Source organism: Cetorhinus maximus, chromosome 9, assembly GCF_964194155.1.
Source record: "Cetorhinus maximus chromosome 9, sCetMax3.hap1.1, whole genome shotgun sequence".
Lineage (NCBI taxonomy): Eukaryota > Metazoa > Chordata > Chondrichthyes > Lamniformes > Cetorhinidae > Cetorhinus > Cetorhinus maximus.
This window is the reverse complement of record NC_135887.1, coordinates 102,755,155-102,827,243: the sequence shown is the minus strand read 5'-3', so window position 1 is coordinate 102,827,243 and position 72,089 is coordinate 102,755,155.

Here is a 72,089-nt window from a genome sequence, read left to right as displayed (position 1 = left end):
CTTGAACTCACCTTCCACCCCACCAACCTTTGCATTGTCAGATCATCTCCTGCCATTCGTATCAGCCCCGACATAATCCCACCACCAAATGCATCTTCTTTTTCTTTCTTCTCCTATTTCTGCTCTGTGCTGGAATCTTTCCCTCTTTTCCAGCACTCCATCTGCTCTCTTTCACCTGCCACTTTTCATGCCAGTGCAGGTGAAGTAACATCCGCCCATTCACCTCCTCCCACACCATTATCTAGCTTTTTTTTTTATTCATTCATGGGATGTGGATGTTGCTGGCATGGCTGGCATTTATTTTGCCTCCCTATTTGCCATTAACTGAACGCCAGGCCATTTCAGAGGCTGGTTAAGGGAGTCAGCCACATTGCTGTGGATCTGGAGTCAGAAATAGGTCAGGCTGAGTAAGGGCAGCGGATTTCTGTTCTTAAAGGATGGTAATGTGCCAGGTGGAATTTTACGACAATCTGGAAATTCCATGGTCACCATCACTAATAGTAGTTTTCTACTCTGGATTTAGCTAATGGCTGAATTTAAATTCCCCACCATGTTCCTGCCTCCATGGCCAGGATTTTACTGCCCCTGCCGCTGCGTGTCTCACCTCCAGTGGATGTGGAAGCCATTTAAATCACCATTCAGTTCGGCGGGACCGTAATACCCCACGGGGTTGGGGGGTTGGGGGGTGGCGTAAAATCCTGGTTCACGTGTTTTTCCTGGAGGCGTCTCCAGTGTGGCAACCCCACCGAGCAGCAGTGGAAAGCTAAATAAGTCTCATCGGCAACCAATTAGCAGCAATTCTCTGGTACAAATGAGATTTCACAAGTCTTGCCTGGGACCCCTGCTGTGCCTACAGCTCGCCAGGTAAAAGGAGGTGCACACAGAGCGAGAGGTCAGAGTGCTATGACAAATAGATTAAATCAAATCACCTTAAGGTGCAAGTCAGTAAGCCTGAGGTCCATCACAGGCAGAGGCTTCACAATTCCCTTCCAATCTCCTGGAGACTGCATTATGGAACAGTGCTCCTGCTGAGGAAGTGGTGGCTATTGGCTCCAATGTTTGACTCCTCCATTTTGTCCAGTTTTCTTGTGTTCCATGCACACAACAGTTTTCTATCCTCACTGAATATATAGTGAAGGTTGCAGCCGGCCTTGCTATCTCACACTCTGACTCACCCTCCCACCTCCACGACCCTGCTCACCATCCCTAATTGGATGGTGATCCCGAAGGTGGACTCTTAACTGTACCCCAGGATGCTGCTCTGAGTGGGATCAGGAGCTGAAAATGACCCTGACTGCTGAAAACTTTCAAAGTCCAGAAGTTTCAACTCTTCAATTCCATGTCCCAATTCTACTTTGACCTCCCTGTCCTCAACTGTCTACACTTCTAAAGAAATTGGAGAAAAAGTAACTTGTATTTTTCTATGTAGCATTTTGCAGTCCTCTGGTTTTAATATTGCCTTTAAGAGCTTTAAATCTTGACTTTAACCACTTTCTTCAGTTTATCCTGTTTCCATTTCAGACTTGCTGGGTTAAATGTTCCCGCAGGTGTCAGGAACCTGACATTGGGACCATTTCCAGATCCCGATCCTGTTGGTGTCTGAAGTCTACATTGTCTGGTGCAATCTTCGTATCCTTCCTATTTGCCATCCACTTGGGTTCTGGAGGCGGATGCAGATGGCATTGCAGCTTATTCCAATGGAGGCCAGCAGCACTCACTGAGAGCAATTGGAGCGCTGCTGATGGTCAGACTGATGGAACAACAGGGAGGCACTAGACAGCCATTAGTGTCGACAGCATGGTGAAAGTTTACATGCATATGGCTATCGGAGACACCCATCTCCACTATTTCTAAATTCAAAGTTTGCAATATGGACAGATGGTAATCTTGAGATTTCCTGCCAGTGAGCTGTTCCACAGCCTTAGTAGTTCTGAGGCTCTGACCTTCCTCTGTGAAGCTGCCTCTTCTCATCTGTCGGGGAGCAGACATGGCACTAAATTTAAACTCTGTCCAAAAATAGGGTTCAATTGCCCTTTTAAGTGCCTTAATTGGCTGCCTGCCACTTCCATGCTGGTAGCTTGCCACTGGGAGCCCACCTACAGGAGTAGTGCTCGGAGGTGGGAAGACATCATGAAGCTGAGCTGGTTTCAACTTTCCGCTCCACACCCCCACCTCCAAAGCCTCCTCTGGGGGCTTGGCAAAATTAATCCTGTTATAGTCCTCAATACCTGTTCATAGGTTCTCTGTGTCTGTTAATTATCTTGAATCCCTTACTTTATGCTGTTTTTTTTATTGTCTCCTGTTAGTATCACTTCAGCCATTTAACCATCTCCCGTTTTCTATTTAAGCCCTTTACAGATCATTCTACCTCCTGTCTCATTTGTGTTGAATGCTTTTTCTCTCTCTCCTTCCTGCTGTTCCGTTCCTTTTGAATGTTATTCACTGGTACCTTTGCCCTGTTTTTATGAAGAGTTTATACATCTGAAATGTTAACTTATCTGCTCACTTTACAGATGCTGACTGATGAATTTTTGCAGAGTTTTCAGTTTTGTTTCAGAACTGAACAATGTTGCTAATTTCTGTAGATTTCTGCTTTTAGCCTTCATCAAGCTTGAGAGTATTTCTTGTTTGATGCAGGCAACTATAAAGTACTACATATTTTATCTATTCATACATGGGATATGGGCTTCGCTGGTCAGGTCAGCATTTATTGTCCATTCCTAGTTGCCCTTGAGGAGGTGGTGGTGAGCTGCCTTCTTGGCTGCTGAATTCTCCGTGGTTTAGGTACACCCACAGTGCTGTTAGGAAGGGAGTTCCAGGATTATGGCCCAGCAACAATGAAGGAACGATGATATATTTCCAAGTCAGGATGGTGTGTGGCTTGGAGGGTAACTTCCAGGTGATGGTGTTCCTATGTGTCTGCTTCCCTTGTTCTTCTAGTCTGTAGCAGTCGTGGGTTTGGAAGGTGCTTTCTAAGGAGCATTGGTGAGTTTCTGCAGTGCATTTTGTAGATGGTACAAACGATTGCCATTGTGCGTTGGTGGCAGAGGGAGTGAATATTTGTGGATGTGGTGCCTATCAAGTGTATGCTTTGTCCTGAATGGTGTCAAGCTTCTTGAGTGTTGTTGGAGCTGCATTCATCCAAGCAAGTGGAGAGTATTCCATCACGCTTCTGACTTGTGCCTTACAGATGGTGGACGGGCTTTGGGGAGTCAAGAGGTGAGTTACTCATTGCAGGATTCCTAGCCTCTGACCTGCTCTTGTAGCCACAGTATTTATATGGCTACTCCAGTTCAGTTTGTGGTCAATGGTAACTCCCCAGGATGTTGATAGTGGGGGATTGAGCAATGGTAATGCCATTGAATGTCAAGGGGCGATGGTTAGATTCTCCCTTGTTTGAGATGGTCAATGCCTTGTGTGGCACGAATGTTACTTGCCACTTGTCAGTCCAAGCCTGGATATTGTCCAGGTCTTGCTGCATTTGGACATGGACTGCTTCAGTATCTGAGGAGTCATGAATGGTGCTGAACATTGTGCAATCATCAGTGAACATCCCCACTTCTGACGTAATGATAGAAGGAAGGTCACTGATGAAGCAGTGGAAGATGGTTGGGCTGAGGACACTACCTGAGGAGCCCCTGCAGTGATGTCCTGGAACTGGGATGACTGACCTCCAACAACCACAACCATCTTCCTTTGTGCTAGGTATGACTTCAACACATGCCCTGTTCTAAAATAGTGTTTATATTCTGAAAGGATATTGCACAGAGTACATAGAAGTGGTTGAGTGGTAAAGAAAGAGGGTCCATAAATACAAGATTACATTAGAACTGAGGGCAGGAAAAACTTCTTTACAAGGTTGTGAGGCAGTGGAGTTCATCCCTACGGTTAGTTGCTAATGCAGGAACTAAATCTAAAATGAAAATTAGCTTTGATTATGACTGTTTCAGCAGGTGGCCATTTACAGGCCTGCCTGAAGATTGAATCAGCAGAAACTTGGGGAGCAAAGGAAACTAACCCCCAAAACTCTGATTTTCAATTGGTGGCCACCAGTTTTCATGAAATAGAATGTATAGAGTTTACGAAAAGCAGATTGTATGTGGCCTGTGAAAGGATTATTTTATGGGCTCAGTTTTTTTTTTGCCTCGTTTCATACTTTCCATCGTTCCTAATTTGAAAATATGACAGGGCATTCAGTATTTTAATAAGGAGCCACCCTGGGACCAGAAGGCTGGTTCTTAGCTTGCCCTGCTGAACGATCACTTTAGGTCCAATTTCTTGCAATGTAGTATGGTAATTATGGGGAAAGTTTCCTCTGTGTGTTGAGCTGATGAAAATGGTAACCATTATTTATAAAGAGCTAGTTTGTGATTTCACATTTTCCATGTGTGGCACAGCAAGTTTATATTTGTGTGTTGCCATCAATTAAGAAATCTAATATGCGAAGTAATATAACCTGCAATAGTGGGGGCATAAAAACAACTGAACTGCTTAAGAAAGCATTGACATTGTGGAAAAGGCAAGCAGCATATTCCAAATAGCGAACAATATAGACTACTGTACATGTTGGAGTTTTATTACCCCAGGCATAAGAGCCTTCTTTTGGGCAGGTCTGGAGACTAGAACTTGTTAAGTGGTCGGAAGAGTGACAGTAACGCCCAGTGATAACATGGACGTGAACAACCATCCAATCAGCTAAAGAGTTAACACATAGTTCACAAGCTCAGCAGCAAAATCTGCTAAGAACTGATGCTAAAATGCAGCATTTTCTGGTACTAAGCAGCTTTAGTGTCTCCTACAACAACCATGCTTTAAAATTCATAAATGCTAATCCCTTCATAATTTACAGTTTAAGCAGCAGTCCCACTCACACACCCTGTGGCTAGAGCTCTGTCAGAGTAATTATACAGTGAAGCTGAAGACTGTGACTGCTAACTGTGACTTTAAAGGTGACAGGAAATCCTCCATACCGGCAAACTGCCAAATATCCTCCTCCTAACAAAGATGCACATTATCAAGTACATTGACAGTTTGATCTAGTTAGAAAGTTGCAGTTTTGTGTTTTAAACATCTTGATTGAAGGAAGACATGAATGAGCAGTTCAGTTGTTTTTATGCCCCCACTATTGCAGATTATATTACTTCCCATATTAGGTTTGTCCATTCTGCTACACTTTTTGCATAGGGCTCCTCTGGGTTTCATTTGCTCCCTTCATTTCAGAAGCGCTGCTTCATGATAGGGTACAGTTTTATGGGTGATGTCTATATTGATACTTCAACTTGAATATGGGCCTTTGTAGATGCTCCCACGATATCAGTAAGCGTTGATGTTTCAATTCAGGAATGAGAATTTGTCAATGTTTCTTCAATTGTTTAAATTAAGCACAATGGATTAGAATTAAATTGGAAGAGGGGCTTCAAAGCCAAAAGCTGCAGATGCTGGAAATCTGAAACAAATACAGAAAATACTGAAAACATTCAGCAGGTCAGCCAACATCTGTGGAAAAAGCAGACGAGTTAATCAGGCCTGGGCCCTCCACAGATGCTGCCTGAAGTGCAGCATGTTTCTAGCATTTTCTGTTTTTGTCTTGGAAAAGTAAATTGTCTGTAACCTATGGTTTTCAAGCACAAAGTGACTTCTAAATGTAAAGTCAGCCATAATCAAATGACTTGTTACTCCTCCAGTATTTCATGCTGTATCATCAGGGCAATTCAACAGCAAGTCTCTAGCATTTTTCACAAGTCTCCATTTGTGCTGTACGAACTCCCAATAAAAAACCTCTTCTTTCATTCTTTTGGTTTCAAAGTTAAATTGATGCTTTCTAGTGACTTACTGACCAGTGAAAACTGGTTTCTCTATTTACCTGATAGAAATCCTTTATACTTTTGAACACATCAATCGGATCTCATCTTAACCTACAGTGTTCCAGTGGAAATAACCCCAGTTTTTCCACTCAGAACCAAACCGCTAATTCCTGGCATCATCTCAGTAAATCTCTTCTCATCTTCAAACTTTTTGATGCAGGGCACTTTAAATTGAACACAACGGGCCCACTTTAACCCATTCAAAACCCACCCACTCGCACAGAGTTTAAATTGGGCCCAACCGATGAATTGTATAGGCTTAGTAAAACCTCTTTGAAGTTCATAAAATCTAGAATCCATGCCCCTTCTTACAGTTTTATCAATGCAACCTCCCAATTTAAAATTTTGCATATTTGATCTCCGAATCATTGAGGAGTAAAGCCAAAACGTAAATCGAAGGTCAGGCAGGATTAGAGGCTAGCTGAGAAATTTAACAAGGGTACGAAGACATTATTAACTACCCATTTAAAGTTAAACATTCTGTCTTTACTTTAATACAGTACTTTCATTTGAATTCTTTGCTAATTGTTAGACAGAAAACTTACACAATTTTGAAAGGATGGAAATGGAGAAATTTCTCTGCAGTATGGGCTGAGGTGCTGGGAAACAGAAGACAGAGGTGAGACAGTGGCGCCGCTGTTGGGAGGCTGGAACTACAGTGTGACATCAGGGGCCGAATTTTTCACTCGGCGTACGGGCGTGCGCCCAACATGCTCGAGCATAAAATAGCACGTGATGATGTCGGGTGAGTATCCTGATGCCATCGTGCACTCGCACGATATTTCGGTTGGAGGGCATGCACGGGTGCCGGACCCGTGCCCGCCATTAATTAAGAGGCCAGTTAAGGCCATTAAAAGGTCAATTGATGCCAATTTTTCATTGCCTGTGCGATTTCGCGCTCGTCGCACAGGCAAAATGGGCAGGCGGCCAGCCGACAATTTCAAAAACCTCACCCACGGGCGGGATAAAAAGGGTCAGTAGCATTGCCAGTGTGAGTAGTGAGAAGTTTGGTAGACAGTTTGCTGCTGGTGACTTATTGGTATATGACAGCTTCATCTCTGTTGGGGTCTTCATTGTTAGCATTTCCAGGCTTCATTTCAGGGCTCCTTGGTGTCTCCAAGGACCCTGGAAGATTCAGCACGTGTGGACCCTTCCAAATATCAGACAGCCTTCTATTACCCTGGTAATGGGGATTGTAGTCTCTGCTGGAAGCATCTCCTCTGAAGAGGAAGAGAGGGGCAGAAGGGAGAGGAGGCCAGGTGTCTCAATGCAGCTTCCAGGGAAGCGACCTGTGGGAGGAGAGGCGCAGGCACAGGGGCGCAGTGCCAGCAGGTAGTCCAAGGAATTAGGGGCTGCAGAAAACACCACTATCCTGCTGTCAGGGTTTACAGGCAGCGATGTAGCTATCTCAATATGTCTGAGGTGCAATGCCAAAGCAGGCTCCGCCTCTCAATGGAGTCAGTGACTGCCATTTATCAGATGATTAGACCTGAGATCACCTCCCACTGTGTGGGTGGACGCCCCATGCCAGTGGTTCTGAAGGTCATGGTGGGCCTCAACTTCTATGCCTCCGGCTCTTTCCAGGGCTCAGTGGGGGATCTGTGTGGAGACTCCCAATCAGCTGTCCACAGTTGCATCAAGCCAGTGACAGGAGCTCTGTTCAGACTTTCATTAATTTCAGTACAGACGAGGTCGGCCAGGCAAAGTGAACCAGAGGCTTTGTGGTGATTGCTGGGTTTCCCCACATCCAGGGTGCAATCGACTGCACACATGTGGCCATCAAGGTGCCAGTGGGTCAGCTGGGTGCCTTCGATAACATGAAGGGATTCCACTTGATGAACATGCAGATAGTGTGAGACAACAGGATGCAGATTCTGCAAGCCTGTGCAAGGTACCCTGGCAGCTCCCATGATGTGTACATCCTGAGACACTCCCGAGGCTCTTCAGTGCTCCAGCCCAACTGGATGGATGGCTTCTGGGTGACAAGGGCTATCCATTGAAAAGGTGGTTTATGATGCCTCTCCGCCACCCAAGAACAGAGGCAGAGCAGCTTTATAATAGGAGACACGCCTCCACAAGTGCCGTGATAGAGAGAACCACAGGTCTTCTGAAGATGTGCTTCCGATGCCTGGACCGTTCAGTGGGCCCACTGCAATACCCCAGAGCAGGTGTCACTGACAGTGGTTGCATGCTGCGCTCTCCACAATCTGGCATTGGAAAGGGGGGACCCACTGGAGGAAGAGGATGTTGATGCAGCTGCCCAGGCCACAGATGATGAGTCCAGTAGTGAGTCAGAAGAGGAGCACGGTTAGGGGAACGCTGAGGGTGTGGAGGCAGACCTCAGTAATCTCCAGGGAAGCAGGGATACCAGGGACGCCTTGATCCAATGCTCCTTCAGCTGGGCTACCAAATAAGCGCCACCACCTCATGCCAGGGCTGCTGCCTCCATCCTGGATGTCTGAAATGAACTCTTCCTTTGACCCCAAAGTCCACTCAGTGCCTGTGCAACAAAGTTTTGAGCCACCCACATCCAGCATTACATACTGGCGTACCCTGCACCACATTAAATAAAAAAAGGTGAAGCATACTCAGGCTATTGCGACAAAAGAAAATTTATCTCATGCTGACAGTCAAAACAAATTAATAGAACCTTCTCTGATCTTCAACTCCAGAACAGTTAAAATAAACAAAACATTGCATACAAAAGATCACCTGTGACCAAAACAAAAAACTACTGCGGTTGCTGGAACTCCAAAACAAAAACAGAATTACCTGAAAAAACTCAGCAGGTCTGGCAGCATCGGCGGAGAAGAAAAGAGTTGACGTTTCGAGTCCTCATGACCCTTCGGCAGAACTGAGTAAAGTTAGGAGAGGGGTGAAATATAAGCTGGTTTAAGGTTGGGGGTGGGGTGGGGTGGGGAGAGAGAAGTTAGGGAGGGGGGTGGTTGTAGGGACAAGCAAGCAGTGATAGGAGCAGATAATCAAAAGATGTCACAGACAAAAGGAACAAAGGGGTGTTAAAGGTGGTGATATTATCTAAGAAAATGTGCTAATTAAGAATGGATGGCAGGACACACAAGGTACAGCTCTAGTGGGGGTGGGGTGGAAAGACTGACGACAGGGTATTACAGTCATAGATTTAAAAATAATGGAAATAGGTGGGAAGAGAAAAATCTATATAAATTATTGGAAAAAACAAAAGGGAGGGGGAAGAAACGGGAAGAGGGTGGGGATGGGGCAGGGAGTTTAAGATCTAAAGTTGTTGAATTCAATATTCAGCCCGGAAGGCTGTCTACTGCATTCGTTGCTCCCAATGCGGTCTCCTCTACATTGGAGAGACCAAACGCAAACTGGGCGACAGCTTTGCAGAACACCTGCGGTCTGTCTGCAAGAAAGACCCAAACCTCCCTGTCGCTTGCCATTTTAACATGCCACCCTGCTCTCTTGCCCACATGTCTGTCCTTGGCTTGCTGCATTGTTCCAGTGAAGCCCAACGCAAACTGGAGGAACAGCACCTCATCTTCCGACTAGGCACTTTACAGCCTCCCGGGCTGAATATTGAATTCAACAACTTTAGATCTTAAACTCCCTCCCCCATCCCCATCCCCTTCCCATTTCTTCCCCCTCCCCTTTGTTTTTTCCAATAATTTATATAGATTTTTCTCTTCCTACCTATTTCCATTATTTTTAAATCTATAACTGTAATACCCTGTCGTCAGTCTTTCCACCCCACCCCCACTAGAGCTGTACCTTGTGTGTCCTGCCATCCATTCTTAATTAGCATATTTTCTTAGATAATATCACCACCTTTAACACCCCTTTGTTCCTTTTGTCTGTGACATCTTTTGATTATCTGCTCCTATCACTGCTTGCTTGTCCCTACAACCACCCCCCTCCCCAACTTCTCTCTCCCCACCCCACCCCACCCCCAACCTTAAACCAGCTTATATTTCACCCCTCTCCTAACTTTACTCAGTTCTGCCGAAGGGTCATGAGGATTCGAAACGTCAACTCTTTTCTTCTCCGCCGATGCTGCCAGACCTGCTGATTTTTTCCCGGTAATTCTGTTTTTGTTTTGGATCACCTGCGACCAGTTCCTTTTGTGCTCAAGGTGCCTTAAACTTACGTTTGTGAGCGCTACGTCTTGGTGCTCCCCCCTCGCTGGCAGCAGCATTGGAGACAGCCTGCTGACTCTGCTGTCCTATTGGCCTTGCTGACCTTGGCGGTTGTCCTTTGGCCAGTGGAGCCTGTGCTGGCCCTGCCTGGGAGGGAGCGGCCAGTTCCACAGCTGGCATCTCCCCAGTCGCCGCAGCCTTATCAGATGCCGTGGTCACTGGCAGAGGAGTGGATGAGCTGTTGCTGTCATCCAGACTGCCCTGCAAGGAGCCCACAGAGTCGACAGGCAGCTCGTGCGCCAAAGTCAGGTCACTCTGAACCTCCCTGATCACCATTGATGGATGGGCACTTCTCTGAGATACTGGGTGCCTCATCCATCTCCCACACTGACCACCTGAGGTCAGTGCTTGTGTGAGTGTTTACAGGTCTGAGTGCAACCCAGCAGCCCCTGATTCTGTTCCCAGAGCTGCCTCTCCATGAGAGTCACTACTCTCTCAGTGGAAGAGGCAGTGCGCTTGGCCATGAGAGTCAATGCAGTGGTCATGCCCCACATAGACTCCCCCATAACGACGGCCATGGCACGCATACCCTCATGGATCTCCGCCAGATCCTTCCACACATCTCGCTGGACATCCAGCACCTGCCACTTAATGGACGCCTCCAGAGGCTCATCATCTACCTTTGACTGAGCATCGTCCTGGACTCCAGCAGTCCTCTGACTGCCGGCGCCCTGGGCACTCACTGCCTCCGCCTGCTCCTCAAGCAATGTGAAGTGCTCTCACTGGTGTGCACCAACATTCTAGCCAAAGATCTAATACCCACCGAGGTGCTGGCACCTGCGCTGGTGCCTGCTTCAGAGAGCAGGTGTGACGTAGGTGCATGTGGAGCCTGGCGGTCCTCTGGTGTCAGGAGTGGGTTTTCAGGGTCCTGCGATAAGGTGTGTAGTAGCAAATCTAACGGAGAACAACAACATGTCATTAGTTTAAGTCATCACACTGTCACTGTGCATACCAGGTACCCTGATGAGACCATGGAGATCTGCATCATGGAGTCATCATCTTTCAATGATCAGTGGGGAATCCAGTTTTGAGGCCTTAATTGGCCAGCATGAAATTGGGGGCCGAACGTGGGTAGCAGCCCATTTTCTAGCCGCTCCCATGCCCACTGACTGTGCCAGCATGCCAAACTCAAAATCCCACTCCCATGCCCACTGACTGCGCCGCATGCCAAACTCAAAATCCCGCTCCCATGCCCACTGACTGCGCCAGCATGCCAAACTCAAAATCCCGCTCCCAGGAATTTCCATCATAAATGTAGACATGAACATTTTTAATAATATGGGCTGGATTTTCATGGAGCTGGGGAGACTCCATGCAGGTATAAAAATGGTGGCTGTGACCTGATTTCGGGATTTCTGATCCCATTCCCAGCACCCCCAATTTTCACCAGTACAGGTTAAGGGTGCTGGCTGGTGGGAGTCACAAGCCCACACCCTGCACTCCCGACCTGGTTGGCTCCATTGTGGGGATAGGCATGGCTTAGTCCTCCACAATTTTCATGGAGTTGTGGCAGCTGCTAAAGGACTCGTGGTTCACAGCACTTCAAAGGTACCGTGAACCATAGTCTGGATGAGGGAACCGTTTGAAAGGTAAGTTCAAAAGGGCTTAACCCATGACCCCCATGCCAAGCTATGTCCTTCTACCCACCCCACAGCCCCTCATACCCTCCATGTTAAGCTATGCCCCTCCACCCACCTATGGCCTCTCATACCCTCCATGCTACGCTATACTCCCTACCCACTCTCCTAGCCTGTCATAACTTCCATGCCAAGCTATGGCATGTCCATGCCCACTTACCTACTATATGTCATGTACAGAACCAAAGAACCTTAGAGTACCAATAGGGTGCGTGAAAAGGTTTATATTTTAAAAAAGTAATTCATTCATAATTTCCTTTCTTAAAAAAATCCTATCACTATAGATCTATAAAAGTGCCAGACATCCAGGCCCTTTTTAAAGTATTAATATCAGAAGCTGCAAGCACTTGAAACATCTTTATCTTGTATAAATAAACATAGTGCACTTGACAGAATAGATCAGAGACCCAATGTTTTTCCTGGTCTGCAACTGTTTCAACAGTCTAATGGATGTGTGGGCTCTCAGGGTTTGTGCTCCATGGAGCCACTGCCACACTAACAAGGCCTCAGCAATCCTAATAATCTGCTGGAGGACAGATTGTTGAAATGCTGTGAGACCCTGAAAGCCCCCTTTGAGCATTGGTATCCACAGCCACCAAAATGCCATGCAGCCTGTTTAATGAGTGCTAGCAGGCATTTTATTTGTCAATTACAGCCTTAACAATCTTCAGGGCAGATGTTCCTAGAAACGTTTCAACTTCTTTAGCAAGATTTCATCTCGCACTAAACATGGGCTAAACAGTGTTGCAGCTCAGGACTCCATTTTGGCCACATTGGAGTCTCTTTAACACCTAAAGTATCTGAGGAAAATTGTCCCCTATGTCTGTGAGCAAACTTGATGTAATATAACCTATTTCCTGATTTGAATTGCCTTCTGCTTTATTTTATCAGCCGTGAAATACCACGCGCAATGAGTGCTTGGAGATTTTTGTTTCTCAGTCAGAACAATAAACCTATGGATTTTATATATTAACCTTTCTTTCCTTCCCATTTCCCAATTTCTCTGCTAAAAGCATTAGAGCAATTTTAGAAGTTTTGGAGTACGGGGAGTGTACAGTGATGTGTCTTGATTAGAATATAATAAGGAGCGTGTAGGATGACATAGTTGGAGTTTAGAAGATGTTGCAGTCTAGTTTTTTTAATCTTCTTTAGTCTAGATTTTTCATCTCCAATATTTTGAATCCATGCTCCCTAGGCTTTGAGAGTTTATTTTTTCATGAGCCTTGCTATCTAGTTCAGCTCATCACCGCCTTAGGGATGGGCAATAAATGCTGGCCTCGCCAGCGATGCCCACATCCCATAAAAATGAATAAAAATAATAGTTACACATCTGTAACGCGCCTGGGAAGTTGAGCAGAAAGCTCTAGACTGTTAATTATTTTAAATTACTGGAATTATTGCTATCTTCACTGCAGTTATCTACAGTCTGCCACATGTAATAAGACACATAGTTGGTGGCAGCTTTGGTAATAAAGAAGTGAAAATTCCACATGAGATCAGAGAAGATTGTGAGGTTGACAGATAATGTTGGGAAACCATGTCTTCAAGAATTGTATTTTCTTTTAAAATTTGGAAGGACATTGCATTATCGGATGCTTGGGAACTGACCTGGATTTTGTGTTTTAAATATGGTCATAAGTTCACTTTGGACTGTGAGCAAGCATGACTTTTCCAAGAAATCACATGATTCCAGCTACATAACCTGCATGGCACTTGAGGAGGAGAGCTATTTGTTTATTTGGACTGTAATTACTTTAATGGCTAGGGAAAATAATCCTGTTCTAAAGGCAAGGGCCCTGGTGATTTACTGGAAATGGTGAAGATGAGTTTTATGTTTTGAACTTTTTAAAACTCAGTTAGGGATAAACTGAGAAGGGGAAAGCTGCCAAACTTGCATTCTCCTTGCCTTACCTGGAATACAGTGTGGTTTTCAATATCCAGCTAGGACTCATCTCAGCGGAACTTGTCTATATTTGGAAACCTGAGAGACTGAGATGATAGGGAGATCCCAAGGATTGATTCAGCTTTAATCTCCTTCACACTAAAGCTCCATTGGTGAGAACCCCCAGATACCCACTGGGACTAGTGATCTGTCTTCACATGAGGGAGTGCCAGATCAACAGCGTCGAAACTCTGCAAACTTCATCTTTTTCATTAAGTTTTTCTTTATCCAGCAGTCTCTGCAGAGACCCTATTTGTTTGTCCTTTGTTTGTTTGTGTGTGTGTGTGTGTCTGTGTGTATGCTGGGTACTTTAAAAGGGATAGATGGTTACACTTCCAGATTACAAATTGTGTGTTAACCAGTTCTTGCAACTTGTTTAAAAGAAGAGTTTTGTTTTATAATAAATCAATCATTCTACATTTATTGAAAGAAGCCTGGTTAAAGTCTCTTTTGTTCTGGGTCTAACAGTCACGAAAGTAAACAATTGGCCCTTTTGGTGAGTGCATTAAATATTTAGGCTAATGATGTGACCTGTGGAGTAGTGGGTCTAGGTAAACTGTGTACTCCCTCCCAACCCGTCGTAACAGTCAATAGATGAAGAAGGACTAAAGATGGAGCCATCAACCATAAGAGATGATGGTTATTGGTTAGACTTGTGAGAGACATGAAGAAACTGGTTAAGGAATTGAAATAAGCAAGATTTTCACTGCCTCATTGAACAGTGCAGGGGAAATTGAAATCTAACGATTCAGCTTTGCACTGCAAGAGTGCAGGATGTTGTGAGCAATAAGAAATAAAAATGCTCAATACTTGAAAGAATTTAAAAATAAATACCCTTGCAACTACCCGAAGACTCTTTACCAACAAAATAAGGGCTTCATTCTGTAATTTAAATAAGCATATGAATTAACCTGTAATTAGTTTAGCTAATTCAAGGAAATTGCTTTACTTCAGAAGGAGCTATACTGGTAATGGACAACTATTTGAGGATGGAAAAAAATCTATATTTCTGATAGAGCAGTGAGATTTATATTTGAAGTAAATATTCCAGACGAGTTGGCAGGACTGAATTGGAGTGAGTGTTGAACTCACTGGTTTGCATCAAGGGCAGCCTATGTAACCTTCAGAGGTTCTCCTAATTAAATATTCATAACCCGCTCCTGGTCTGGATTGGGCCTGGCGCTGGGAGCTCACTTAATGCAGAGGTGGGATCTCTTGTGCATCCCTTAATGCGATACTTCTAATACGAAGGCAATCTGCTGCTGCGCAGTCTCTAGATCTAGTTATTCCAATCAATAATTTGGAGGAGAGAATAACAGGAACTCCCCAATTTTCAGGTGTAATATTCTTAGTGCTGCAGCAAGCGCACACAGTAACGTTGTACAACTAAGGGTGCAAACTTGATAGCCCCAGTTGTTTGGATGCTGTGGGTTAATGTTTGGGGACTGAAATGGTGCCTGACATACAATACTGCCTTGAATTGCACCAGAGACCATCTTGGTGATGATGTTAGCATGGATGTGCAGCTAATATTCACTAAAAGTATGCAGAGCAGGCAGGGTGCAATATCACTTAATGTGGAATGCTGTTTTGATGCCAACTAATGCTGTAATTTTGGAGCTGAACACCCCAACCAAAGCCCTCTTTTAACCTCACAAACGCATTAAGCAGCAGGAAGGACCCCACCATTGCTATTTATATGATTCATCAAGTAACTATTTAGTTGCTGTTTGATTTCTTCTGGCTGTTGCTATGATTCTACAAATTTTTGGTGCTTTTATTTACAAGTTACAAAAGTCCACAGCGAGTGGTGTGGCAAGTATGGAAGGGCGTTTTTGCTGACTTCAGCTTCTGCATAAATAAGTTGCTCCGACACATTTGCCTCAGAATCCAACAACTGGGAGTGTGTGGAAGACAGGCAAGGAGGGATAATCTGCTGAAAGAGGAAAAAGGAGGAGAGGAGAAGAGGAGGAAACTCTTTAATGCCCTCTGAAATGATCTAGCAAGCTACTCAGTTGTATCAAATGGCGACAAAGTCTCAATAAAGGAATAAAAGTGAACGGAGCACCCGGCATCGACCTAGGCACCGGAAACGACAACGGCAATATCAGCTCTGTCGACCCTGCAAAATACTCCTTACTAACATCTGGGGGCTAGTGCCAAAATTGGGAGAGTTGTGTCACGGACTAATCAAGCAACAGCCAGACCTAGTCATCCTCATGGAATCATATCTTACAGATAATGTACCAGACACCACCATCACCATCCATGGGTATGTCCTGTCCCACTGGCAGCACAGGCCCAGCAGAGGTGGTGGCACAGTGGTATACAGTCGGGAGGGAGTTGCCCTAGGAGTCCTAAACATTGACTCCAGACCCCATGAAGTCTCATGGCATCAGGTCAAACATGGGCAAGGAAACCTTCTGCTGATTACCACGTACTGCCCTCCCTCAGCTGATGAATCAGTGCTCCTCCATGTTGAACACCACTTGGAGGAAGCACTGAGATGGCAAGGGTGCAGATGTACTCTGGGTGGGGGACTTCAATGTCTATCACCAAGAGTGGCTTGGTGGCACCACTACTGACCGAGCTGGTCGAGTCCTAAATGACATAGATGCTAGACTGGGTCTGTGGCAAGTGGTGAGGAAACCAACAAGATGGAAGAACATACTTGACCTCACCCTCACCGACCTGCCTGCCACAGATGCATCTGTCCATGATAGTATCGGTAGGAGTAATCACCACACAGTCCTTGTGGAGACAATGTCTGGCCTTCACATTGAGGATACCCCCCATCGTGTTGCGTGGTCATGCTAAATGGGATCAATTTCGGACAGATCTAGTAACTCAAGACTGGGCATCCATGAGGCGCTGTGGACCATCAGCAGCAGCAGAATTGTACTCGAACACAATCTGTAACATCATGGCCTGGCTTATCCCCCATTCTATCATTACCACCAAGCCAGGGGATCAACTCTGGTTCAATGAAGAGTGCAGGAGAGTATGCCAGGAGCAGCACCAGGCATACCTAAAAATGAGGTGTCAATCTGGTGAAGCTATAATACAGGATTACTTGCATGCCGTACAGCTTAAGCAGCAAGTGATAGACAGGGTTAAGCAATCCCACAACCAATGGATCAGATCTAAGATCTGCAGTCCTGCCACATCCAGTTATGAATGGTGGTGGACAATTAAACAACTCACTGGAGGAGGAGGCTCCACAAATATCCCCATCCTCAATGATGGGGGAGCCGAGCAGATCAGTGCAAAAGATAAGGCTGAAGCATTGCTACAATCTTTAGCCACAAGTGCCGAATCAATGATCCATCTCTACCTCCTCCAGAGGTCCCCAGCATCATAGGTGCCAGTCTTCAGCCAATTCAATTCACTCCATGTGATATCAAAAAACGACTGAAGGCATTGGATACTGCTAAGGCTATGGGCCCTGACAATATTCTGGCAATAGTGCTGAAGACTTGTGCTCCAGAACTTGCTGCACCCCTAGCCAAGCTGTTCCAGTACAGCTACAATACTGGCATCTACCCAGCTATGTGGAAAATTGCCCAGGTAGGTCCTGTACACAAAAAGCAGGACAAATCCAACCTGACCAATTAATACCCCATTAGTATACTCTCAGCCATTAGTAAAGTAATGGAAGGGGTCATCAACAGTGCTCAAGTGCCACTTGCTTAGCAATAACATGCTCACTGACACCTAGTTTGAGTTCCTCTAGGGCCACTCAGCTCCTGACCTCATTACAGCCTTGGTTCAAACATGGATAAAAGAACTGAACTCCTGAGGTGAGGTGAGAGTGACTGCCCTTGACATCAAGACCACTTTTGACTGAGTGTGGCATCAAGGAGCCCTAGCAAAACTGGAGTCAATGGGAATTAGGGAGAAAACTCTCCATTGGTTGGAGTCATACCTAGCAGAAAGGAAGATTGCTGTGGTTGTTGGAAGTCAGTCATCTTGGCTCCAAGGCATCACTGCAGGAGTTCCTCAGGCTAGTGTCCTCAGCCCAACCATCTTCAGCTGCTTTATCACTGACCTTCCTTCCATTATAAGGTAGAAGTGGGAATGTTCGCTGATGATTGCACAATGTTCAGCACCACTTGTGACTCCTCAGATACTGAAGCAGTCATGTCCAAATGCAGCAAGACCTGGACAATAACCAGGCTTGGGCTGACAAGTGGCAAGTGACATTTGTGCCACACAAGTGACAGGCAACGACCATCTCTAACAAGAGAGAATCTAACTGTCACTCCTTGACATTCAATGGCAATAGCATCACTGAATCCCCCACTATCAACATCCTGGGGGTTACCGTTGACCAGAAACTGAACTGGACTAACCATATAAATACTGTGGCTACAAGAGCAGGTCAGAGGCGAGGAATCCTGCAACGAGTAACTCACCCCCGACTCCCCAAAGCCTGTCCACCATCTATAAGGTACAAGTCAGGAATGTGATGGAATACTCCCCACTTGCCTGGATGAATGCAGCTCCCACAACACTCAAGAAGCTTGACACCATCCAGGACAAAGCAGCCCGCTTGATTGGCACCACATCCACAAACGTTCACTCCCTTCATCACCAATGCACAGTAGCAGCAGTGTGTACCATCTACAAGATGCACTGCAGGAATTCATGAAGACTCCTTAGACAATACCTTCCAAACCCATGAGCACTACCATCTAGAAGGAAAAGGACAGCAGATAGATGGGAACACCACCATCTGGACCTTCCCCTCCAAGTCACTCACCATCCTGACTTGGAAATATATCGCCGTTCCTTCACTGTTGCTGGGTCAAAATCCTGGAACTCCCTTCCTAACAGCACTGCGGATGTACCTACACCATATGGATTGCAGCAGTTCAAGAAGGCAGCTCACCACCACTTCCTCAAGGGAAACTAGGAATGGGCAATAAATGCTGGCCCAGCCAGCGAAGCCCACATCCCGTGAATGAATAATAAAAGAAGGGCTCTCACCAGGAGGCAAAATCTGCCAGTGCTCGGGGAGTAATTTTCCTGGCTGAACTTTAGTGAGGGATAATCTGTGTGATGTCTGTTCTTCAATAACAAAGTTCTTATTGTAATCTGCAACCTGTTGCAGCCACAGCTGCAGCCTCACAGCTTTGGCAGTTGACTGTTAAGTTAGCTGTGCTCATGAACTTTTATGACTTCAGCTCCTTCCAGGCTGGAGCTGGAAATATTTGCAACATCTCGTAGTTTGCCATTGATTGTTGTGTAAGGGAGATCACTGAGGCTCTCTAATTCACTGACAGCTAATTATAATTTATTCTCTTTTGTCAGAGACCAGCAGGCAGGGCGAGCATGTTGTTTTGCTCGGATTGCAGGCTCCAGAATGGTGTATTGTTTTGTGGCTGCATGTCAACACTGCTCTTACTTGAATCGAAAGCGATCCAACTTCCTCAATGTCCAGCTGGTGTACGAGTCATGCAGGCCAATATCTGGTATCCTAGTAGCAGTTATGATGCCTTCATTCTGCTGCGGTTCACTGTGCCAGCTGCTTTTCTGCCACCACAGGAAACCAAAAGCTGGGTACTGGGAGGGAAGAACTATCTCCTGATGGCATAGCTCAGGACTCCATTACGCAACCTGTACACATGTGCACCGCACTCATACAATAAAAGACATGCTGCCACACAAAATGTGGATGAGCAGCTCACTGGCACTCTGAGACAACGCTTCTCCTGCCTGACTGCTGTAGGGGGGTCCTGCAGTACTCGGCAGAGTGCATGGCAAGACTTGTGGTTGTATACTGCAAGTTGCACACCTCAACCATCATGTGGGGATCGCCCAAACCATCAGCAATATGGCAAGCAGCTAAAGGGCAGGAGCATGAGGAGAAAGAAGAGGAAGAAGATGAAAGGAGGAGGCAACACAAACAGCCTTTTCTGCCTGGGCTGTCCATGATGAGCCCACCCAAGCTCGATACAAGTGACAGCAACTCAAATTCCCCATTCACCAACAATCTCAAATCTTTCCTTTGTCACTGGATATCATAGTGTCTGCTTGTCACAATGCTGAAATAAAAGCCATCACAAAATAAACATTCCAAGCCAAATATATTAATGAAACCATGCCATTTTACACACAAAGGTTAATTAGTCATACTTGTGCATTCCCTTAGTGCCTGTCTTCAGTGTGCCTTTGCTTGCCCCAGTGCTCCCGTGCAGTGCTACCCCAGTGGCTGCAGTGTGACTGGTGGAAGGTCGCTGACTTTCAGTGGAGGAGACTGCAGAAAGCTTTAGAGGATGACCTCAAGCAACTCTGGGTCTGGAAGGCCTGGTTTCAGACTGCACAGGCAGCAGCGGTCTGGCTGGCAAGGAAACAACAAGGGCACTGGTGGAGTGGCAGGGGTGGGAGGGAGAATGCTGTCATTTTAAGAGAAGACAGTGTGTTCATGCTCCATGCAGCCACTGACACCCCCCAAGGTGACACCTCAGCAATCCTTGTAATCTGTTGGCGGACAGATTGCTGAACTGCTGTAAGACCCTGAAAGTCCCTGTGCACATGGTAATCACAGCCATCATGACAGCAGTCTGAACTTCCACTGCAGCACTCGGAGATTGGGTGGGTGCTGCTCAGGGTGACCGATTCTTGGGGAAACAAATAAGGGACACTTAGGCATGGGGGACCATACAAGTGGGGGAAGTGGGAGGGATGGTTCTGTTGAGACTGTGGGGCAGGGGATGGTGGGTGCTGTCCACACTGTGAGAGCTGTGGGGGCCAGGGGAGGGGGGACTGGTGATTGCCTTCCAGATTGCAGGAGCAGGGTGTGGGAGTGGAGGGTGGGGGTGGGGTGGGAGGGTGCTGCTGTCCACTTTGCGGAAGTGGGGAGAAGGGCTGTGCTATGCAGATTGTGGGGTGGGGGTGGGGTGTTCTGCTTATACTGTGGGAGTGGGGGGCGGAAGGGGCAAGGGGGAGCCTTGCTGTTCAGGCTGCAGGGGTGGTGGAGGTGCTGTCCAGGTTGCAGGAGCAGTGGGAGAGCTGTGTAGACTGTGGGAACTGGGGGTGGGTACAGATCTGAAATATTGGACAAGGGCTGTCCCGGCAGCAAATAACCCAGGACATGGCAAGACAGCCACCTCTAAAACGGGATGGTCCCATAAAACCTGGATGGTTGGTCACCCAGGTGCTACTTCTTTATCAGATGCTGCATTGTGGTCGAATCCACAAATAGATGAATGGAGTAGGACACCACTTCCATGCTGAACAAGATGGGTTCCAAGTTCTGCATAAAGCCATGTGTCAAATTGGTATTTGACTGCTCCATCTTCTTTGACATTGAATGCAGGCTTTCTGACAGGCTTCCTGATGCACCAAACACTTCGCTCTTTGGCCAGAGAATCACTTGCAATGGCTTCTCTTCCTGCTCCTGCACCTTGGTGTCGCCCAAGGGTCTATACTTCATCCCCTCCTATTTCTTACCTAAATGTTGCCCCTTGGCGATATCATCTGAAGGCATGGCATTAGTCTTCACATACTAACGATAACCAGCTCTACCTCACTACCACCTCTCTCAACTCCTTCACTGTTGTTAAGACTGCTTACCCAACATCCAGTACTTGTTAAGCAGAAATTTCCTCCAATTAAATATTGGGAAGACTGAAGCCATTGTTTTTGGACCCATTCCAAACTCCGTTCCCTGGGTACCCACTCCAATCCTCTCCCTTGAAACAGTCTGAAATTAAGTCTGTCTGTTCGCAACTATTGTTTCACGTTTGCTTCTGACGCATAGTCATGACATCTCTAAGAGCACCTTTTTCCACTCCCATAACATCATTCAACTTCACCACTGTATCAGCTTATCTGCTGCTCAAACATCCGTTGTTACCTCCAGACTTGACTATTTCAATGCACTCCTGGTTGCTCTCCTACATTCTATCCTCTGTAAATTTGAGGTCATCCAGAAGTCTGCTGCCTAGTCTTGAGTCACAGCAAGTCCTGTTCCCCTGTCACCCCTGTGCTTGCTGAATTATATTGGCTCTTGGTCAAGCAACGTCTTGATTTTAAAATTCTCATCCTTCTTTTCAAATCCATCTATGGCCTTGACCCTCCCTGTCATGATAATAGCTGATTGTGGTAGTGCACTCTAGTATTAGATACTATACAGTACTCTGTACTAGATATGAGGTCACCTGGCCTAAGGGTTGAAGGTTCAGATAGCATATGTTGAGTCTATCTTGATAGAATTCAGTTATTGCAAAGATATGTGTTTATGTTAGGAAAATGTGTTATCCATAAAGTTAGCTCAGCTACAATGTCGACGGCCTGTGTGCATCATTGAAACAAGAAACAAAGCATGGCATCAGAAGTAAACTAAATGCAACAATGGAGGCTCCGAAACCACCAAAAGAGCTCAATTTGGAGGGCAATCACTCCGGAAACTGGAGGAGGCTCTGGCAGCGATTAAAGCTGTACCTCACAGCGACAGGCAGTGATAAAAAGACCCTCAGGTATAGTCTTCCATTTTTTTTCACCTGGCAGGGGAACAGCCCTAGAAGTATATAACACATTCACGTTTGAAAGTGATGAGAAACAAAATGACTTGAAAGAAATAATGGAAAAATTCAAAGCCTACCGCAGCCCTAAGAAAAACATCACATATGAAAGATACAGATCTTTTACATGCATGCAAGGCAGTGACAACATTACTCAGTACATAACTGAGCTGAGAAAATGAGCTAAATTGTGTGGATTTGGAAAGCTTGTAGAATCACTCATCCAAGATAGAATAATTTGCAGAATCGTAAATGACACTCTGAGAGAACAGCTTTTGAGAGAAGTTGATCTCACATTGGAGAAAGTAATAAATATCTGCAGAGTGGCAGAGACAGTGAAATGCCAGATTAAAGAGATGACAGAAGATTATAATCCACACACGGTCAAGCAGTTAGATGCACTTAAACAGAAACAGCCACAGGAAAGAACAAATAGACAGTCTGAACGTAAAAAGAACATAACTACTATTAATACATTTAAATGTAGCCAATGCGGAACAGAGCATTTACCACATAGTTGTCCAGCCTATGGGAAAAAAGTGCAAGAACTGTGATAAACTAAATCACTTTGCTAAGATGTGTAAATCGAAGTAAGTGCACTGAATCTGAACTTATTGTTGGTGCAGTAAAGACAAATTCCATAGAAGATGAATGGAAGGTCGATTTAAAAATTGCCAACATGATGGTGAATTTCAAGCTTGACACAGGTGCACAAGCAAATGTCATTCCCATAAGCCTGTATCGTAAGATAAGCAAAGAAAATCAGCTAACTAAAATAAAAGTGAAGCTATCTGCTTATACAGGTGAAAAAATTGCAGTAGAAGCCAAGTGCACACTTAAGTAAACTACATAAAACAGTCTCAAGCACTTCCATTCATAGTGCTGAAAACTGATGCAAAACCCATTCTTGGAATCAAAGCTTGTGAAAATCTGAAACTAATCAAGAGAATAATGACTGTCACCACTGATGACATCCTGAGCGAGTATAAAGATGTGTTCCAGGGGATCGGTTGCCTGAAAGGAGAACACACCATGAAGATTGATGAAACTGTGATAGCCAAAATACACCCGCCCAGGAAAATACCAGTAATGCTGAGAGACCGACTAAAGGCAGAGTTGGACAGAATGGAGAAACTTCACGTCACCAAGAAAATTGAAGAACCGACAAAGTGGGTTAATCTAATTGTAATTGCAGAAAAATCAGATGGGAATCTATGAGTCTGTCTGGATCCCAGGGACCTGAACAAGGCAGTACAAAGAAAGCATTACCAGCTGCCCACAGTAGAAGAGATCACGTATAAGCTAGCTGATGCTAAATACTATTCAAGTCTTGGATGCGAGTTCAGGCTTCTGGCAAGTCAAGCTGGATGAATGCAACTCCTATCTCTGTACCTTCAACACACCATTCGGGTGATACAGGTTTTTACGCTTACCTTTTGGTGTTAATTCAGCTCCTGAGGTGTTCTACAGAACAGTGAAGCAGCTGTCTGAAGGGTTAGAGGGTGTGGAAACCTATATCGACGATGTGCTGGTCCGGGGAGATTCATGAGAAGAACACAACCACAGACTGAGGCAGGTGCTGGCCAGAGCTAGAGAAAGGAACCTCAAGTTGAGAAGGAAAAGTGCATAATAGGTCTCCATGAAATCAAGTACTTGGGACATGTGCTAACAAGTGAGGGACTGAAGCTGCACCTGAGTAAAATTGAAGCAGTCGTGAACATGCCACTCCCAGAATGTAAGAAAGACTTGGAGAGGTTTTTGAGAATGGTGACCTATCTTGGGAAATTAATTCCGATCATTCAGACCTGACTGTACCTCTCAAAGAACTTCTACAAAATGATGTGGAATGGTACTGGGAACAAAGTCACCAGGAATTTTTGACCAGTCTGAAGCGAACTCTGACCCAGGCACTAGTGTTAAAGTATTATGATGTCAGTCAGCCGGTCGAGATCTCAGTGGACACTTCAAAGTTTGGCCTGACAGCTGTCCTCTTGCAAAAATGAGGCACTAGTGGCATACGCTTCAAAGGCAATGACTGAAACACAACAGTGCTATTCCCAAATAGAGAAAGAAATGCTAGCAATTGTGTTTGTCCTAGAACACTTCCACCAGTTTGTCTATGGCAAAGACATGGGGGTAGAATCTGACCATAAGCCTTTGGAAACTATACTTATAAAGCCCCTGAACTGTGCACCACCAAGAATCCAAAGATTACTAATGCATCTACAGAAGTACCAGGTCAGAGTTAAATACAAACCAGGCAAGGAAATGTACATCACAGACACTCTATCACGTGCATACCTACCCATCACGGAGGAAGAGGATAAAGAAACGGAAGCACAGGTTCACATGCTGACGAAAAACTTACCTGTGGCTGTAACCAAACTGGATGAGATCAGGGAAGTGACCAAGAACAACACCACCCTGAGAAAACTGCTGCAGATTATGCAAACTGGTTCGCCCACACATCGGAGTGGAGCCCCTTCTGCTGTACAAGAGTACTGGAACTTTCATGAGGAACTTCATGTAGCAGAAGGAATACTCTTCATGGGAGAAAATATCATAATTCCTGCAACACTGAGGAAAGAAATGCTGCAGTGCATACATGAAAGTCACCTCGGCATAGAAACATGCAGGAGAAGAGCTCGAGATGTAATGTATTGGCCTAGAATGGGAGCACAAATTGGGGAAATGGTGAATGTGTGTATAGAGTGCCAAAAGTACAGTAAGTCGCAACAAAAAGGACCACTTCAACCACACAGTGTTCCAGAGAGGCCCTGGCAGGAAACTGGAGTGGACTTGTTCACATTTGACAGCAGTGAGTACCTACGAGCAGTAAATTATTACTCAAAGTTCTTTGAGTCTGTGCTCCTGAGAAACGATAGCAAGGGCATCACTGTAATAAATCATTTAAAATCAATTTTTGTTCATACGGCATACCTGAAGTGCTCATCTCAGATAATGGTCCACAATTCTCAGGCACTGAGTTTCACAAATTTGCACAGGACTGGGGGTTTTGCCACACTACGTCAATTCCCAAATATCCACAATCCAACGGAATGGTGGAATGTACAGCGCAGACCTTAAAACACCTGTTGAAAAAGGCAAAGGCGGACAGTAGAGACTCCTACCTGGCTCTGCTGGATTTCAGGAATACTCCATTAGAGGGCATTGGATCAGCTCCAGCACAGCTCCTGATGGGGTGAAGACTAAGAATGGAGCTTCCAACTGTGCGCCAACTGTTATTTCCACAGCCAGCGAGCTACTGCGTGCAGGACCTGTTCAAACTGAGACAGCAGAAGCAGAAACAGTACTTTGATCGAGGCGCCCAACCTCTGCCTGACCTGAACATGGGAGAGACAGTGAGGATTCAGCATGAAGGGATCTGGAATCCTGCTGTTGTCACAGGAATCATGGGAGAACCAAGGTCTTATATAGTGCAGACTCCAAACGGTCAACAGTACAGGAGAAACCGGAAATTCTTACGGAAAACAAATGAAATGCAACCCTGCTCTGAACCAGAAAGTGTAGCTGAAGATCAAAAACCAGAATTCACCAGTGAAGCAACAGATAACCCGACAAAGCCTGAGGGCCATGTAAACTATCCAAGGGGTGATAGTGACACAGAGCAGGAGAAGGACCCTTGTCCTTCAAAATCACCTCTGTCACCATTCAGAACATCCAGTGGAAGAATTGTGAACAAACCACAGAGATCCAGAAATGAATAAAGCTGGACTGATGAAGTCAAAGTGAGAAAGAATAGATAGGATACTTTGTGTACTTGAGCTGTATAAAAGTTTTTTTTTAAAAAAGGGAAATATTATGATAATAGTTGATTGTGGTAGTGGACTCTAGTATTAGGTACTATACAGTACTCTGTACTAGATATAGGGTCACCTGACCTAAGAGTTGATGGTCAGATCGCACATGTTGGATAAAGGCAAAATACTGCAGATGCTGAAAATCTGAAACAAAAACAAAAAATGCTCAAAAACCTCAGTAGGTCTGACAGCACCTGTGGAGAGAAAGACAGAATTAACGTTTCGAGTCTTCTTCTGAAGAAGTCTCATGGACTCGAAACATTAACTCTGTCTTTCTCTCCACAGATGCTGTCAGACCTGCTGAGCACATGTTGGAGCCTATCTTGACAGAATTCAGTTACTGCAGAGATATGTATTTATGTTAGGAAAATGTGTTATCAATAAAGTTAGCTCAGCTACAATGCCAATGGCCTGTGTGCATTATTGAAACAAAAAACAAGACGCTCCCTATTTCTGTAATCTTCCTCAGCCCCACAACCCTCCAAGGTATCTGTGCTCCACTAATTCTGGCCTCTTTTCTATTCTCAATTATAAATGCTGGTGGCCGTGCTTTCAGTTGTCTAGGCCCCAAGCTCTGGAATACTCTCTCTACATTTCTCAGTCCTCTACCTTGCTTCCTTCCTTTAAGACACTTCTTAAAACTAACCTCTTTGAGCAAGCTTCTGCTAATTTGACCTAATATCTCCGTATACATCTTGGTGTCATACTTTGTTTTCTAATGTTCCTGTGAAGCACCTTGGGATTTTTTTTTTATTCATTCACGGGATGTGGGTTTCGCTGGCTGGGCCAGCATTTATTGCCCATCCCTTGTTGCCCTTGAGGAAGTGGTGGTGAGCTGCCTTCTTGAACCGCTGCAATCCATTTGGTGTAGGTACATCCGCAGTGCTGTTAGGAAAGGAGTTCCAGGATTTTGACCCAGTGACAGTGAAGGAATGGTGATATATTTCCAAGTCAGGATGGTGAGTGACTTGGAGGGAAACTTCCAGGTGGTGGTGTTCCCATCTATCTGCTGCCCTTGTCCCCCTAGGTGGTAGTGGTTGTGGGTTTGGAAGGTGCTGTCCAAGTAGCCTTGGTGAATTCCTGCAGTGCATCTTGTAGATGGTACACACTGCTGCTACTGTCCGTTGGTGGTGGAGGGAGTGAATGTTAGTGGATGTAATGCCAATCAAGTGGACTGCTTTGTCCTGGGCGGTGTCCAGTTTCTTGGGTGTTATAGGAGCTGCACTCATCCAGGCAAGTGGGGAGTATTCCATCGCACTTCTGACTTGTGCCTTGTAGATGGTGGACAGGCTTTGGGGAGTCTGGAGGCAAGTTACTCGTCACAGGATTCCTAGCCTCTGACCTGCTCTTGTAGCCACAGTATTTATATGGCTAGTCCAGTTCAGTTTCTGGTCAATGGTAACCCCCGGGATGTTGATAGTGGGGGATGCAGTGATGGTAATGCCATTGCATATCAAGGGGCGATGGTTGGATTCTCTCTTGTTGGAGATGGTCATTGCCTCACACTTGTGTGGCACGAATGTTACTTACCGCTTGTCAGCCCAAGGCTGGATATTGTCCAGGTCTTTCTGCATTTGGACATGGACTGCTTCAGTATCTGAGGAGTTGCGAATGGTGCTGAACATTGTGCACTCATCAGTGAACATCCCCACTTCTGACCTTTGTAATGTTTCTAAGCCCGTAATGTTTCATTACGTTAAAGGCACTTTATAAATACAAGTTATTGCTGTCATGCATTTCCATCAGTGTTTTTATGTTTGCCACATTGGAGTCCTCATCTGTGTCTTCTGAAGTGGAACACCTTTGTGGCCTCGCCCTCTGGTGAGCTGGCACCTGCACTATCCTTGTCCCCTGCCCTGACTGTAGCCCACTCATGCCCAGTGTCTCACCATGTTTAGATTCTGCCTCTAATCTATCCTCTAAGATATGCATTGTGTCACTATCTGAGCTGGGGTCTGTCAGCCTGAAATCAAATGATGATGCTGTGTCTTCACCATCACTCTTTTTTTGGTGTTCCTCTATTGCTGGCCAAGTTGTACCTCTTCAGTATCTGAAATGCACAAGCATTAGGTTGTGATACACGGATGAGGGAAAAGAAAAAGGTGCATGTTTACGCCATATGAAGCTTGTAAATCAGAAGAGATTGTGGGATGAGGGGAAGGGGAAAGTAAGAAGAATTTGTTATGAGGTTACCATCACTTTTGATGGTTTCAGCCCCACCACTGGCCATGGCCTCAGTAATAGTTATTCCAATAATAGCCAGCACTGTCTCCTTCATGGGGGTTAAGATAGGCACATCTGTTGCCTTCCAGCTAGTTCTTGCTGCCTGTGGTTGTGTGTCACCTTGTGCTGTGAGAAGGAATGGTGCCAGCAAGTGTCATGTAATCTGTTTGGGTGATTGAAGCTGGAAGTGTGTTGAAGCTGTGAGATGTGGACGTGAGGCCTGCAGCGGTGTTAAGTGTGTGAGGTTGAGGTGACGTGTGAATGTGGGGTATGAGACCTGATTGATAGACTGTTGGCAGGTGAGTGATGGGATGTGATGAATTGACCAGTGGTTGAGGCTAATAGTGCAATTTGTAGGATTTGACATTTGCAGATGCACTCGCTGACCTTGACCACTCTTGTGAGGCCATTGAACTTCTTGTGGCATTGCATCCAGGTCCCTAGGCTTGACTCCTGGCAATGACTGTTGTAGCTATCTGCTTCCGATGCCCTATGAGCTGTGTCTGGAGCGTCTCCTGAATCCCTGCAGATCCAGGGCATTTCTGTTCTTTTCCACCTTCTCCCCAAGGCCTCCAGTGCAGCAATTGAAAAAGCTGGGGGCCTCCCTCTCCCTTATTGGGTCATTCTTCACTGTTTCCCAGGCCAGTTTCACTTTCTGCACAACTGCAAGCCCTGCTCCATTCACAACGCACCTTCCTTTTTACGAGGTGCAGGCTAGCTTTAAGAGGTGCTGGGAAATTATGCTTTTGAAGCCCTGGCTAACGTATATAGCCAGTGAACAGTGCGGTCAGTGCTGGCTGCATGCTATAATTACTATAATGAGCTGGCAGCACGAAATTGGCATGCTACCTGCATTTCAATGAACGGGTGTGAGTTAGTCATGATCCCCTCAATTGTTTAAGGGGGCTATCCAATTCAGTTCCCTATATGTCTACAGGAACTGGAAATATACATGGAAATGTTTGCTAGCATCAAGAAAAATGCCAAGCTATAACTGCATGGCAATGGCCTGGATAAGGTAAATGGGCAAAGTGTGCCTGCTGCAAACAGTTTCCTCTCAATCTGCCATACAGCTTGAAGGAGACAAATTGCAAAACATTCAGGCAACCTTTCAGCTCTTTCATATATTCACATTCATGCCTGTACTGCTGCAATGTCTCCAATGCCATCTGAAACCTATGTCACATTTCAAGCATCTAAGAAAGTCTGGGAGCCCAGTGCATGTTCATTGACTCTTACACAAAGTGCAAGCATCAGTGGGATGCATTTTAATTCTCTCACCCCCCAGGATGGGCAGGAGACGTGTTCAATTCTAAAGAAAAATAATAAACCTGACCTGAACCTGCCACTGGTGAGCCTGGTTCCAATTTATCCATGCAGGTTGGGTGGTGGGTTTGGGGAGGTGGGTGAGTAATCCATTCTTGAAATGGGGTAAGTAATTTTAATATGTTAATGAAGCTGTTCACCTCAGATTTTCGCAGCCATTCTGATTCAATGCCTGTGGGCCAGATTTCCCAAAGTTTGGGAAGTCAATATACAAAGCTGACACACACAGCCTGCCCCTCCACCCAGCACCCCCCGCTATCTCTTCTATCCGCTGTGACCTATCCCTTCCTCCTCTCTGGTATTGTTGTGGCCTTCTACTAGACATCTTCCCACCCATCAGCCAGTCAGCCTCACAATCTGGCAAGCTGCTGGGCTGGAAACATTTTTTTTTTACATGATGTCCTGCTGTTAAATTCGGCAGGACTTCTGCATTCCCTGTATTTCCAGGTTTCTCGACTACTAAAAGTACATCCTTCCCTGCCTCCTTGTACTTATCGAGGGCAATATCTTTCATCTTTCAACTTCCAAAATCTCAAACTGTCCTGCTTCGTCTTTTTGCTACATTATGTATTTTTTATTCTTTCACAGGATGTTGGTGTCGCTAGCTGGGCCAGCATTTTGTTGCTCTAGTTGCCCTTGAGAAGGTGGTGGTGAGCTGCCTTCTTGAACTGCTACAGTCCACATGGTGTAGGTACACCCACCGTGCTGTTAGGAAGGGAATTCCAGGATTTTGACCCAGTGACAGTGAAGGTATGGCGATGCAGTTCCTAGTTAGGATAGTGAGTGGCTTGGAGGGGAAATTCCAGGTGGTGGTGCTCCTATGCATCTGCTGCCCTTATCCTTCTAGGTGGTCGAGGTCACCAGTTTAGAAGGCGCTGTCGAAGGAGCCTTGGTGAATTGCTGCAGTGCATCTTGTAAATGGTACACACTGCTTCCACTGTGCGTAGGTGGTGGAGCGAGTGGATGTTGAAGTAGTGGATGGGATACCAATCAAGTGGGCTGCTTTGTTCTGGGTGGTGTTGAGTTCTTTCAGTGTTGTTGGAGCTGCAGAAGTACAGAATAGAAAAGGTCAATAGCCTATATGGAAGGAGAGCCTGTGGCAGCCTGCTGGCATACTTACTGTCACACACATACCACAGCACAACACAAAGCCACAATATATTGCTATGCAATTGTCAAAAAAATGTATGTTCCACTTCTGTTCCTATAGACATCCCGTAATGCTATCTGCAGCATCCAGTGTCACAGATTAAGCTGTACCTTAATTGCGATATTAAGCTGTGAGCAGCACAGCAACATTCTTTTTGGGGAATTTAAATAGTTAATTTGAGAAGGGAGCAACACCAAGCACGAGTGAGAAGGCATCAGTTGGGAACATGTGGAGGAGCAGGCTGCTGTTCGCTGCACATCATCTCTACTGAAGACAGGGGCTGGCACCGTATAGATCTGCATGTAAAAAAAAAACTGCTATTGAAGAACTAATGCTTTACGCAGCCATTTGAAGGTGCGCAAAAAAAAAGCACCCGGCAATGATTGGTGGAGACCTTGGAGGATCTATTTCTCCCATGTCTGAAGTGGCACATGTTTATTTGAACTATGGTCCAATGTGGAGCGTAAGATCAGGGTCAGCTTCAAAAGAAATCTCAGTGACATATATAAAGCCAGTATATCTCTCAGGAATGCTGAGACTACTGTAGATGCTTTAGGGTCTAATGTACTAAAGATTCTCTTGTGCAGCTTCAGAATTCCCTCAAATTGACTGGAAAGAATCTTCAAGCAGGGCTTTACTAACATCATTTCTGCTCTTGGGTCTGCTTCCTTGCAGATCAATGGGCGCACTGAGGATACACTCAACAGCACGGGCACAGTGAGGGTAGGCCTGAATGACATAGCTATTTTTCAAGCCAATGCCACATTCATCCCACCCAATCACATCACTCAAACACTACAGGATGCACAAAGAAGTGGTGAGGGCCAGACAGACACCACATGATCCAACACAAGGAATTTACAGGGTCACTGTCCCAATCCTGTCAAACTAAGCCAAAAGCAGTTTAACCAGTCAGTACTGTTGTGGAATATTTCTGTGTGCCAATTAGATGCTTCATTTGCATTTCAAAAGGGACTTGTGTGAAGCGCTTTGAGCCCCTTCTGAGCAATAAATGATGCAGGCCTATCTGTCTTCTAGTGAAGGTGATGCCGGTGCATGGCATCATGTACCGGCCCTGAGGCTCTCACCATGTGTGAACATGGACAGTGAAGTTTAGATTGTCTGATCAGCATAAAGCAGGTGAACCTCATTGGAAAATTCAGTGGTGATCCATAATGGTGCATGTCTGTTCAGCTTTCACACTGCATTTGTATGTCTGGGGAGAGCAGGAGCAAGCACTGGCTGAAGCATTATTAAAATATTTTAGAGGAGGCACTAAGCATGCGGAATGTTATTTCCCAACATCTGTGCTTGCACATTACTCAATGATGTATATATCCATGAATAATGGGTAACTAGGGTTACTAGGGAATCAACTGTGACCATCAGCTCACTTCAGGAGTATATTAAGTTAATTGATTCGACAGGTTTAAAGCCATTTCTGGACCATTTTTCCTCTTTTGTTTTTTGCTGGCACTTAAGTTCTTATGGGCCTTTGTGTCAATTGTTCTAAATGTCACTTGGTGGAACAGAACTTGAATATCGCTGAAAAGAGAGACATGTTGCCGAAGTTTTTTGTCTTGCACTCATCAGGACAAACACAAGAATGTCAAATTTCAAATGATCACAACAATTTATACTACAGAATGCTGATTGGTTGACAAGTTGACTCTTATTAGCTGAGGCATTGCTATGGAGAAAAAAATGGGGAACTATAGGCTCCCCAAGCTCCTGGATATTTCAAAAAAGGTGCAAGCTTGAATATATTCCTTTGCTTGCAGAGTAAGTCCCTGCATATGAATGTATGTTCTAAATGTATTTATTTTTAGCTTCCAGTATCATCACTTGAAGAAGAAAAAGGAGAACTTACATTTGTATGATGCCTTTCACACCATTACCCAACTTTTGTCTGCCATATACTAGCATCACCTTCACCATAAGGCAGACACAGCTTTTGAAGTGTCATCACTGTTGGGACTCCCAGAGGCAATCTCCAAATCTCAGATATTTGAAAGAAGAGGACAGCTATTAGAGAGATGCTGGAGAAGTCCATGCCCATCTGCCAGTACCCATAGATAAAGGTGAACATGCTTAGCAACAGAGCTCTGTGGATAGCAGTCAGGAGCAGGACCTCTGCTGATATTGTTCTTTTCTACCTCCATTGTAGCATTCCAATTTTTGACCTGGCAGCAATCAGCTAACTGAGATTGAACCTACAATCCTCTGGTCCATATGGCTTGATGCTTCATTGGGAAATACGTCTTTATCTTAAGACGAATTCAAAATTCATACCTTCATCTCACTTTTTAACTCTCAAACCTTGAGGAATGTGGCCTACAAGTGATGCACAGGAACTGTGCTACAACTACAGTTCTGAATCTGGGATTAAATGAAATCACTAAAATACATGGGGAATATTCATATCTCACATGTTTCTCTGTTATACAATTCAATTAAACTATCGCTGAACAATTCTTGGTGATTCTCATACGGACAAATAGATTTTCTGGAAAAAGTGGAAGATATATAATTAATAACAAGCAATAACAATAGTGCTCACAATTTTTTGCCGGCGGGTTTGCAGGTGGGACGGAGGCTGTAAAACTCCCCAGGCAGTCTTCCCACTGCCTTCCTGCCTGCCCCTGGCTTGCCTACAATTTTATGGTAGTGGGGGGTGGGCAAGGCCTAGGGCAACCCACCTGCTCTCGCCCCAATTAAGACCCTTATTGGTCATTTAAGGGCCATTTCCCATCCGCCCTCGATTTTGAGGTTGGCCAGAGGAATTCAGGGGCAGCAGGGAAGCCCGGTCTGTCACCCTGCTCAGGCCTTGGGCAGGTTAGGAGGAGGTGCCTCCTTCAATGGTCCCCTTTCCATATCGGGGACCCCCTTCATGTCTGCCTTCTGTGGGCTCTCCCTCCCCCGACCATCGGCTTCTCCATCAACACTCCCACCGCTCTCTCCCCAACCCCACCTGGCTTCACTTCCTCTGCTTATGTGAGATCCCCCTCATTTACCTGGTCCTGGCATCACTGGGATTTAGAATCTGAGCACTGCTTGTAATCCTAGTCCTGCTCATTGTTGCCACTGACCCTGCTGTGATTACAGAGCTGCCAACCAATCAAATTGGCGGCAGCTCTCTAAGGTAGAATGTCCTATCTCCAGCTAATTAACACTCCTCAAAGCATTAAATGGCCGTGGGGAAACCCCGCCACCCATAAAATCCTGCCAAATGTGGAATAGGTAAAATATTTTCTATCTCGGGTTGAGACGACAGTTGATGATCCATTCCATACCTTGACCTTTCAAGGGGCACTTCCTCACCTCCCTACCCAACTCTACCCAAACATCTCCCTGTGCCCTTCTTAAGCATGAATCCTGCAGGTACAAGGCAGCTACACATTTGTCTTGTCTCTAATTTAATTCTGTTTTAATTACTGTGTCTCTCCCAATATCAAGGTTGTGTTAATTCCATTTACCTTTTAGTGAGTGAGGATGTCTCAAAACACTTGGATGCTTTCTTTCTTCCCTACCCTGTTCTGGAATCTCTTTGTCCATGTTTCATCCCTGTGTGAAGGGGCAACATATCCTCTCATGCCAATCCACTCAAAATCAGCCACTGAAATGGAATCTTTCAGTTTGACTTCTTTCTATTTTGGAGGAGCAACTAACATCCACTCAATATGTCGTATTGAAGAACTCAGGATTAGATGATTGTGGTCTTGAGCCTGCATCTTAACACTACATACCGTAACTTGATGGGTGACACTATACCCTGAAACTTCTATCGGATAAGGAAACAAAGTATGTGAGTTGACTGCTAGAAACTGAGACTACATGGATGTTTCCATACAGAAGTTTGGCTTTCATTTTTGAGACAATTGCATGCTCTGTTAGTTGGTCAATGTCACTGTGGAAATAAATATTTTAAGGGAAGACTAAGGGGGAATACTTCCTCAAAGTAGCCACTCATCATTGAATGAAAATATAGGGTTAGTTATAGGTGTCTCATGTTACAAAATACCATTGAATTTGTTACCTACTACGAATCCATCGTCTCAGAATTCCTCCCCTCCTTAACTACCTGGGCGATGTAAGTTACTGGGAGGAGCTATTTTCATTACATAAAGGCTCTTGCAATAGGAACCAGAATTCTGGTTTGCCATCAGCCTTGGTACTTTGTGTATTTAAACATTCTGGATTTAGTTAAGGATATTGAAACCTGTGATAATATGCTAGAGTTTTCATCCAGTTAACTTTGGGGAATAGTATTGAAATAGCAAACTTTTTGGCTAGAAATGTATTTTGTGCTTACTCATTTTTCTTACAAGATTAAAGAAATTGAAAAGAAAACATATGGTACAATTTGTATATTGTCAAATGAAAACCCAATGGTATGAATGGTCTTCTCATGCGTAATACATCCTTCTGGATATTATTTAGTTCGTTTCATGTGAAATTTCATTCAGTAGCTGAAGATTGGGTATCGTTTCTATCTTGCAGAGGTAAGAGTATTGTAATAGCCTTATTCTACTTAAATTAAATGCCGCCTGACCTGCCTGATAACTTTCACATGCTCGCCTTGGAACTGTTCACATATTCATTCATTTATTTTCCATTTTTTGTTATTTTGCCTCCTCTAAGTTTCTTTCTCATGAAGCTCGTACTTAACAGAATGAGGTAAGAACCATCCCCCAGGCTTCTGACAAAGCTGCATATAACAGTTTGCTCCCAGATACATAATAACAAGCCAGGAAGACTTATTGAGAAAAAATATACCAACTGCTTGATCCGAGAAACTGCAGATGTGAGCACATTTTCCATCATTCTGTTACAGGCATAGAAACCCTTGACATCAATGAGTAGTCCAACAAGTATTCTTTTACAACCTTAATTCACACAACTTAACATGGCGTGATTTTGAAAAGTACTATAAAGTCCAAGGATTCACTTTTACCCAGATGATTTACCACAGTGTGGTTTCACTCGCACGTGTAATGGATGTTTTCTCAGGTAAACCCTCAACAGCAATCACTGCAGACTCACTTAGTCACTGCGGCTTTTATTCTGTGGAGGTTCTCTTGGGAGAGAATGGACAGTAATTTTACTGGGAGCTGGGAGCTCTTCCAGCTGACTACCCTGGCAGCAAAATCGAACTGAGTTTATGTGCACAGGAAACCATTGTGGAGAAAACTGGCAGGAGACGAGAATGAAAAAAAAGGTTTTCTTTATTCATTCATGAGATGTGGACGTCGCTGGCAATGCTAACATTTATTACCATCTGTTGGATCCAGTGCGCTTGGTTTGTTGGGGCTAAAGGATCCGGGTTGCTCGCTTGTTTTGGGGTGACCAAGTTGGTACCAAGACAGAGAAGATAAGTAGACCATTCTGAGAAGAAACACATTCCATTTATTTACAAAAGGAACTCAGCAGCTACAAAATCACAGAATCACAGTGCGGAAGAGGCCCTTCAGCCCATCGAGTCTGCACCAACACGTGAGAAACACCAGACCTACCTACCTAATCCAATTTACCAGCACTTGGCCCATAGCCTTGATTGTTATGACGTGCCAAGTGCTCATCCAGGTACTTTTTAAAGGATGTGAGGCAACCCGCCTCCACCACCCTCCCAGGCGGTACATTCCAGACCATCACCACCCTCTGGATAAAAAAGCTTTTCCTCACATCCCCCCTAAACCTCCTGCCCCTCACCTTGAACTTATGTCCCCTCGTGACTGACCCTTCAACTAAGGGGAACAGCTGCTCCCTATCTACCCTGTCCATGCCCCTCATAATCTTGTACACCTCGATCAGGTCACCCCTCAGTCTTCTCTGCTCCAACAAAAACAACCCAAGTCTATCCAACTTCTCTTCATAACTTAAATGTTTCATCCCAGGCAACACCCTGGTGAATCTCCTCTGCATCCTCTCCAGTGCAATCACATCCTTCCTAAAATGTGGCGACCAGAACTGCACACAGTACTCCAGCTGTGGCCTCACGAAGGTTCTATACAACTCCAACATGATCTCCCTACCTTTGTCATCTATGCCTCGATTGATAAAGGCAAGTGTCCCATATGCCTTTTTCACCACCTCACTAACATGCCCCTCCGCCTTCAGAGATCTATGGACACACAAAGGTCCCTTTGTTTCTCAGAACTTCCTAGTGTCATGCCGTTCATTGAATACTTCCTTGCCAAACTACTCCTTCCAAAGTGTATCACCTCACACTTTTCAGGGTTAAATTCCATCTGCCACTTATCTGCCCATTTGACCATCCTGTCTATATCTCCCTGTAGCCCAAGACACTCAGCCTCACTGTTAACCACCTGACCAATCTATGTGTCATCCGCAAACTTACTAATCCTACCCCCCACATAGTCATCTATGTCGTTTATATGAATGACGAATAATAGGGGACTCAGCACAGATCCCTGTGGTACGCCACTGGACACTGGCTTCCAGTCACTTAAGCATCCTTCTGTCATCACCCTCTGTCCCCTACAACTAAGCCAATTTTGAATCCACCTTATTAAATTACTCTGTATCCCATGTGCATTTGCCTTCTTTATTAGTCTCCCATGTGGGACCTTGTCAATGGCTTTGCTGAAATCCATATAAACTACATCAACTACACTACCCTCATTTACACAACTGGTCACCTCCTCAAAAAATTCAATCAAATTTGTTAGGCATGACCTCCCTCTGACAAAGCTATGCTGACTATCCCTGATCAAACCTTGCCTCTCCAAGTGGAGATAGATTCTCTCCTTCAGAAATTTCTCCAATAGTTTCCCTACCACTGCCGTGAGACTCACTGGCCTGTAGTTCCCTGGCTTATCTCTACAACCCTTCTTAAATAGCGGAACCACATTAGCTGTTCTCCAGTCCTCTGGCACCTCCCCCACCGTGGCCAGAGAGGAATTAAAAATTTGGGTCAGAGCCCCAAATACACTTATGTGCTAACAACTCAAAACTCTGTCTTTTCTCTTCAGACTCTAACTCAAGACTACTGACTACAGAAGTAACCCGTGCTACTCTGCTATTGGGTACCAAGATCATATGATTTTACATTACAACATCTGTCCTAAAGGTATATTACACATCAGATTACTACATCCCTCCCCCTTTACTCAGAAGTACATTTTACAATTTTTCTCAGAATATCAAATTATTCACACAGATCAATAATTTACAAAGTCATTCTTTCTGGGGGTTTCCTTATGCGTGTAGAACATCTCAGCTCTAAAGCTTCTGATGTTTCATCCAGAACCTCCCTCACTGTAGTTGTCTGAGCATCTGGTTCTTCAGTAGGAACCTACAAATCTGTTTCTTTGACTCTTTCAGTTACAGTTGGCCCTTCAGACACATCTGTATTCAGTTGAGTTCTTTCAACAGGAGACGTTGATTCAATCCATGAACACTGGTGGAATCATTTCTGGGTGTTTTGTTTCTCCTCTTCTTATATGATTGACATGTCTCCATATGACTCGATCTTCCACTTTCACGTGGTAGGAAAGAGGTCCCATTACTACACTTATTTCACCAAACAACCATGTTGGTCCTTTTCTAAAATATTTCACAAATGCTCTCTCTCCTACATTAAACGTCCTGTCACGACTGTGACAGTCATGTCCAGTTTTTTGACTTCCCCGACTTCTTTCCACCTTCCCCCCCAAGGTTTGGCATAATTAGGCTCAATCTCGACCGGAGACAACGCTTCATCAACAATGCCGCAGGTGTGACACCTGTTGTCGTATGAGGGGTGGTTCTATAACGGAAAGGAAAATGTGCTAATCTAGTCGCTATAGAATCTCCAAGCAATTTCTTCATACAAGATTAGACTGTCGGAACTGCTCTTTTGGCCAGTCCATTTGAAGAAGGGTGGTATGCTGAAGTTCTCACATGAGTGATACCATTGAGGTTGATAAATCGGTGAAATTCAGCACTCATGAATACTGTTCCATTGTCCGGTATGACCACTTCAGGTAGTCCATTGATTGTGAAACTTTGTCGTAGCTTGTCTATTGTAGCAGAAGAACTTGGTGACCTCACTTCATATATATCCATCCATTTTAAATGTGTATTGACAATAAGTAGAAACATTGTTCCCATAAAAGATCCCACATAGTTGATGTCTACTCACACCCATGGCCTTCCTGGCCACTCCCAAAAGTGTAACGGAGCTGTTGAAGGTAATTTTTGTACTTGCTGACACTGCATACAACTTCACACTAAGTTTTCTATTTCTCCATCCACCCCAGGCCACCATAAATAGCTACATGCCGTGGGCTTCATTCGGGAAATTCCGGGATGTGCACTGTGAAGTTCAGATAACAATGGCTTTCATCCTTTTGGAGGAAGAATCACTCGTGCTGCCCACAATAAGATTCCTTCTTGGCTGGTTATTTTCGTAACTTCTCTGGAAATACAGTTTCATTTAATTAGATTCTTGTTTTTGTGACCAACCATGAAGAATTTGATTTCTCACTTTGGATAAGACTGGGTCTCGATTTGTCCAATCTTTAATCTGTCCAGCACATATCGGAAATGAGCCCAGGAAGTTCAATAATAAAATGAATTCTTGAGGAATTGGAACATCTTCATCTTTTACTTTCAAGGGCAAACAACTGAGTGCATCTGCGTTTGTAATTTGACTTCTGGGTCTATGAATGAAAGTATACTCATACACTGCCAAGATCAGTGCCCATCTTTGTACTCTTGCTGAGGCATTAGGGGGTATAGCCTTGTCTTCGCTGAATAATCCCAATAATGGCTTGTGGTCCGATATGATGGTAAAATGACGACTGTGTACATATTGGTGAAACTTCTTAACACTGAAGATGATTGACAGGCTATCTTTTTCTATTTGAGAGTACCTTTTTTCTGCTGTACTGAGTGTTCTCGATACATATTCTATAGGTCATTCTGATCCATCATTCATTCAATAGGAAAGCACTGCTTCCACTCCATAGGGAGATATGTCACAAATTAATATCAACTCTTTTTTGGGTCAAAATATACTAGAAGTGTAGATGATTGTAACAGCTGTTTCACTTTTGTGAAAGTTTCTTCCTGTGGTGTTTGCCAAGGTCATCACTGTTTTTTCTTGAGCAAGTAATACAGGGGTGCCAATTCTGTCGACAAATTAGGCAAGAAGTGTCCATAATAATTGATCATCCTCAGGAATGATTTCAGTTCGGATGTATTCTTTGGCGCTGGTGCTTCTCTAATGAATTTCACTTTTTCTTCAACTGGATGTAGGCCTTGTGAGTCTACCTTGTGACCTAGGTAAGTTACCTCTTTCGCTTGGAATGTGCACTTTTCTTCTTTCAACCACACTTCAACCTGCGAAAAATGTTTCAAAACTTCTTCCAAGTTCATGAAATGTTCCTTTTCAGTGAGTCCAGTCATGGGAATGCAATAAACAATAACGTGATGCAGTCCCTGTAGTAAACTTTCCATGGTTCTTTGGAATATAGCGCAAGCTGAAGATATACCAAAAGGTATACGGGTGTATCGGTACAATCCCTTGTGTGTGTTAATGGTGACAAACTTCCAGAAGGCCTTCTCTAATTCCAGTTGTTGATAGGCATGACTCATATCAAGCTTCATGTAGGCACTTCCACCTGTCAGTTTAGCGCACAAGTCTTCAATTTTTGGTACAGGGTGTCTGTCCAACTTAGTCACTTTATTGACTGTTAATTTGTAGTCCCCACAAATTGAAATGCTTCGGTCAGGTTTGAGAACAGGTACAATTGGTGCTGCCCACTCTGAAAACTGCACTGGTTGTATCACTCCTAGTTTTTCTAATCTGTCCAGTTTGGCGTCTACCTTTTCCCGCGTTGCATAAGGTACTGGTCTTGCCTTCATGAATCTTGGCGTTGCCTCTGGCAACATATTCCAAAGAGCCATGGAAAGTTTACTACAGGGACTGCCTCACATTATTGTTTATTGCATTCCTGTGACTGGACTCGCTGAAAAGGAACATTTGATGGACTTGGGAGAAGTTTTGAAACACTTTTCGCAGGTTGGGGTGCGGTTGAAAAAAGAAAAGTGCACATTCCAAGCTAAAGAGGTAACTTACCTAGGTCACAAGGTAGATTCACAGTTCACATGAATTTTTGCTTGTAACCCCTCTTTCCAAGTTCGCCCTTGAAAACTGAGGCACATTTTTGTAGCAGCTCTGATAGCCCATTAGGTCTCAGTTGGAAGATTTCAGCCCATTCCAATTTAATTTCTTTCAGCCAGTTTTGTCCGAGGTGACTAGGTTCCTTGCCAGCTACTACCATTAGGGGTAATTTCACTGTTTGACCTCCGTAGTGTACTGTGACTTTACCTATGTTCTTGTATATCTTCTCCCATGTAAGTTTTCAACTTGGCATCAGCAAATTTAGTTTATGTTCCCCATGATTCAGGTATTTAAAAGTGTGTTCACCTATCACCATAGTGGCTGCTCCAGTATCCACCTCCATTCTGACAGGTCTCTCATTCACTCTCATGGTTACAAAGATATGTTCTGTTCTTCCTACCTTTAAATTATATAATGAATAAATATCTGAATCTGTTACTTCAGGCTTTTCAATGCTGTTAATCTCATTGGGTTTTTACTTTTGTCTGAAAGCCTACCTAATTCTATCTTTACAATGTCTCATGAGGTGTCCATTTTGATGACAGAAAAGATATTTGATCTTTTTAAACTGTGATTTATTACAAGGTTGTCTGCTTCCACCTCTGTTACCATTAGGCCATGTTTTTGCTGCTAAATTATCTCTTTTAATTTGTCTGCTAGCGGTGGTTGCTTCCCGCTTCTGAGTAAAGCTTTGCACTTTCACGATCTTTGTGGCTGAGGCTCCCCGCCCAATGTGGAGCACGGCCATTTTGTGCTCCCTGTATGGCTTTCGAGTCTCGCACTGCATCTTCCATTGCCAGAGTGATTTCCAATGCCTTCCGAAAATCTAAATTTGTTTCAGACAGTAATCTCTTCTGAATCGCATCTTCATTTATACCGCACATCAAACGATCTCTAAGCATATCATTGATAGATGTACCAAACTTGCAATATTCCGTTAATTGTTTCAGACTTGCCACATAACAAGAAACTGTCTCCCCCGTGGCTCTATTTCTTGAGTTAAATTTGAACCGTTGCATCATCACCAATGGCTTGGGCTGGTAATGATTCTTTACGAGGTTCACTAAGTCATCAAAACTTTTCGAATCTGGAGCACTGAGTGCCGACAAATTTCGAATTAATCGATATGTCTTACTCCCACACGTGGATAATAGGATCACGCGCTTCTTCTCCACCCCCCCCTCCCCCGCCCCCCCCGCAATGTCGTTCGCCTGGAAGAAAAGCGTAAGGTGTTTAACATAATGAGACCAGTCAGTCGAGGTTGGGTTGAAAGGCTGCTCTCTTCCAAATTGCGGCATGTTCTGAGGGGATTGCTTCAACAATCAGGGAGGAAATTTTTCTTTACTTACAACTCTTGTGAGGTATGGCCCGATTTCAGTTCTTCTGATTTCTTTTGTTCTTTCTTGCTTTTTACTCTCATCGCCAGTTTGTTGGATCCAGGGCCCTGGTTTGCTGGGGCTAAAGGATCCGGGTTGCATGCTTGTTACAGAGTAACCGAGTTGGTACCAAGACAGAGAAGATCAGTAGACCTTTCTTCGAAGAAACACATTCCATTTACTTACAAAAGGAACTCAGCAGCTACACTTGCGTGCTTACAACTCAAAACTCTGTCTTTCCTCTTCAGATTCTAACTCAAGGCTGCTGACTAGCCCGCGCTACTGTGCTATTGGGTATCAAGATTATGTGATCTTACATTACAACATTTGCCTTAAAGGTATATTACCCATCAGATTACCACATCACCCATAATTCCCTTGACAAGGTGGTGTTGTTTCTTGAACCTTTGCAGTTTGTGTGGTGTAGAAATGGTAATATATTTTCAGGTCAGGATGGTGCATGCCTTGGAGGGGATGGTATTCCCAAGCTGTCCTTGTCCTTTTGGGTGGTAGAAGGCACAGGTTTGGGAGGGAGGTGCTGTTGAAGGAGCATTGACAAGTTGCTGCATAGATGGTGCACACTGCAGCCATTGTGCACCAGTGATAATCTTATTGGAAAATAAGTGGGCAGCTGTGGTATTACACAAGCAGATATAAACCAGCCCTGACCCCAATCATGTGTCCTTTTACCCTGGTTAGTAGATAAATTAAAAACATGATACCTGTGAATAATCACTTGGTTACAAACTGTGATTCAAATTTCCAAGTGATTATTCATGAGGTCACCAGAAGGTCATATAAGCAATGATGCTTTAAATTGATTGGTTTATTTGCCTCCTATGAATTGGCAGTGAAAGAGGTAAATCATTAAGATTGGGTAGAGGAAATAGCCCCTTTATTTTAGCTCCTTCTAAAAGGACACATATTTCAAGGAAATCCATGTTTCTCATTAGTTTTGTAAATTAAACCTTTATCAATACTATGTTACCATAATAGTGGATTTAATTAACTTAAAGGAGACTTGTGATTACAGGTTGCTTCAGCCCAGCATGTTCACAAGTGGTGCAGCACATACTGAACCCAAATCAATCACCCCATTCTCCAAATACTCTATTAATTTTGTATTAAAGTTGTCTCTATTAAAGGTGTCAGCCATAGCCTAATGCTTGCACACGCACATCTGCATTGAAGATAAAAGCACATAATCTAGGCTGACAGTCCAGCGAAGTACTGAGGGAATGCTGTGCTGTCAGATGAGATGTGAAACTGAGGCCTTGATTGCCTTTTCAGGTGAATGTATATGGCACTAATTGAAGGAAAGCAGGGGGTTCTCCAGGTGTCCTGACCAACATTTAACCCTGAACTTACACCCCTAGAACAAATGATTGAATCACTTATCACACGGGGATTTGTGGGATGCTGCTGTTTGTGAATTGGCTCCCACTTTTCCTTACAATGTAACAGTAACTCCACTTCAAAAGTCGCTAATTGGCTGTGTAGTGTTTTCAGATGTCCTGATGCCACGAAAGGCAAGTTTTTTCCTTACTTTACAATGTGCAAATGATATCTTTACTTATTCCTTCTAATCACAAAGTATTTAAAAAATTTTAAGAAAGTGAGAAGGCATCACGGAAAACAATGAGTGTATGACATGCAACTGCAGATTGATTATTAGGAGGTGTATAAAACGTTAACTGCAAGTCCATTGTTCTCAAAGATAAAAGTGCTGAGTGTGGGTAGTGGGTTCTGAATTGTTAACCATGGTGTTCCTGAATGGAACTTGAGCTCTAGGGAGAGGAGAGAGGAAAGCTGGAGGATGAGTTTTTTTTATGGAAGCTAATCTCTTTCTTGGTGCAAATTAAACAATTCTGGTATGTAATATAATTTTGAAATATATAATTTTATGCATAACAACACGCACAATCTATAGCTGGGTGTTCAGCCTTTAGGATAAATGACAGTGACAGGACTGTGCACAATTACACCATACACAAAATTTTAACCCCAATACAGAAAATAAGTTGAAACCTACCATGCATAAAATATCCAAGCACATGTACACAAAACATATTCAGCTCTCGCATGCAAAGAAAAGCAAGGACCCCGTATGCAAATTAGCAAAGCACTCTAACGGAAGTTGGCTGCCAATATTTCACTTGCCATTTTTCTCTGCATTTTCCTGCTTGGCCTGGTCTGCTGAATTCCATTATACAGTTCTTCTTCTGCCTGACTTGGTCTGGTTCACAGACATCTGTTATCTTCCTCAGTTTCTCGCTCCCACTGTGATCTTCTCCACTGTTGTCTTGGAGTCTGCTGCCACCTAAATTGGAAAATTTGGAAGCTTCAAACACATGGTTGGACCTCCTCTTGGGATTGAGAACTGGTAATGGTTGATCTCTCAATCCCACAATCAGGGAGAAGCCTATTTTAATCCTAAAGACATGCAAATTCTTAAGAGCTGAGGCTGAATGTTGGTGTTGAACAAAAGAATAAAAAGAAAGGAAAGATTTTCTTACCTGGATTAATGGGGCTTGTGATCTGGAATGTCTTGGACATTTCTGGTTTACAGCATTTTGAAGCTCTGGGGTATAGTCTGTGCACAGTCCCCATCAAGCTAAAATTGATTTGAGTATAATTGCGGACAGTGTATATATGAATGCCACTGCAAGAAGGAGAAAACCATTATCTATATCCTGCTAGAAAGTAGTTATCTCAAAATGAATACTGTAACTTAAAATGTTCTTTTTGTGTAAAAGCCTTGAGGCAGCTATTCATCCTCAACTTATATCCTTGAACCAATAAACAGCGAGATGGAAATCTGCCCAAACTTCAATTAAAGAACTCTGGAAAAAAATGGCCCAACAGTTTTGAAATACTTTGTTTTGATGGTATTTAAAAAATCACATTTCATTAAGTATAGTATCTCTACCTTATCTGCTGATTCACCTGTATTTTTATATAGCTTTATGTTCTACAATAGATTTGTTTTGCTGATTTTAACTCGAATATATTACTGAACTAATGATCCAAAAAGATCTAGACCCAATTGTTGAGATATGAGATACATGTCCCTTTAAGGGCACGTATCTTAAACTGCTATCAATCACTACCACCCCGACAAGATGTGATGCAGTAGTCCCATGACTTGCGTTCAGTCTACAAACAGCAGCAGCAGAGATCAGATGTACTATTCATTGACTCCCAGTTAACTCTATTTGTATGCAGTCTTATCTTCAAAGAAAGAATCCACATTATTTTCTCATCATCCTTGTTGTGTAATTGGTACATTTATGTCAAATAGAAGAACATAACATGGTGGCAGAATAGTTTTGAAGATTTGACCAAGAAATATACAAGCCTCAACCCTTCACATGCAGCAGAAGAACAATTGGTGTGAAAGTGAAACAACTGTAAAATATTCACCCTGTGTAAGTAATTGTTCAGCGCTGTGTGGATCCCACAAATCACACCTTCATTCTGGGATCACGCCTCACAGCCAGCAGGCACCAGTAAGGTTATTCAAATGTGGGCGAGTTTAATCAGTATAAATCTACCTGCTGTGAAGTTTAAGCAGGAACAGAAATTAAATAGCTGACTCTGGAAAGGAAAGTCTTTAAGCAGTACCCACAGACAGGAGAGACTCCATTACTGCTGCTTAAAGTCACTTCAGGGGGTCAGGGGAAGTCAAAATGCCTGAGACTGGGCTGGGAAGAAGATTCCACCCTGCAACAGCTCTCTATCAGCCGGCAAGAGACTGCAAAAAAACTTTTTACACCATTTAATTTTACTTTTGAAGTCTGCAGTACAAATTCACGCCTAAAACTGTTTTATGCGCAATGCTTAGAGCTAACCTGGACTAGAAGAAACAGAGCTCAACAACACCACCATTGCAGTCAAGCAATAACCAATGAAAAACTAAGGCGGTGCCCACTAAAAGCACTGCAATTCAAAGCTAAATTAATTTTAGAAGAACTGTCAAAACAGTCTGAATAGCTGTCAACAGTTCCAGATAGCATTAAAAATCCTGAAAAAAGCTAAATGATGACCATAAAATTTCCAACACCCAGTTGGAAGGCAACAGATCTCCTATCTGAGCCTACTTTGTTCCAACAATGTGTCAAACTGTGTTTTCTGGACCTCAATATTTCTGAACCAAATAAACATGTCATTAAAATTTAAATTGCTATAGGTACTGAAGGCATGCACAGACTGAAGACATCAGGTATGTCCGATGACCATCTTGAAAATCCAGACAAACTATGGTCAACACTCAAAGATTAATTACGAGTGAAACTCAACTTCTGCATACTCTGTTTGGAATTCATGTCTTTTTAGACAACAACTGACAGATGCCATTGGCCAATTCATAAGTATGTGCAGAAACAAGGGGCATCATTGTGACTTTACAGCAACAGAGCTAGCCCAACATAATTGAGCATGTGGTATCATCTGCCCCAATAGAAATGTTCCAAAAAAATCTTTTTGACCAACCCAAAGGTTATACTTTAGAAGCACGACTACAAAGTGGATGCAAATATGAGGCCATACTGCTGGGTAGACAGAGTCTACAGGCTGTGTGTAATTTTTCCACCATTGGCAAGATAGTTAATACAGGCAAGCATAGTAAGCAAAGCAGTCTCATACATGCAACCAGAAAATGCATCACTTTTAATGCTGTATGTAAGTCATGTGACACCAGAGGGCATTGGAAGTGCCAATGCAGAAGGCAACAGCCAGGACAAGTAGTTTTTTCATTTATTCATTCTTGGGATGTGGGCGTCACTGGTTAGGCCAGCATTTTTTGCCCATCCCATTGCCCTTGAGGGCACTTAAGAGTCAACCACATTGGTGTCGTCTGGAGTCACATGTAGGCCAGACCAGGTAAGGACAGCAGATTTTCTTCCCTAAAGGGCTTTAGTGAATCAGATGGGTTTTTACAACAATCGACAATGGTTTCATGGTCATCACTAGACTTTTGACTCCAGATTTTTATTGAATTTGAATTCTACCATATGCCTTAGTGGGATTCAAACCCAGGTTCCCAGAGCATTGCCCTGTGTCTCTGGATTACCAACCTAGTGACAAAACCACTACTCCACTGCCTCCCCCGACATCATGTTCAACATCATGAGAAGCTACAACCAAAGGCCACACAGGTACAGCACTCTAAACAGTCAAGACCACATACCAAACAGCATCATGACAAGATCCATGACATGTCTAACCAAATGACATGGTTAGATGATAAGGATGACCAGACCATCAACACACAAAGCGAACAGATATTCACCACGGTGAACATCAAAGAACGTATTGGCACAGTGGTACCAATAGAAGCCTTTGCCACCATCTAGATTAAATGCCCACAAATGCAAAACTTATATGTAAAACTGGATGCAGGTCCAGATACTAACATCTTTCAACTTCATACACTGAATGTATGTACCCACAGAAATGGCAAGTCATGATTCAACCAACCACTGATAAACTCACTGTGTACAATGGCTCAGAGATTCTGTCCCTGGGATCCATTACACTCAAGTGTTGCTATAGCTCACCCTGGTCACCCCAGATATTTGATGTTATGGATACCATAGGTCCAGTGATTGTAGGCCTACCAGTGTGCAGGGAACTGTCCTTGGTCACCATTCATGGTATTGTTAAGACAATGGCGAAGACCATAGACCACAAAGAGCACACTGGAAATCTGATGCTTGCACTGGGAGAATATCACCTAACTCTCCAATGAAGACCATCAGCCAACAGGCTACATGCTACAATTTTAACCAAATACATATACCCATTCCAACTTGCAAACTGCAGAACCAATATGGAATTTGGACAACCCTCCACAACCATCACTGGCTGATACTTCCAGGAGTACAAGACATACTAATCAAAAACCAGAAGAAGGTGAAAGATACCCATGACCGGAATGCAGATAATGAATTACCCAACCTGAACATCAGACAGAAAGTGTGAGTACAACACCCAACTGATGGTAGCTGGAAACCAGGAGAAGTCGTCAGCATATGCCAAGAACTAAGATCGTATCAAGTATGAACAATAAATGGCATGACAGTGCAATGAAACAGATACTAAATCAGAACAATATGACAACCAGAAACACTGAGTAACCTCATCGCGACTAGAACATGATCTAAGAAGCAATATTAAAAAGCACCCCTAACCAGCATTCTGAAAATGTACAACAGCCCCCAGCAAAGGTCATCATAAACAAATCTTGATGCAAAAGCAAACCACCGATATGTTTCAGAGACTTGTATTGCTTTTGTATAATGGTTGTATCATTGTATTGTATAATGGCTGTATAATTGTATTGCTTTTGTATAATGGTTTATTCAGACACAATGTTGTTATAGTTTGCTGTCATGTAAATAGTTTTATTCTGTAAAGATAAACTTTTAGTTCAGAAAAGAGGAAGATGTTGTATTATGAGGAGCATATACCTTTAAGGGGGCATACCTTAAGCTGGTGTCAATCACTACCACTTAGGCAGGATGTGATGTATTAACCCCCTGATATATTCAGTCTCCAAGCAGACAGCAATAGAGATCAGATATACTGTTCACAGTCTCCCAGTTAAGTCTTTTTGTATATAATTTTATATTCAAATAAATCACTCACATTAATGTTTCATCAATCCTTGTCGTGTGATTGGTACGTTTACGTTGAATAGAAGACCGTAACACCAATAAACCAGAGAATGCAACTTCAAAAGCCACTATAAGAATTGAGTCTGAGAACTGGAATTCAGTTTAAAAAATATGGAAATTAGAAATCTGATTGTCAATAAAAACTATTAGTTCACTAATGTCCTTTATGAAAACAAACCTGTCATCCTTGCTCAGTCTGGCCTCTATATGAATCCAATCCCTCACCAATGCTGCTGACTCTTAACTGCCTTCTGAATTGGCCTAACAAGCCACTCAATTGTATCAAATTGTTCATGGACCACCGTAGTTGCAGATAGCCCCTAGTGCCGCTTTCACAATGTATGAGGGATGAGCAATAACTGATGGACTTGAAGGGACGTCCACAACTTGACAATGATATTTTATCGGTGATATATTTATTTCAATTTATTGCAGAAATTATGCACATGCAGTTCCTGCCCTGTGTGATTTCCCTTGCAACCTAACAGGGAAAGGATAGATTGTTGGCCCTTTGGTATGCAATACACCACTCACTATGTGATCGGATTAGGTTTTGCAAGGCTTGTGTTTGAATGCAGCTTTTATGTCGATTATAGCAAAAGCCCCAGATTGTCACACAGTTACTTCAGGTTGCTCTTGCACCCCTATAGCTATATAGGGCTCAGAACTAAGGTAAAAGGGGGAAACATTTTTGACAAAAATAGGAAAGGAAGTACAGAGGAAATTTACAAGGATATTACTAGGGATGAGGGACCTCAATTATGAGAAGAAGGTGGAAAAGTTTGGACTGTTCTCTTTAGAATAGAAAAGGTTAAGGGGTGACCTATGAGCAGTTTTCAAGATGGAGAGGTTTTAATAGAATAAATAGACACCTCTGGCGAGTGGGTCAATACAGGAGATCATAGATTTAAAATCATTGGTAAAAGATTTAGATCAGGGAGATGAGAACATTTTCTCTCAGAGCGTGTCAGGACCTGAAATGGTCTATCTGAAAAAGATGGTGCAAGTTGATTCCATACCCTCCGGGAGTGGAGGCAACCGGACCTGCGAGGGACACCTGTACTCGGGAAGTGGATAAATAGAGAGTGAGGCTCGGGGCCTTCACTCACCTTCCAGGAGCAGAGACAGCCAGATCTGAGAGGGGCACCTCTACTCGGACAGTGGGCTGAGTTTGAAAAACAAAATCCAGGAGTGACATCACAGAAAAACTGTAAGCTCATTGGTTGATGAGAAACTGCTGTTATGGAGTGTGTTTAAATTGCTTAAAACTACAAAATCGTATCATTTATAAAGAAGTAGCTACTTAGATTTCAATAAGGAACACTAGCAATAGGGAAATAAAGTTAAATCAAGTCAAAGTGAAATAAAGTAATAAAGTAAACCAAAATAAGATAAAGTTAGCATAAATGTAGTAAAATTAAGCTACTAGTAATTTATTCTACTCATTCTACTTACTCTAAGTGTAATAAATAGTTTTTAGAGTTACAGGTTGGCAGGTCAGCTTGGCCAAGTGGAATGTACATCCTGTGTGAAGTTGTGGATGCACCATGTGTCCCTGACAAATACATCTGTAGGAAGTGTCAACAGCTGCACAAGCTTGAGCTCCGGGTTTCAGAACTTGAGTGGCAGCCGGAGTCACTGTTGTGCATTCGCGAGGCGGAGAACTATGTGGATAGCAAGTTTAGGGAGGTGGTCACACTGCAGGTCAGAAGCATACAGTCAGAGAGGAAGTGGGTGACTGCCAGGCAGTCTAAGAGAACCGGACAGGTAGTGCAGGTGTCCCCTGAGTCTATCCTGCTTGCTAATTATTTTTCCATTTTGGATGCTGATGAAGGCGATGGTTCCTCAGGGGAGTTCAGGGTGATGGTTCCTCAGGTAAGTGCAGCCAGAGCCAAGCCTGTGGCACCACAGGTGACTCAGCTGTACGGGGGAGGAAGAAGAATGAAAGGACAATAGTGATAGGAGATTCCATTGTCAGGGGATCAGACAGGCGTTTCTACAGCAGTAAACATGACTCCAGGATGGTGTGTTACCTTCCTGGTGCCAGGGTCAAGGATATCACAGAGCGGCTGCAGGACATCCTTAGGGGGAGGGGGATCAGCCAGAAGTTTTGGTTTACATTGGTACCACTGACGTAGGTAGGAAGAGGGATAAGCTCCTGAAAGCAGATTTCTGGAAGTTTGGAAGGAAATTAAAAAGCAGGACCTCAAGAACAGTAATCTTAGGATTACTCTCAGTGCCATGTGCTAGTGAGTATAGGAAAGGGAGGATTGATCGATTAAATACGTGTCTGGAGAACTGGTGTAGGAGGGAGGGCATCAGACTTCTGAGGCATTGGGACCATTTCTGGGGCAGGTGGGACCTGTACAATCTGGACGGGTTACATCTTAACAGGACTGGGACTGATATACTCGCAGGGAGATTTGCTAGTGCAGCTGGGGTGTATTTAAACTAGTTTGTCAGGAGCGTGGGAACCAAATTGGAAGAAAGTAAAGTTGGTAACAGGAAGTAGTAGTGAGACTAGAAGGCAGGAGAAACAAAGTAGAGCATTGAGTATGCTTTGGATGCGGAATAATGTGAATGTGCGCAGCATTTGCAATAAGGTAAATGATCTAAAGGCAAAAGTAGCAGTAAATGGATATAATATAATTACCATCACGGAACATGGCTGCATGGTGACTAAGACTGGGAACTGAATATTCAAGGATATTCGATGTTTAGGAAGGACAGGCAAGAAGGGAAAGGAGGTGAAGTTGTGCTGATAATAAAAGATGGGACCAATGCATTAGTAAGGGAGGATCTCAGGTTGGAAGAACAATATATGGAATCTGTTTGGGTGGAGCTAAGAAATAGCAAAGGGAAGCAGACATTGGTTGGAGTTGCTTATAGGCCACCAAACAGTAGTGGTAATATGGGGCATGGTATTAATCAGGAGATGAGAGAAGCATGTAGCATGGGCAATACAGTAATCATGGGTGACTTCAATCTGCCTATAGACTGGGTAAACCAACTGAGCACTAATGCTGTGGAAGACAAGTTTCTGGAGTGTGTTAGGGTTGGTTTTCTAGAGCAGTATGTTGAGGAGCCAACTAGAGGTCAGGCTCTTTTAGATCTAGCATTATGTAATGAAAAAGGGCCAATTAATAATCTTGTTGTAAAAGAACCTTTAGGGATGAGTGACCACAATATGATGGAATTTTACATTATGTTTGAAAGTGAGGTAGTTCACTCTGAGGCAAAGGTGTTGAAGTTGAATAGAGGAAATTATGGAGACATAAGGGATAAATTGGCTGAGATGGATTGGGAAACTACATTAAAAGGTATGACATTAAAAGATATGGATAGTCTTCAATGAACTATTACATAGCTTACAGCACCTATACATTCCTTCAAGGTGCAAAAACCCAAAAAATGTCAGTCAACCATGGCTGACAATGGAAGTTAAGGGTTGTAGAAGATTAAAAGAAAAGGCTTTTAAAGTTGCTAGAAGTAGTAGTCCTGAGGGTTGGGAGGTTTTTAGAATACAGCAAAGGAAGACCAAGAAACTGGCAAAGAAAGGGAGAATAGAATATGAATGCAATCTAGCAAAAAACATAGAGTGTAAAAGCTTCTATAGGTATGTAAAAAGGAAGCGTTTGGCTAAGACAAATGTGGGTCCATTACAGGTAGAGTCAGGAGAATTCATAACGGGGAATAGAGAAATGGCAGAGAAGCTAAATGGTTATTTTGTCTCTGTTTTCACTGAGGAAGATATGGGAAATCTCCCAGATTTATAGATCCAAAGGACTAGGAAGAATGAGGAGTTAAAGGAAATTAGTATAAGTGAGAAGGTTGTGTTGGAGAAATTAATGGGACTGAAAGTTGATAAGTCCCCGGGACTTGATATTTTGTATCCCAGAGTGTTGAAAGAGGTAGCTATAGAAATAGTGGTGATCATTTTCAAAAATTCTATAGATTCTGGAATGGCTCCTGAAGATTGCAAGGTAGCAAAGGTTGCCCCACTATTTAAGAAGGGAGGGAGAGAGAAAACAGGGAACTACAGACCTGTTAGCCTTACATCAGTAGTAGGGAAAATGGTAGAATCTATTATAAAGGATGTGATAAATGGATATCTGGATAATCATGATCTGATTGGGCATAGCCAGCATGGATTTGCAAATGGGAAATCATGTTTGACGAACTTGCTGGAGTTTTTTGAGGATGTTACGAGCAAAATTGATAAAGGAGAGTCGATGGACGTAGTATACTTGGATTTTCAGAAGGCTTTTGATAAAGTCCCCCACAGGAGGTTGATTAGCAAAATAAAAGCACAGGGGATAGGAGGCAATATACTGACATGGATTAAAGATTGGCTAACAGGCAGAAAACAGAGTAGGAATAACTTGTCATTCTCGCTTTGGCAGGCTGTGACTAGTGGGATACCATAAGGATCAGTATTTGGGCCCCAGCTGTTCACAACATATATCAATGATTTGGATGTAGGGACCAAATGTAATATTTACAAGTTCGTGGATGATACAAAACTAAGGGGGAATGTGTGTTGTGAGGAAGATGTTAAGCAGCTACAGGAGGAGTTGGACAGGCTTAGTGAGTAGGCAAGAACATGGCAGATGGAATATAATGTGTAAAAATGTGAGGTTATCCACTTTGGTAGAAGGAACAAATGTGCAGAGCATTTCCTAATGGTAAGAGATTAGAAAGTGTAGATGTACAAAGGGGCCTGGACATCCTTCTCCATAAGTCACTGAAAGCTAACATGCAGGTACAGCAGGCAATTAGGAAGGCTAATCGAACGTTAGCCTTTATCGCAAGAGGATTTGAGTATAGGAGTAGTGAAGTCTTGCTTCAATTGTATAGAAGCTTGGTTAGACCACACCTGGAGTACCTTGTGCAGTTTTAGTCCTCTTGCCTCAGAAAGGATATTATTGCCGTAGAGGGAGTGCAATGAAGATTCCAGACTTGTTCTGGAGATGGCGGGACTGCCTTATGAAGCGAGGTTGGGGAAACTGGGCCTGTATTCTCTAGAGTTTAGAAGAATGAGAGGTGATCTCATTGAAACCTACAAAATACTTAAAGGATTAGACAGCGTAGATGGAGGTAAGATGTTTCCCCTAGTTGGGAAGTCTAGAACTAGGGGACACAATTTCAAAATAAGGGAGAAGCCACGTAGGAGATGAGGAGAAATTTCTTTAATCAGAGGGCTGCGAATCTTTGGAATTCTCAACCCCAGGGGGCCGTGGAAGCTCAGTCATTGAGTATGTTTAAGGTAGAGATTGATAGATTTCTGATTAACAATAACGTAAAGGGTTATGGGGATAGTGTGGGTAAAAGGTATTGAAGTGTTTGATCAGCCATGATCGTATTGAATGGTAGACTGGGCTCAATGGGCTGAATGGCCTTCTCCTGTTCCTATGTTCCTAAATAATTTTAAAAGAGCCAGACAGGTACTTGAGGATGAGGAACCTACAGAGTCAGGGACAAAAAGCAATGGTGCGAAACTAATCATGACTGCTCTTTAGAAGAGCCAGCACAGGCAAGGCGGGCAGTCAGTTACACTGCATAACCATGGCTGGGTTTTGCATTCAGCTGGTTTCCCTGCCTTTGACCCTGATGAGTTTCTGGGACCAGCCTTATGCAAAATATTTTTGGTAAGCTCCTAGTCATACTCCTGCCTGTGTTGGAATGTCCACCAAAAGGGGAAGTGGGGGTGAAGGGGGAGGGGGTGTTGCAGAAAAAGCCAGATGCTGCAGGGATCAGATGCCTAAAGAAATTTAAAGCGTTTACCTCTCTCCCTTGAGAAAGAAATCAAGCCACATTTAAAATGCCCTCAAATTCGACCAGTGTGCAAGAGAGCATTAATTCCCCGTGAGGAACACTGAAGTAAGAAACTGGTGGGAGTTTCATTTACTTATTAATTTGAGGTGTGGGCTTGCTGCAAACTATTTCCCAATATTTAGACGGACAGGGCAACCATGTAAAGTGGGTTCCCAGAGTTGCACGCAATAGTATGAATTCAGAAGGTGTTGGAGAACAGTCTCACAACCCCTGTGGAGACAGTCAATGTTTAAAGGGAAATTCTAACACCTGGGGTGGGATTTTACGCTAGCGGGATTTTACATTCCTGCGGAAGTCAATGGAGTTTAGGGTGGCTCGCCGCATTTTACAGCCCTCTTCCTGCCATGACAGGGCCGTAAAATTCCGGCCCTGATGATCAATACAAAGAAATTACAACACAAAATCCCATGATTTAAAACAAATGAATTTTATCACACAAGAAACAAGTCAAGCAAACACTACTAAACAATCACTGGCTCGGATCTTCTGCGGAGTGGTAATCATCGTTGGATTGCTGCTCTGCTTGAACTTTTTCACGCTGGCCAACAATTCTTGCTGGGCCCAGCTTCTAGAGAAATGTGGAGCACAGCATTCATTGAACAGCTCCATCGCAGTGCTGTAGTGTCGGTGGGCGGTGGGGGAATAGGACACACACCCTTTTTATAGCACTAGCTGTCGTGTGGTAAGTTTAATTGTCCAGTGTGAATGTTAGTGAATGAGTAAATGGGTATCCAGGAAAGTATCACGGAACTGTCCTAAGTCTCCAATTCTAACTCAGAGTCGGAGACAGTCATGGAGATTCCTGGGTGAATCGCCCAATGGAAGTTGAAACTTCCCGGGCAATTCCCAAAGCAGTTAGCACATCAGGACTTCTGCAGGCTCCCGATGTGCATCTTGGGTTTCGTCTCCGACAATCTGGAAACTGGAAGATCCAAACCATTGCCTTAGGCGAATACTTATAATTTCCATCAGCAAATGGAAAGCATTCCATCACACTCCTGACTTGCGCCTTGTAGATGGTGGACAGGCTTTGGGGAGCCAGGAGGTGAGTTAATCACCACAGAATTCCCAGCCTCTGACCTACTCATGTAGCCACAGTATTTATATGGCTAGTCCAGTTCAGTTTCTGGTCAATGTTAATGTTTTGGGGGATTCAGTGATAGTTATGAAGCTGAATGTCAAGGGCAGAAGGTTAAATTCTCTCATGTTGGAGATGGTCACTGCTTGGCACTTGTGTGGCATGAATATTACTTGCCACTTATCAGCCCAAACCTGAATGTTGTCCAGGTCTTGCTGCATTTGGACATGGATTGGTTCAGTATCTGAGGAGTCGCAAATGGTGCTGAACATTGTGTAATCATCATCGAACATCCCCATTTCTGTTCTTATGATGGAGGGAAGATTATTAATGAAGCAACTGAAGATGGTTGGGCCAAGAACACTACCTTGAGGACTCCTGCAGCGTTGTCCTGCAACTGAGATGATTGACCTCCAACAACCACAACCATTTTCCTTTATGCTGGGTGTGACTCCAACCAGTGAGGAGTTATTCCCTGATTCCCATTGGCTTCAATTTTGCAATGTCTCCTTGATGCCACACTCAGTCAAATGCTACCTTGTTGCCAAAGGCAGTCATTCCCATTTCACCTCTTGAGTTTAGCTCTTTTGTCCGTGTTTGGACCAAGGCTGTAATGTGGTATGGAACTGATTGGAAGTGTCAAAACTCAAACTAAGCATCGGTGAGCGGTTATTGCTGTGTAAGTGCCTCTTGATAGCTCTGTTGGCAACACCTTTCATCGCTTTGCTGATGATCGACAGTAGACTAATAGGGAGTAATTGGCTGGGTTGGACTTGTCTTACTTTTTGTGTACACGACATACCTGGGCAATTTTCCACCCTGCCGGATGGATGTCAGTGTTGTAGCTGTACTGGAACAGACTGGCTAGAGCCACAGCTGGTTCTGGAGCACAAGCCTTCAGTACTATTGCCAGAATATTGTCAGAGCCCATAGCCTTTTCAGTATCCAGTGCCTTCAGCCATTTCTTGATATCATGTGGAGTGAATCAAATTGGCTGAAGACTGGCATTTGTGATGCTGGGGACCTCAGGAGGAGACCGAGATGGATCATGTGCTTGGCAATTCTGGCTGAAGGTGATTGTAGATACTTGAGCCTTGTCTTTTGCACTGGTGTGTCAGACTCCCCCATCATTGGGGTTGGGGATATTTGTGGAGCCTCCTTCTCTTCCAGTTAGTTCTTTAATTGTTGGATATCGAAGGACTGTAGAGCCTTGATCTGATCCATTAGTTGTGGGATCATTTAGCTCTGACTATTGCAAGCTGTTTCTGTTGTTTGTCAAGTAAGTAGTCCTACGTTGTAGCTTCACCAGGTTGGCCCCTCATTTTTAGGTATGCCTGCATTGCTCCTGGCATGCTCTCCTGCATTCCTCATTGAACCGCAGTTGATCCCCTGCCTTGATGGTAATGGAAGAGTGAGGGATATGAGGTTACAGCTTGTGGTTGGATAGAATTCTGCTGCCATTGATGCCCCACAGTACTTCATGCATAGATTTTAAGCTGCAACATCGGTTCTGAAATATCAACCTAGGGTATACACTCAATTACTGGATGAAGGCTTGAATCCAACAACTTTCTTCATCAAAGTAATAGTGTTACCAACTAAGCAAAGCTGGCACTACAGCTTCTTTAATTTATATAGAGTCCTAATTGGAACTGCTATGTGTTCTTGCTGCCTTTTGTTTCCCAGTTGTTGTTAATAATCACACTTCAAGCTTGGAAAGGACTATTTATGTTTAATTTTGCCATGCATCTGGTACAATAGAAGGAGTGGATTACAATGGTTCTGTACATATCACATGACTCCCTAGTGCAGCCTTGAAATGTGGCCCCTGGAATACTTACACGTAACAATTAGTTCCTATCTAATTAGTTCCTAGGCATTTACAGATAATACAACAATACATAACAGGAGCTAAATCAAACATATTGCCTAGATTCACACTGAAGTATAACATGAAACAGAGGTATGACTCTGCTGATTTATTGTTTATTCCAGCAAGGAGCATTTCACAGTGAATTCATAATTACCTGGAGTAGTATTATAAAAGAAAAAGAAATTGAGCTTCACTTCAATAAAAGTATAGTTTTACTGTTTTTCTTATTTAAAAGTTTGTAGAACATCTCTACAAGGTTTATTTGCAACAAGAAGTGCATTGTTATTATGCCTCCAAGGCTGTTATATTCCCTTATCTGCCAGTGACACATGTAAATAGTGAAAGTTCATTTCATACAGGTTTGCACTGATGTAACAGTCTTTGTAATTCTCAGATCTCACTGTATGTTTAAAATGGGATTCAATTATTGTATATAACATCTAATGCCAATGACTGAGAAAAGGCATGAAATGGTATGATATTCACATAAGTTTTAAGCTTTCCCTGATTGTACCAGAACCTTGAATTTTAACCTTAAGAGCAATAAGACTAAAGGGAAACCCTTCTATATTGTTTTGCTTATTTCAATAAATTCTGTAGCTATTTCAAAGAAGACTATAAACAATCCATCCATTACATTGCATCCTTTATTCCCATTCATGCTCAGTAAACTGCAAAGAAAATCAGTGCAGAAGCAGTACATAAAGAGATGATGCATTACTTAGAACTATCTAGTGACCCAGGCACTAACATTGAAATAAATGTCTGTCTACATGACAAAAAAAGTGGATTTTTAAATTTACCAATGGACAGAATAGTCAATTCCTTTTTATATTTTCATTGTTTTGTTTTACATTTTGCCATCAGAGCCATAGACAATTTTAGTGACAAACTACTAAAATGATCAAAGTGAACATTTTTGAATTCTGATATGCTTTCCAGGTTTTTTTATTTTTTATTTTAAATATCAAGCTATTGCCTCCAGCCATGGCATTTTGCTTCAATTTGCCTTTCCTTCATTTAACATTGTGCTGCAGTCCTTCTGCTTTTATGTGTAGATTGCTGTTCACTATCAAATAATTAGTATAGGTTGAATTTTTTGCTTTTCACTGATTATTACAGATAATTTCCCAAGAAAAAATTAACACAATATTTCACCTTAACAGTCCTTATTGGAAAAAAATATTGCAATATGTTTTGTTCTGCTTAAAAAAAATGATAACATAATGCAATATCAAAGTATTTGCTCTCTAGGAGGATAAGTAGATACTTCATGACAAGTATAGATGAGGGAGGTCGAAAATTCATTTAAAATAAAACTGAAAAGTTATTTAATGGTATTCCAAAATGCTTCAATAATGATACAGAAAACAATGGACCTCAGGCATTATAATTCTAATAATTGAGGAATGAAGATAACTGTACAGAGATAATGAATACTTGGGCTGACTATGACTCTGTAAATTCAGATCGTTTACATAGACTCCAGTATAGTAATTCTATTGATGGGTTCAGATATATAGAGAATAATACAGATTTGGGAGTGAATGCATTATGTATGGAGGGATAATGTCACTCCCACTTCTTTTATTAATGCACATTTAGTTTATCTCCCAATATTTAGAATGTTTGCAGTTTAGAAGCAAATGAAGTATAGAGTTCTTAAGGCTGGAAGAGAATATTCCCTCCTGTGCTTTGAAACAATATCTGCATGCTTTCCACAGCAAAACAAGCACTCTGCCCCTTCCTCAGGAAAGCAAGCAGCCATTCGCAAAAGGCTCTGAGGGATGTTCAGTTCCAAGTTTCAGGCAGTGGAAATATTCCATTGGCTCAAACTGGTAATGGTGTGGATTATGCTGATTCCTCGCTTCCAATAAGAGGACTCTTTACAGAGGGATATATTGAAAAAACATCCAAGCAGACTGAAAAATCTATTGGTTGTAAATGCAAAAGCACATGTATGTACCAGTTGTTAAGTGGGTTTACTCAAAGAAGCTTTTCTCTCTGCCCTTGAGTTTCCATTGAGCCTTTGCAATTCTATTATGTAGCTGGATTGTGTTAGTGCTATAAGTGTGATTCTCCCTCCTAAAAGGTATTTACAGCCACACATCTGGTGCACACTTCTGGTGTGACTACAGCCGACTTCATTTTAGTGGGGTTATTAGGTCGCATGCACGGAGTGTCTGCTGTAAGTGTGTAGAGCAGGCAAATTGTGACTGTAATCAGTATGCAACACTGATTTGACGTCGGTGCTATCATTTTGAAGCCCAACACCCTCTCTTAACCTTGCACAGTTGAACATACATTTAGCATCAGGAAGGGTATCCAACCAGCACTGTTTAAAAGGATCACCAACCATTTTCAGGATAGTTGCTGATTGATTTCTAATGGCGGTTGCTATGATTGTGGAAATACTTGGTGGTTTCTAAAATTCCTTAGAGTTGCTAAAGTCTACGGGGAATTGTGTAGCATGTGGTGAAAGACTTTGTTCTGACTTCAGGGATTCTGCACTAACCACTCACTCCTGGAAATGGGTCCAGTTGTTTGCATCCACTTTGGACTGAAGCATAACATGGAGAATGAACAGAGGGGACACACAGCTGGACAAGCTGCTGGAAGAGGGAACAGAAGGGAGAAGGGGAAAAGGGGTCCCAGCAGAGGACCATATTGTCACAGACAGGAGAGGTTTAATTTAAACAGCCCTGATTTCTCCTCTCACCACCCGTCCATAAATGGAAAGGTGTTTTTGATTTTTGGTTTTGTGTAAAGAACATATCTTTTTATATCTGTTGGACCATGGATTAAAATCACAATGGCTGCAGTTTGAAAGACATGTCTACTGGAACAGTGTGAGGGATATATAAAATATTGCTGTCCTGGAACAGAGTGTGCCATGAAAGACAGGATAGTGCTGAGGAGGAGTCCGGTCTAATGGGGAACTGCCTGGCAAAGTCTTAATTGAGTCCTAACCAGCTGACCAGAGTTTGTGTGAGAGCAGTGCAGCAGAAAGAAGAAGCTCCTAGCCTGAAAAGAGAAAAGCCCTAAAACCTCTTTCTCCTGTGTGTCGAAGATTCCAGTAATTCTACAATAATAGCTAGCTGTTTTCTTTTGTCTTTGCCATATCTCTATAACTTGCTCTCTCTTTGAAAAAACCCCTGTTATGAGGAAAAGGGGAAAATCACCACTAGAGACATTGAAAAGCAAGTGCTCAACCAGTGAACTAAAGACTGAAAGTGCTGGGAAGATCACCTCATGTCATCAACAAAGAACTGAAAGGAATGTGGAAGACATAGATCAAAATCAACCCATTGAATCCTATACTCCAGAATTGGTGCTATTGAACTGTTTTATCTCACCCTTAAAATCCATGTTTTTGTGTGTCTTAAGTGTCTTGTATGTGTGTGTATAAGGATTTAAGAAGGGGCATAGTTTAGGTTATAGAGTTAGAAATTAGCAGTCCATATTTCTTTCTTTTGTCACTGGTTAAAGACAATTTGTTCAATAAACAGTTATTTACTTATTAAGTTTAAAAGTGGTGCTCATATTCTGTTAAGCTAAATTAAACAATTAAGTGGTTTGATCAAACTTTTCACATTTGTCTCTGCTCGGTGAGCAGTGGGGCTTGAAATTGCAGTGCTCTACCCCCAGTGAGTCGTGACAGTTTCCCCCTTTATGTGTAGTGGTGAATTTTCCGAACCCCTTTTGGTGTGATCCAATTCTCTATTAATAACTCCACAATAAACTCGAGATAGGATGAACTAAAAGGGTTAATTGATTTGCATTCACTCAAACACGAGAGGAGGGTCGCAACATGTCATCCTTTTCCTTCATACAATAAAGGTGGGATAGAGAACAGAAAGAGGTATAGGGCAAAGACCACAGACAAAATAAGAGCTACTGTTTCACTTGAGTCCAGAGTCCAGGATCAAAGAACAATGGTGTATTCTTTCGCAGAATCTGCAGGTTGAAGACAGATGCTGGATAATTCACTTTTCCAGTAGAGATGAGTCATAGCCAGTCATGACTTCAGCCATTTTAAAGCCTTAGTGCAGTTTAAAAAACAAAATTACAAATTAGCCTTTATAAAAAATATAGCGAGGTCTTAGCTCTGGGAAGATATTCACCCAGGGTGTTCAGAAAGTAATTCTGCTACCTGAACCATAGCGTAGAACAGTGTTTGTAATGTCTGCATTCCAGTAAGGACATCCTCACTGAATTCTGCCATCTGCTGCAGTCACAGCTGCAGCCTCAGATGTGGTATGAATACCATTGCCAGCGGCTGTGAAGGTGATTATTCCAATGAAATTTTATGTGGCAGGCTTGTTCCAAGTGGGAACCAGTGATATTTCCAACATCTCCCAGTTTGCTGTCCACTGTTGCATAAGAGAAATTATTGATGAGATTCTGAATTCCAAGAGAGCTGAATACATTTCATTCTCTGCTTGCTGGAGAGAAGCATGTAGAGTGGGAGCACAGATTTCCAATGATTGCATGCATCACCATAATGCAGGGTGCCTTAGAGTGCATGCTCATGCTTTCTGGGTGCCGCATGTCAACTTTGAGATGCATGTCAGCTGAAAGAGGTTCCAATCCCTCAATGTCCAGTTGCTGTGGGACCATATGCAATGTATAATGAAGGTCCATACAGGTATCCTGGCAGCAGTCATGATATCTTCATTCTGTGGCAGTACTCAGAGGCATCTGCATTTGAGCCATCATGACAAACCAGAGGGTGACTGTTATGACACAGCAGTTTGTAAAGGCTGAGCTATTTAAAACCCCAGAGGGAAACTTTAAACAACTGTCATTACCTATAATTTCAATTGGTATGTTTTGAGTTGCTGCTCTAAATTCAGGAATAAGACCATCAGCTCACGAGAGATTTTTATTTCAAACTAAATGAGACATTTATTAATTTACAACAACTAAACACATACACATGGCTAAAAATTACTACAAGATAACTTTTAACGAATTCCCAAATTAATCTCCACTAAAGCAACAATAGACTTAACCAGGCACCAAGCAAAGCATTTTCACCTTACAAATTCAAAATAAGTTCCTTTCAATTTGGTTCCTTTGCAGACAGTTGTAGGCTTACAGGCGTAGATCTTACGTGCCTCTGGCCTGTACACACACAATTTCTTTCTGTTATATATAGCCTTCCCCTTTGAATGTAAATTTTCATTGTATCACTAGGCCCTTTGCACCCCTTTCATAGTACCAATTTTATTAGTAATATAAACATTGCTTGGTGCCTCCTAGCTAGGTGCAAGATTTCACTCCCATTCTTGAATGCTGTATTCAACAAAATGCAAATGTACCCCCTACCTACTGTTTACATCTCAAAACTACTATATGTCAAAGCACACAGACTAGCTGGCTTTAATCCAATTAACACATATACACACAGGATAAACCTCTAATTTAAAAAAATAATTTCTAATAACATTATATACATTAATATCTCTTCCTGACAGTGACCCTTTGACAACATGAGCTGATGGCTGCGGCTGTGAAAGTGAATGACATTGTTTTTTTCTGCACCATGTCTTCCTGCTCTTCCACCTCTTTCGCTTCCAACACTGTCTGGCCAGGTTGCAGTTCTTGGGTATCTGAAAGGAAAATGGTATAAGGGTGGTATTGCTTACACCATCAGCAACTTGTAAAGCAGAAGAAATTCTGGGATGAGAGGAAAATGAGATGTGAATAGAAGGATTTGGTCTGAGGATACCCAGGCTTTCAGCTTCAGTACTCCAATGATGGTGTTCACCATCTCCCCATCGGGTTAAGGACATGCTGCTATTCCTGTCCTGTACCGGTTAGCTGCTGCTGCCTCCTTCAGACTTTGTCCTGAAAGACACAGGGAAGCGTGTCAGTGAGCCTGGTGCAATGTGTTTGAGATGATATGATTGTCATGGTTGGATAGCTGGTAATGTGTAGAAGCAGTGAGATGTGGGTATGAGGCTTGCAGCAGTGGGAAGCATGTGAGGATGAGATGAAGCTATGAATGTTAGGTATGAGCTATCATTGATAGATTGTTGGTAGATGAAGGATGGGGGTGTGGTGCATTGAGCAGCATGTGAGCTGAATGGTGCAGTTGATGGGATGTGGCATTTGGGTGTTTCCCATATCTATATCTCTTTTAAAATGGTTCCTAGCTGCTGCTGCAGTCATAATGCACCTCCCTTTTTAGTGGCGTAGGTTAGCTTTAATAGGACCTGCTAGCTTTAACTCCTGCTAGCTTCTCATGATTCTGCACACTTGCATACAGCCACTCAACAGGACTTTTAGTGCTGACTGAAGTGCAATCATTTAAATCAGCAGTATCTTTCTAACTGCCTGTATGGCTACAGATGAATGTTCATTTTCTGAACGAGAAACCGCAGTGTTATTGATGAATGACACCTAGAATCATGAGAGGGTGGATGAATAACTCATCTAAGTGAGATTTTTATTGCATCATATCTGATATCCCTTATATAAACTCCTCAAGCTAATGAATCTTGGTACAGAGAGACATCTCCATCATCACTCCTCTATGCTGATGAGGCCCATAAGCGCCTAGCCAGTCAACACTATCAAGTTCTGTCTTGGGCTTTTGACTCTAGTTCACATTGCTGCATCTTCACTTCTACTGCATCGGTTATTATTACATCATGTAGAATTCCTATTGATTGACCTCCCTTTCATTTCCCTCATGACTTCCACCTTCATGCTTGCTTTGAGATCCTTGGACTGAATTTTCTCAACATCATCAGGACCCCTCAACATGGAGGTGTCCTCGGAAGCATTATTAATATGTTAAAATGTGGAAGACCCACAACTCAGAGGACCATCAATGTGAATGGCAAATCCTAACACAGGAAGGTTTATGGCCAAAGCTGCAGCCTTCGGAGTTTTGCAGCCGCTTCATGGGGCCATTGAGATAACGCCCTCAATGGCCCAATAGCTTGCTGTTGGGACGTTGCCTCCAAGGTGCTGCCAGCCTCCTGATTCAGCGGGTCACCGGTCTGATGCTGGGAAAATCTTGGCAATGTCCTCAGCCTGCCCCCAACTGTGGTATTAATTGGGCTAATTGCCTGCCCCCTCACCCCCCCCGCCCCACTCCTCCCTGTCGGGTGGCTGTCCTTCCTGAGAAGCCCCATCTGGAAAATCGTACGGAGACAGCAACACACAGGGCATCCAGCACATTGCGCTGTTGTGTGAATTTGCCACTCACCTGCCTTCGAACCCACCTCTGCCTCCATAACAAATTCCAATCCCTTGTGTCAGGCATTTGCAGAATGTGACCAATGTTGGTCCTTTGGTCCCTCTTCTCTCCTGGACTATTACAGTCAATGGTGGCATCTGTGTACTTTCTACCATCACTTTGTTAAATCATCTGATGTTAAAGAATCATTGCTGACATCTACACTGGTAATTGTCGAGGTTCTTTTGCATGGCTCCATTGAAGTGCCACAACAAAGCAACAGCTGCACATTCACTGTTACTTATACAGTTCCAGATTTATTTTTTAATTGAACTCAAATTCTCAATGCCATTTACAAAGTCTAGGTCCCCAGTTCTCCACTGGCCCAGGTTATGCCTGATTTGATGCCAGGTGAATGTCTTATCACAAAATCCATCAGAATGCTAACAAGTAGAGAGGACAAGAAGCACATGTCTGATGCCAATTGTTTTTTTTATTCTTTCATGGGTAAGGGCATTGCTGGCAAAACCAGCATTTGTTGCCCATTCCTAATTGCCATTGAACTGAACATTTCAGAGGGCAGACCAGGGTAAGAGTGGCAGATTTCTTCCCCTAAAAGATATTAGTGAACCAATGGGTCTTTACGACAATCAATGATAGTTTCATGGTCACCATTACTGAGACTAGCTTTGTATTCCAGGTTTATTAATTGAATTTAAATTCCACCAGCCTCCTCTTTATATCTTCCATCAGTGTATTGGCCTGGCCCCCTGGTTCATTGACATTACCACTCTGTCACCATGATGTTAGCTGTTATACCAATCCGTTCAGAAAGCTCATTGGCTGTTTGCACTGCAGTTTCTGGTTTATAATACAGGATCTTGATAGGCAGCCTATTAAACTGCAGAAATCTGTCACAATGAATTTCTGTCCACATTATCCAATGCCTTCTGGAAGTCAATGAAATTCAGCACCAGTGGCAATTGCCATTCTTTGCTCAATGATATTACATAGAGTAAAGATCTGGTCAATGCAATAGCTGTTTTAGCGAAAGCCAATGTAGTTTTCTTGGAGTCTACCTTCAATAGCTGTCCGAATTCTGATGGCACACCTGTTATTATAACTACTACTGTCCCCATGGCTGAGAAACTTAACCATGATTCCTTTTGCCTAAGTTTTTGGTGATAGTGCTGTTTTTCAAACTAAATTGGGATAATAGACAAGTTTTCAACTTGTCTTTCTTTGAGTCATGCTGCACATATTTGATCCTCTCCCAGTGGTCTTCAAGGCAGTCAAGACAGATCTCAGCTCATGCATTGTAATTTCACCAAAATTGGCATGCAGTTCATCCATCTCAGGAAAGGAATTGAAGTCAGTTTTGCTCACTGGAGATGCACCTGGTGAAGGTTTCATGGAAGTGCTCCGCCCACCTCCTCTTTATATCTTCCAGTTTGGTAAGAAGCAGACTTTGGGTGGAATTTTAATGCCCTGTTGTGACCTGGTGGGGCTGTTAAATGCAGCGAGCTGTTCACAAGTCCATTGATGTCAGCAGGACTGTAAAATTCTGCCACATGCTGTTTTCTTTGATGGGACCTTGAGGTTTAAACTCTTATAAATTTCCTTTTAATCCAACACTATTCTGCGATTTCACCTTGCTGCAAAAATTTCTATTTGTTGAGCTTGTTTGTTGATGTAGTTTCTTTTGTCTACTTGTGCTGAGTGTTTACCTGCTTTGATTTTTTTTCCTTGAATTCTTCTTTCTTCCACTTTATATCATCTGGCTTAGATGCGTCGAGTAGAATGTGTTCCACTCAGTGATTGTATGCCATGTCTTTGTACTAACTGAGCACCCTAGACTATCTCAACAGTATCTTCCACAACAAAAATAAAAATAAAAATGCCTGAAAAAACTCAGCAGGTCTGGCAGCATCTGCGGAGAGGAACACAGTTAACGTTTTGAGTCCGTACGACTCTTCTTCTTCCACAATGTCAAACATGTTTTCCATACCTGATTAATGGCTGCAGTTCAAATCCACATTGTAAACCCTCAGTCTAGCAATCCTGATTCTTTGTTGTCCTTCCTTTTTGTTAGCTTAATTCAAGGGGATTTCTATAGTAGTAATGCACAGCTGGAGATCACTGACAATATCAGTCCCATGAACAGCCAGTTTTTAAAAAATTCGTTCATGGGATCTGGGCATTGCTGGCCAGGCCAGTATTTATTACCCAATCCTAATTGCCCTTGAGAAGGGGGTGGTGAGCTGCCTTCTTGAACCGTTGCAGTCCATGTGGTGTAGGTACACCCACAGTGCTGTTAGGGAGGGAGTACCAAGATTTTGACCCAGCAACAGTGAAGGCACAGCAATATATTTCCAAGTCAGGATGGTGAGGGTCTTGGAGGGGAACTTCAGGTGGTGGTGCTCCCAAGTATCTGCTGCCCTTGACCTTCTAGATGGTAGTGGTCATGGGTTTGGAAGGTGCTGTCTAAGGCGCCTTGGTGAGTTCCTGCAGTGCATCTTGTAGATGGTACACACTGCTGTTATTGTGCATTGGTGGTGGAGGGAGTGAATGTTTGTGGATGTGGTGCCAATCAAGCAGGCTGCTTTGTCCTGGATGGTGTTAAGCTTCTTGAATGTTGTTAGAGCTGTACTCATCCAAGCAAGTGGAAACTATTTCATCACACTCCTGACCTGTGCCTTGTAGATGGTGCACAGGCTTTGGGGAGTCAGGAGATGAGTTACTTCCCGCAGGATTCCTAGACTCTGATCTAGTACAGCGTGAAGGAAATTTGAACCTTTTATAGAAGCAAAGAGACATAGAAACTAGGAGCAGGAGTAGGCTATTTGGCCCTTCAAGCCTGCTCCGCCATTCACTATGATCAAGGCTGATCATCCAACTCAATAGCCTACTCCCGCTTTCTCCCCATACCCTTTGATCCCTTTCGCCCCTAAGAGGTATATCTAACTCCTTCTTGAAAGCATACAATGTTTTGGTCTCAACTACTTTCTGTGGTAACGAATTCCACAGGCTCACCATTCTCTGGGTGAAGAAATTTCTCCTCATCTCAGTCCTAAATGGTCTACCCCATATCCTCAGACTGTGACCCCTGGTTCTGGACTCCCCCACCATTGGGAGCATCCTTCCTGCATCTACCCTGTCTAGTCTGGTTAGAATTTTATAGGTTTCTATGAAATCCCCCCTCATTCTTCTGAACTCCAGCGAATATAATCCTAATCGACTCAATCTCTCCTCATATGTCAGTCCCGCCATCCCAGGAATCAGTCGGGTAAGCCTTTGCTGCACTCCCTCTATACTAAGTACATCCTTCCTCAAATAAAGAGACCAAAACTGCACACAATATTCCAGGTGTGGTCTCACCAAGGCCCTGTACAATTGCAGCAAGACATCCCTGTTCCTGTACTCGAATCCTCTGGCTATGAAGGCCAACATACCATTTGCCTTCTTTACTGCCTGCTGCACCTGCATGCTTACCTTCAGCGACTGGTGTACAAGGACACCCAGGTCTCGTTGCACATTCCCTTTTCTCAATTTATAGCCATTCAGATAATAATCTGCCTTCCTGTTTTTGCTACCAAAATGGATAACCTCACATTTATCCACATTATACTGCATCTGCCATGCATTTGCCCACTCACTCAGCTTGTCCAAATCACACTGAAGCATCTCTGCATCCTCCTCACATCACCCTCCCACCCAGCTTTGTGTCATCTACAAATTTGGAGTTATTACATTTAATTCCCTCATCTAAATCATTAATATATATTGTGAATAACTGGGGTCCCAGCACCGATCCCTGCGGTACCCCACTAATCACTGCCTGCCAATCTGAAAAAGACCCGTTTATTCCTACTCTTTGTTTCCTGTCTGCCAACCAGTTTTCTATCCATCTCAATACATTACCCCCAATCCCATGTGCTTTAATTTTACACGCTAATCTCTTATGTGGGACTTTGTCGAAAGCCTTCTGAAAGTCCAAATAAATCACATCCACTGCCTCCCCCTCATCAACTCAACTAGTTATGGAGGCAATGATCATTTTGTTCATTTGTTTGTTACGATCTGGTGATGCCCATGCTGCCTTACATGTATCTTCATGGGGAAAGAGGGTGGACTGAATTTTACCGGGGCAGCAGAAGCCCTGCCACCGAAAGCGAGGCGATCCTGTCTTGGCCAACAGTGGGACACAGGGAGGCACATTTCCAGCAATGGTCAATCAGAGGGCTGGCAGCTCAGCAGCCTCAACAGCACCACCACTAGTGGTGGCCATTGCTGAGGCTGCAGCTGCAAGGAAAGAGTGCCTCAATGACCGGGCACTCTCGAAGACGGGTAAGCGGGATGGGGGAACACGAGCTCTGGCAGCCAGTCCACGGTGATCAGGTGGTGGGGTATGTGGGGGTGGTTAGGGTTGTTAAGCACCGGTGATGGCTATTACCACAGGGGCTGCCATTACTGCAGGGTATACCCTTTGTGGACCATGGAGCACCCACAAAGAAGGCCAGACCCCCGGACCCTGGGCCGTCTCCCCACATGGTACTGGGCTCCCAAATATGGGAAAAATGCCTGTGGAGTTGGGAAGTGACCCCTAATGCTATTTAAGTGGCTAAATTGAGCTGCCAGCCAGCCAAAATGCTAGCTTCCCAATCACTGGCAAAGTGGCATAGCCGCAGGGAGACGTCGGACACCTCCACCCGGATTCCTTCCCTCACTATTTTGCCAGCCTTCCCACTGCCTAGCCTATCCTCAAAGGACAGGTGAAATTCTGTCTGGTGTCTCCTATAAACAACCACTTACGTTTACATAATTTTATGAGTCATTTTTCTATTTTGTGTCTCATTCCAATTCCATTTTGTAGGAAAAGTGCACCATGAAAGAAACCATGATGCACTGGCTCAATGATCTCCCAAGAACACTTAATAACTGTTGGAAATGATTGACGGGAAAAGGGTAAACCCATCTGACACACATATCATTGAGATTGGTCAATGTATAAAAACATAAAGTTAAGGTAAGGAAAACAAAGCAGCTTTGCATCTCTTCAGTCAAATGCTCTTTGTCTTTTGTAGGAGCATAAACAGAAGTAAAGTCTCTCTTTGTTGTCCTTAGAATCTCATGTTCCTTATTACAATCAAGATATCATGCTGTGGAACAGTGACCATGAAACCATTGTTGATTGTCATAAAAACCCAACTGGTTCACTAAGGTCCTTCAGGGAAGGAAACCTGCCATCATTATCTGATCTGGCCTACAAGTGATTCCACACCCATAGCAATGTGATTGACTCTTAAATGCCCTCTAAATGGCCTAGCAAGCAACTCAGTTGTATCAAACCACTATGAGGTCTAAAAGGAATGAAACCGTGCAGACCACCTGGCATCGACCTAGGCACTGGAAACAATAACAGCAAACCCAGCCCTGTCGACCTTGCTATTCTTTGTCCTCTTTGTTATCATCTGGGAGCTTGTGCCAAAATTGACAGAGCTGTCCCACATACTAGTCAAGCAACAGCTTAGTCATAGACATAGCCTTACTCACCGAACCAGACCTTATAAACAATGTCCAAGACACCACCATCACCATTCCTGGGTATGTCCTGTTCCACTGCAGGACAGACCTACCAGAGGTAGTGGCACAGTGGTTTACGGTTGGGAGGGAATTTCCCTGGGGGTCCTCAACATCGACTCTGGACTTCACACATGGGCAAGGAAACATCCTGCTTGTTACCATCTAGCATCTCCCCCCTCAGCTGATGAATCAGTACTCCTCCATGTTGAACACTACTTGGAAGAAGTACTGGGGGTTGGTAAGGACACAGAATATACCCTGGGTCATAGAGTCATAGAGGTCTACAGCACAGAAAAAGGCCCTTTGGCCCATCAAGTGTGTGCCGGTCAAACAGGTACCTAACTATTCTAATCCCATTTTCCAGCACTAGGCCCATAGCCTTTTGTGCCATGGCATCGCAAGTGCACATCCAAATATTTCTGAAACGTTATGAAGGTTTCTGCCTCTACCACCCTTTCAGGCAGTGATTTCCAGATTCCCATCACCCTCTGGGTGAAAACATTCTGCCTCACATCCCCTCTAAATCTCCTGCCCCTTACCTTAAATCTATGCCCCCTGGTTATTGATCCCTCCACCTATCACTCTCCCATGCGGGGCCTTAACAAAAGCCTTGCTGAAGTCCAAGTAGACTATGTCAAATGCATTGCCCTCATCTACACACTTGGTCACCTCTTCGAAAAATTCAATCAAATTGGTCAGACATAACCTCCCCTTAACAAAACCATGCTATCCTTGATTAATCCCAACCTCTCTAAGTGTAGATTAATTCTGTCCCTCGGAATTGCTTCCAATAGTTTCCCCACCACTGAGGTTAGACTGACTGGCCTGCAGTTCCCTAGTTTTCCCCTTCCCCCCTTCTTGAATAATGGTACCACATTGGCTGTCCTCCAATCCTCTGGCACCTCTCCTGAGAGGTATTAAAAATTATTGCCAGTGCCCCTGCTATCTCCTCCCTTGCCTCACTCAACAGCCTGGGATACATATTCTCCGGGCCTGAAGATGTATCTACTTTTAAGCCTGTCTGACCACTTAGAACCTCTTCCCTTTCTATGCTAATTTCTTTAATTATATCTCAGTCCTTCTGCCTGATTTCCATACGCACATCATCCCTCTCACTTGTGAACACTGACACAAAGTATTCATTTAGACCCTTACCTATGTCTTCAGGTTCCAGACACAAATTACCACCATGGTCCTTAATGGGCCCTACTCTTTCCCTAGCTATCCTCTTACTCTTATGTACTTGTAAAATTACTTTGGATTTTCCTTTACTTTACCTTCCAATGTTCTTTCATGCCCCCTTTTTGCTGTCCTAATTTCCTTTTTAAGTCCCCCACCTACACATTCTATACTCCTCTAGGGCTTCCGCTGTTTTGAGCCCTCAGTTTCTGCCATAAGCTTCCCTTTTTCTCTTTATCCAATCCTATATATCCCTCAACATCCAGGGTTCCCTGGATTTGCTGGTCCTGCCCTTTATCTTTACTGGAATATGTTGGCCCTGTACTCTCCCTGTTTCCTTCTTGAATGAGTCCCACTGCTCTGATGCAGATTTACCTAAAAGTAACTGCTCCCAGTCCACTCTGGCCAAATGATATCTGATCTCATTAAAATCGGCCTTCCCCCAATTTAGAACTCTGATTTCTGGCCCATCCTTGTCCTTTTCCATAACAACCTTGAATC